The sequence below is a fragment of the Lycium barbarum genome, chromosome 11, assembly GCF_019175385.1.
Source record: "Lycium barbarum isolate Lr01 chromosome 11, ASM1917538v2, whole genome shotgun sequence".
In the NCBI taxonomy this organism is placed as follows: Eukaryota; Viridiplantae; Streptophyta; class Magnoliopsida; order Solanales; family Solanaceae; genus Lycium; species Lycium barbarum.
The window spans coordinates 76,347,758-76,419,846 of record NC_083347.1 but is presented as its reverse complement, the minus strand read 5'-3'; the positions used below and the strand labels follow the sequence as shown (position 1 = coordinate 76,419,846).

The following is a 72,089-nucleotide window of genomic DNA, read 5'->3' as shown; positions in this document are numbered from 1 at the left end:
TACAAGGTGCTAAGTGGTTTTCGAAGATAGACCTAAGATCAGGATATCACCAAGTGAGAGTCAAGGAAGAAGACATTCCAAAAATGGCTTTCAGAACTAGATATGGTCATTATTAATTTCGGGTAATGTCATTTGGGTTGACTAATGCCCCGGCAGTGTTTATGAATTTGACAATAATGTGTTCAGGCCTTTCCTAGACCTATTTGTGATTGTGTTCATTGATGATATTCTGATGTATTCTCAATCAGAAGCAGAGCACGCAAATCATTTACGTGCTGTCCTTGGGATTCTTCGGACTTGAGAATTATATGCGAAATTTTCAAAATGCGAGTTCTGGTTGAATTCTGTAACTTTTCTGGGCCATATTATTTAAGCCGATGGTATTGGGGTAGATACTCAGAAAATTGAGGCCGTGAAGGCTTAGCCAAGGCCTATAACACCTACAGAGTCCGTAGCTTCCTGGGGTTAGCAGGCTATTACAAAATATTTGTGGAAGGATTTTCTTCTATCTCTGCACCATTGATGAAGCTAACTCAGAAATCAGCAAAGTTTCAATGGACCGATGCTTGTGAGCACAGTTTCCAGGAATTGAAAGATAGGTTGACTTCAGCCTCAGTCCTGACTCTTCCAGAAGGATCAGAAGGCTACATTGTTTATTGTGATGCCTCCGGTGTCGGATTGGGATGTGTGTTGATGCAGCACAGTAAGGTTATTGCATATGCATCCAGGCAGTTGCGGAAACATGAGAAGAATTATCCAACCCATGATCTTGAATTAGCTGCAGTCATTCATGCACTAAAGATGTGGAGAAATTATTTGTATGGTGTACATGTTGATATTTATACCGATCACAAGAGTCTCCAGTACATTTTTAAGCAAAAGGAGTTAAATGTACGGCAGAGGCGATGGTTAGAGCTATTGAAAGACTGTGATGTGAGTATTCTATATCATCCCGGAAAGGCGAATGTAGCGGTCGATGCTCTTAGCCGTAAATCTATGGGCAGTCTATGTGACGTTCAGTTGGAGAAGAAAGAATTAGTCCGTGAGCTTTATCAGCTAGCTAGCCTAGGAGTCCGCTTAATAGACTCAGGCAATGCAGGAGTTACTGTTCCTAATCCAGTTATTTCATCCCTAGACATGGGGGTGAAAAGGCGCTAATATGAAGATCCCAAGTTGAGTCATTATAGGGATGCCCTTCCCCAGAAGGAAAAGTCACCATTTGAGGTTTCTGCTGATGGGTTCTTAGGTATCGAGGCAGACTATGTGTCCCGAACGTGGAAGAATTATGTCGTCATATTCTGGAAGAAGCCCATTTCTCCCGTTATTCCGATCATCCAGGAGCGACAAAAATGTACCATGATATCAAGTTAATGTATTGGTGGGATGGAATGAAGAAGAATATAGCATAATTCGTAGCTCAGTGCCCAAGTTGCCAACAAGTGAAAATCGAGCATCAAAAGCCAAGAGGATTGTTGCAAGCTATGGAGATTCCAACCTAGAAATGGGAAGTGGTCAACATGAATTTTGTTGTAGGTTTTCCCCATTCTCGGCATAGGTATGGCTCCATATGGGTGATTGTAGACAGACTCACGAAATCAGTTCGTTTTCGTCCAGTCAGAACTACATACTCAACAGAAGATTATGCAAGGTTATAAAAGAGATAGTGCGACTTCATGGTGTTCCAGTATCTATTATCATAGATAGAGGAGCACAATTTACTGCTAAATTTTTGAAGTCCTTTCAAGAAGGTTTGGGAACTCAAGTAAGGCTCAGCGCAACATTTCATCCACAGACGAATGGACAAGCCGAACGCACTATTCAAACCTTGGAAGATATGTTGCGGGCATGTGTATTAGACTTCGGAGGCAATTAGGATGATCATTTTTCACTCATTGAATTTGCATATAACAACAGTTATCATTCCAGTATCCAGATGGCCCCATATGAGGCTCTATACGGAAGGAAGTGTAGATCGCCAATTAGGTGGTTTGAAATCGGAGAAACACAATTAATAGGTCCAGAATTGATTCAGCAAGCGGTGGAAAAGATCAAGCTTATCAGAGACTGATTGTTGACAACCCAGAGTCTCCAGAAATCTTATGACGACAATCGTCGATGAAACTTGGAATTCCAGGTTAATGATTGGGTATTCCTAAAAGTGTCGCCAATGAAAAGTGTAATGAGATTTGGCAAGAAGAGCAAGCTTATCCCTCGATATATTGGACCTTATAAGATTGTGCGCAAGGTGGTCCAAGTGGCTTATGAACTAGATCTACCTCCAAAACTTGAATCAGTCCATCCAATTTTTCATGTGTCGATGTTCCGCAAATGTGTTGGAGATCCTTCCAGAATAGTGCTTGTAGATGATGTTCAAGTTACCGAGAAGTTGGTCTATGAAGAAGTACCCATTGCCATACTAGATAGGCAAGTGCGGAGACTCATTGTTACACCTTGGAAAATTCTCCGTTAATGTACAGTGAATAGGCTAGTGAGGAACACGAGGTATACGGTGATTTGGATAAGTAGGAAATAGCATTTGATGATCTTAATCGAGATTTAAAGACATTTGACTAAAAGGAAGAAGTTTGGCAAAGAAAGTAAAGGATATGTTATGTGTCGGGTAAGAATTATGGACGACGAGTTAATGATGACATAATGACGTCTTAGAGATGAGTAATGATGTCCCTTAGATTGGTATTGAGGTATTAAACAAGTGTCAAGAAGGTTCCATAAGGATCGGAGATCAACGAGTCGACGAGAACGAAAACGGAACCACTGGGCACTATATAGCCCAACATACGGACCGTATAAATTATACTGGCCGTATGTTAGGCCGTATAATCATCCAAGAGGGACATCATATTCTGGACCAAACATACGGACACACATATGGTCTGTATAAAATGTACGGACCGTATGTTGGTCCGTATAAGTTGGTCGGGACAGATTGTGATTTAATATAAGGGACCTCTCTCATTTCATTTTTCACTCCACAAGTCAAGAAACCTCTAGAAAACTCTCTAACATTCATCCACAAGAAAATCAAAGGAAATCTATGATCAACTACTTCAATCCATGAAAACAAGTGTATGAAACCTAGTGAAAGTCATCCAAGCCAAGAAATCCCAAGAGAAGTGAAATAGGGTTTTGGTGCTAGAAGAGTATTTCCATTCAAGGCTTGTTCATCCATCATCTAAGGTAAGTTTCATGACCATACCATGTTGTTTAAGGTATTGGAAGGCTAAGACACTTGAATTGTAGGAAGACATAGAAAATGGGTCATAATTGAGTGAATAGTGTCATTGTTGAATAGTAGTCGGAATGAATCATGAATATGGATCTGTTGTGATTGTGAATACGTTATAAATGATATTTAGACCATGGAATAGGTATTATATGTGAGAAAACGCGATCGGGAGTCATAACCATAATTGTGGAGAAATTGAAGGGAAATGGTGAATTGTGGTAAATGTAGATAAATGACGATTGTCGTGTGCGACATTGTGAATGGTGATATGAACATTTGGGAGTTGATATAGAACATGGGAAAAGTATTATAAACAAAGGAAATGCTGCCCAATTTGCTCTAACGTTAGTAAGTCCGTTCTTGTAACTGTTAGCTAATGTCGATACAAATTCTCTTGAAGGTAGAACGTGTGCATTAAAAGAGAACAAGCAAGCGATAGATTAGTTAAACGACAAAGGTATGTAAGGCTAATCCCTTCCTTCAAAGTCATGAATCCTTCAATATTTCCATGATCCTCCTATATGACGGAGTTTATGAGTTCGTAAATATACCAAACTACATTCGAGCATGATAATGATGATGATGAGTTAAAGTATAGAGATTCGATAGTTCATGATATGATTATCCTATAACGTTAATGATGTCATTATTGTTAACACTCACCTTATGAACTATTTCCTTCAAGGTGAGGCAGAATACTCATAAATGTTCATAATATATTGGGGGTTCACGACCTTACGTCACCCCGACATATTTATGGTTGCCTTCAAAGCCTAATGTATGCTCCTAATGCTAAATGTGAAATGATGCTAATTCATGATATGTCTACACGATGATCAATAATGCTAGCTTATAATATGCCTATGTTATGTATGAAAATGTCGAACTATGATAAGATTATGATATGTTCATAAGATGTGTAATAATGATGGTTTATGATTTACTATATGACCATATGATTCCACCGTGCCTAAATGGCCGGGCATGTCACCGCTAAGGCAGGCTGCATATGATTCCACCGTGCCTAGATGGCTGGGCATGTCACCCCTAAGGCGGGCTGCTATGTTTACACCGAGCCTAGAGGGTCGGGCATGATCACCACTAGTGGGCGGCATATGATGGTTACCCGGATGCGGGTTAACGACGAGGATTATGATGTGATGATATATGTGATGTGATGACATATGTACCATGATTATGTAAATTATGATATATGTACGAAATGTATTTGCCTATGCCACTCATGCAGGTCATATCTTCCTCTTATGGCTCACGATCCCTCTATGATATTTATTTCATTCTTGTCTTACATACTCAGTACAATGTTCGTACTGACGTCCGTTTTCTTTGGACGTTGTGTTCATGCCCATAGGTAGACAGGGAGGTGAGCTCGATCCAGACTCGTAGGAGTTGTTAGCTGATTGAAAGCACTCCTTTGTTCCGGAGGTGCTTATGATTATTCTTTTGGTATATTCATATATATGTATTTTGGGCATGACGGGGTCTTGTCTCGTCCTTATGTCTAGCACTCCAGTAGAGGCTCGTAGATACGCAGTGTGGGTTATATGGTCTCACGAGGATGCTATTATGTATATATATTATTTTGATGGCCGAGAGGCTTATATATATGAAAGTATTTATATTCTCAAATGGAAAATGATTCTTTTTCATAAATTAAGTATAAATTTAATAAAAGAGAAATAAACGAGCGGTGCTCGGTGGTTAGCCCCGAGTACCCGTCGCGGCCTCTAGTCGGGTCGTGACACTCATAACTAAAGACGTAACTTCAGTTAAGGTTCTGTGGAGAAACAATAATAGAGAAGAGATGACTTGGGAAGCAGAAGAAGATATGAAGTCTAGGTATCCGCACTTATTTCCATCCCCGGAAGAGGTTCAGAACGAAACGCCATTGTCCCCAAGTATGTAATACTTTCTTTAATACTTTCGGGTCGTGTATGGCCATGTTTTCGTGCTGTTGTTATTGTAGCCCTGTGAGACAATGTTATTTTGGGTTGTTGTGATACGATGGTAGTGCCATATTACAGGGGAAACTCTGGCGAAATTTTCGTAGAATTCCCGAGAACTTAACATTCGAGGACGAATGTTCTTAAGGGGGAGGAGAGTGTTACACCTCGGAATTTTGGGTTACTGTGCGGTGAATAGACTAACACAAGTTAAGGTGTACATGATGTTTCTACAAGTAAGAAGGGATACTTAATGATTCTAATTAAGATTCCAAAGACATTTGAGGCAAGAGAATAAAACTCGTCGGAGAAAGTTAAGGTAGAGTTGTGGTTGGGAAGGTTTCATAATCATCGAGCTATTAAATGTTTAGTAAGGAATTAAGGATGAGTTATAGAGCTCTTTAGATGGTTAACGAGGTGTTATGTAAGTGCCAAGAAGGTTTCATAAGGATTTGAGATCAAACGAATCGACGAGATCAAAGTGAGTTATACGAACACTTATGCGGTTCTTATAACTTTATATGGTCTGTATAATGGTCCGTATAATAGTCACAGAATGGGTCAGTCCCTGGTGGACTTATACGGACCATATAAGTGTCCGTATAAATCATTACGTGTCAGATTTTTCACAAGTATAAATATATGACCCAAGTTCATATTTCTTATTCCCCTCATTCTCCACAACTCTTGAAACCTCTAGAATATTCCATACACCTTATTTACATAAATTCAAGAGAGATCAAAGATTAATCACCAAGAATCAAGTGTGTGGATGATCACTAGGGTTGATAGAAGTCAAGGTTTCCTTTGGAATTGAAATTGGAGTTTTCTCAAGTGAAGTATATTCATCCAAAGATCATTCCTACATAATCAAAGGTGAGTTTTACATCTAGTTCATGTTATTAAAAGTATTGAGTGGTTGAAAGACTTGGATTAGAGAAGAAAGTAGAATATGAGCTCAAATATGGGAATACTGATATTTTGAGTAGTAAGTTAATTTGAGTCATGATTCTTAGTATGAGATGAGTATAATATTGTTATGAATGATGCTAATGACGTTGAGGAAGTATTATGGGAAGAATGAATATGTTTTTGTATTGTAGTCATGGTTATGGATGACTTTGAAAGTGAATTTGAGAAGTGAACAATGTTTAACTTGAGAAATCTATTGATTGTTATATTATAGGTGTTGCTATTGCTATTTGGGAGTTGTTTATTATATGGAGAGAGTTGTCGAAACAAAGGAAATGCTGGCCAATTTTCGTTAGCTCTTAGTCGTTTTAGTTGAAGCCTAAGTATGCTTTCAATTATCTAATTTTAGTACGAATTCTCTTGAATGTAGAATCGGGAGCTTGGAAGGAGAGCGTTTAGTCGATAAAGTTAAAGAGACGTAAAGGTATGTAAGGCTAGTCCCTTTCTTTCAAAGGCATGACTTCTATATTATGATATCCTTCTATGCTTCCATGACTTTCTTACATTCCAAAAGTTGAGAGTTAAAGGTTCTTAAGAGCTTCTTGTGAGAAAGAGAAAATATGTGTTCTGTGATGATGATGATGATGATGATGATTTTACTTTAGAGAGTCCAAATCTTATGAAGTGATGCTATTATGAGCTTAATGATCTTATTTCATAATTTCCTTGATGTTATTCATTGTTGGCCATCTCACCTCATGATACTAGTTTCCTTCAAGGTGAGACCTAGCGATGATGTTTGATCCATAACATAATCGAAGGTTACCGACCTTACGTCACTCCGATAAAGTTGTAGCTTTCACTTGGGCTCTCATGTATGCTTTATGTTATTTTTATATATGATTATACCGTGCCTAGTTTGCCGGGCATACACCACTACGCTGGGCATAAGTGGGCGGCTATGATGATAATAACACCATGCCTAGTTGGCCGGGCAGACACCACTAGTGGGCGGCATGAGATGGTTATCCCGGACGCGGGCTAATGATGATCACACCGTACCTCTATGGTCAGGAAGTTTATATATGTATACATGATATGATGTTGTTTATTGTAAAAGTTAGCATGCATGACTCCGCCTTAAGAGGCAATGAGTTACAGGTTTACTCTTCATATTATGCTCTCTTACTTCTTTATTATGTTGCTATACATGCCTTACATACTCAGTACATTATTCGTACTGACGTCCTTTCGTTTATGGACGATGTGTTCGTGCCCACAAGTAGACAGGGAGACGGCACAGACTCTTAGGACCTTTATTAGCAGACATTCAGGAGTACTCCAATACTCCAGAGTTGCCGCTTGCTGGTATATTGTTTTGTGTATATATATTTTGGGCATGCGGGGTCCTGTCCCATCCTTATGATCTCAGTTCTCTAGTTAGAGGCTCGTAGATACATATGTGTGGGTAGTAGATGTCTCATGATCTTCTTGGTGTATATCTTGTATATCATTTTGTAGCCTCGTGGGCTTATGTACATTGATGTTACGAGAGGTGTTCGAAGATCATTTCATGATAAGCTTGTGTTGGGAATGATATATGTGCAAGTTGAGTTTGATGATAAGTCTGACAGATAGATGACAAAACAATCAGAACTACGTGGGGCCCAACTGGAGCAAAAGATGTTTGTTCCACACAAGAGCTATGGGATATAATATTGAAGCGTGTTTGCGTTAAAACTCGAACTCGAGCATTTGATCAGAATCAGGGAGATCTTGGTCATCCTACCCCCATAGTTCTAAAGAAGAAAAAAGACATGAGAGAGTGAGTTTGTAAGAAAAATGACTCACGGAACTATACTTTTAGGTAGATAATATGTGTCCCCTCTTTTGCACAAAGATGTCATCCCCCCCCCATAAATATGTAAGAAACCGCGCCGACCTGATATCCCTAAGAAGAGATACATGGGAAGCCCTTATCGGGCCTGGTCCGGGGAATATTTTAGCCAAAGGATATACATAGGACCAAGATCCACTTAACATAGGCAGTCTACATAAGACTCGACCCCTATAAATATACATTATTAGTCCCCCCTAGTTTATACAAATAAGAAGGGTTGCCAAATTGAGTCAATCACAAAAGCTCATTGGACCAAGATCCACTTAACATAAAAAGCCCACAATACCCAAACCTTTGGAACAAAGGATCAATAAATTATTCCGGCTAAAATACATTAATTTATGTGCTCTGTGCCTTTTAAATACAACATATGTGATATATTTCTTTAGTATTACTTTCAATAACTAACTTTACCTACCTTTGAGTTATTTTTTATCTTATAGAATGAGGACGATTAGTGCAAAACACAAACTGGCATACTTTACAAGATCCAAAGCTGTGTTAGTATCCCACTCAGAATCGGACAAAGGAAAGGAAAAAAATGACTAGTACCTTGGAAAACAAAAGAAATGAGCTCGTTCTTCGCGAAAGAGATACCTTAGACCCCAAAAAGGCATCACCCCAGGAAGATGTAATTGCAATGTTGCTCAGCACTGTCAGTGCCCTGCAGGACAAAATTTTTTAGGCCGGGATAGCCAATTCCACTAAGGACACGTTTGCTGAGGCGAGGAAGCCCCCACCTCCTTTCCCCTCGCTCACCTCTCCAAGGCTTGAACAGTTCCCAACCTACCTACCTGGAACAATTCCACCTCCACAAAATCCATCTAACCCGCATCACATCGGTACTTTGTACCACACCCCACCTCCAGTCAAATATAATCAAATCTCGAGAACTACTCATTCAGTTCCCTCTTACCAAGCTCCTCAGCCGGTTTTCATCAACTCGGAAAGTCTCCCAGACATCGCTACTTTGCCAACTGTGCAAACAACACCAATCCCACAAAAACACCCCGTCTATCAAACCATCTCCTTCTATACTCCCAACATCCCAAATAAATCCTCTCTAGGTCACAAAGAGCTGGACCACTATGAGGAAATGGAGAAGGCTTGGAGAGCCGAGCATGATAAGTGTGAGAAGGACATGGAACGGAAAATAAAGGAGTTGTTGGAAAAGTCCAATAGAGTTGTGAGGAAATCTATAGGTCTAAGCTATGATGACCTGTGTATGCACCCAGACTTGGACTTGCCAGAAGGGTTCAAGATACCAAAATTTGAAATGTTCAACTGGACTGGGAATCCCAAGGAACATCTTCATTCCAACTGGACCAGCTAGTCGGCGTCAAAAGGAACGAACCTTTAATCATGAGACTATTCAGCTGAAGCTTAATCGGAGAAGCCGTCGAGTAGTTTGCAACCCAAGACATACGCTGCTGGCTCATTTGGGAGGATATGGCAGAGTCCTTCATGGAAAGGTCTCAATTTAATGTCAAAATAGTGCCAGACAGATATTACCTTGAAAAGGTCAAACAAAAGTCAATAAAGAACTATCGTGAGTTCGCTAGCTGAAAGAGGGCCAAAGCAGCCCATGTTCAGCCACCGATATGCGAAGAAGAGTTAGTTTCCGTATTCATCCGGTCCCAAGAATCGGCTTTCTACAACCGAATGTTGTCCATGGCCGGGAGGGCATTCTCAGAACTTGTAAAGATGGGAGAGGCCATAGAAGATGGCCTCAAATCTGGAAAAATCATTAGCGTGTTCAACAAAGCGTCAAGCCAAAATGCTGCGGGAGCCTTCTGCAAAATGAAAGAGGACGTGGCAAGCGATCCCACACACCAGGTCCAAATAACAAGAGGTGAGAGGAACCACAATCTTCATACCAAACCCCACCTTCTGCTAGTTATCCAATTTCCCCGTACAACCCTGTGCCTGTATTTTACGCACAAACTAGTTTCACGGCCGCTGTGCCAGCTTATACAGCTCCCCTACCAAACGTCCAAGCACCCGCACCTACTTACCAACCACTACAACAAAACTACTAAGAAATGGCTTCTGCCTACCGCCCACTAATAAACAACCCACCACAAAACTACCAAAATCATCTACCTCCAAATTACCAAAACTAACCACCACCTATGGTATACAGCGCGCCACGTCCGACCTTCAGAGAAAGCTAGCTCGAGAATTCACTACATTGCTTGAGTCCAGGACCCAACTCTTCGAAAGGCTGCATGCTACATGCTTTATTCAAAAGGTCCCTCCAAAGCCAACTCAGCTCGAAAACAGTTTCTTTAAAGCCGATCAACTCTGTGCCTACCACTCAAGAGGTAATGGCCATAGCATAAAAGATTGCTTCAACCTGAAGCACAAGATTCAGGATTTGATTGACAAAAGAGAAATCACCCTACAAATGGCAACACCTAATGTGAACACAAACCCATTACTGAGTCATGAAAATAACAAAATTCACATGATTGAGAGGAATGAAGATTGGGTAGACTGCAGAGCTCTAATCCTCAAGAACGTCAAAACAATTGAGTAGACGGTAGCTTCCCTCACGCTCCAGGAACATCCAAATTTCAAAGTTTTGGTCCTAGCACTGGTGAATCCCCGGGCAATCATAGACTTCAAAGCACTGATTCCTACTCCGGTGGTTGCCCAGATAACTCAGCAGATAGCCCTGGCTCTAAGGAAAGAGTTCGTGGTCCAAGCGGCCATGGCACAAGGAATGACTCGCTCAAAGAGATGTTATACTCCCGAGGAACTGGCTCAGAATGCCCAAAAGAAAAAGACAATCACTGAAGGAGAAGCAGAGGATTTTTGGCGGCGAATGTAGACAAAATATTATTCAATTGTTGAGCACTTGAAGAAAATACTAGCACAGATATCGGTGTTAGCCTTGCTGGTCAGTTCTCCACCTCACAGGAAAGCTCTATTGAAGCACATGTGCGAGCAGGCACAAGTAGTGAAGATCTGGCCGGATTAGTGGCCCATATGATTGGAGAACATAAGATTTGCTTCTCCAAAGAAGTGTTTCCAATGGAAGGAACCACCCACAACAAGGCCCTCTACATTACTCTGGAGTGCCACGACAAGGTAGTAGAGCGAGTACTTGTTGACAACGGGGCAGGACTCAACATCTGTCCCTTGACCACCTTGACGCAACTGGGCTACGACATGGGAAAAATGCGCCAGAGCCGGACCAATGTTAGAGCATTTGATGGGTCTCAGTATGATTCTCTAGGCGAAGTGGACCTTCACATCAAAATGGGGCCCACGTCCTTCATGACTGAGTTTCAAGTCATGGTAATCACGGCCAACTACAATTTTCTTTTTGAAAGACCGTGGATACACTATGCAAGGGCAGTGCCATCAACTCTGCACCAGATAATGAAATTTGAATAGGACGGTCAAGAGATCGTAATTGATGCTGAAAAGGATACACAGAAATATTCTTACACTACAGTGCCGATAATCGAAGGGAGTCCCAAGGGATCGGACTTTCACGTGGTGGGATGCATTGGGGAAACCCATGGTGAAGAAATGAATAATAAAGCCATGCCAACTGCTTACAAACTGATCGCCTCCACGATGCTGAAAAATGAAATTGAACCAGGGAAAGGCCTGGGAAAGGATTTAAATGGCGTAGCAGAGCTTGTGCCAATCCCAATGAAGAACTATTATTTCGGCCTGGCTTACACTCCTAGCGAGGGGGAGCTCACAAGGGCCATCAAGAGAGAACCAAGGGATGAGGAACTGCCTTAACCAATTCCGGGTCTGTACTAGTCTTTTCCAAACCGAATGCCACTGTCAACTGACGGGAAAGCTGACGAGAGCCTGGAGATACTGTTCTGAGAGGAAGAATGCCATGCTATCATCGAAGAGTGCAAGGAAGTTCCCACCATTGGCAGCATGAAGCAGGGAGAGCGCCTAAACAACTGGACTTCCACTCCCCTCCTAGTTCCTCCGTAGAGAGATGGGTGTTAATCTTTTATCAAAATCGGTGCAATCGATCGAGGTCCGATTGATTACCCTTTTTAAATTACTTGATGATGTTTAAAAACAGAAACGGTCCGATGTCGATCCGGACCAGGACCACAGTTTGTAATCAGCTACTTTCGAATAAATGAAAAGCCTCGGTTTACGTAAAACTCTCTTTATAACTAGGCATGATAATAATAATAACCTGACTTCAATTTGCCTCGCCTTTTCAGTAATAATAATAACGATAAAACAACCGAAACGTCATGATATGTCGCGAAATGAATGAGGAAAGTGACGAACAAGAGTACGAGGAGTACGACAAAGAGACAATGATGCTAGAAGGCCTCATAGAGGAGATAGAACAATTAGAAGTCAAAGAGAAGCCCAATATGGATGAAACCGAGGTGATCAACCTCGATAATGAAGAGAATGTCAAAGAAAAAAGAATCAGTGCGCATTTGGAAGCGCCACAGAGAGAAGAGCTCGTAGCTCAGTTAAAGGAATATATGGACATCTTTGCCTGGTCATACGCCAACATGCCAAGACTAAGCACTGAGATAGTGGCCCTCATACTACCCATCAAAGAGGGTTTTGCCCCAGTCAAACAAAAGACCTAACAGTTCAAACCAGATCTGAGTATTCGGATAAAGGACTAGGTGGAGAAATATAACAAATCTGGGATAGTGGAGGTAACATCCTACCCGACGTGGTTGGCCAACATAGTGCCAGTACTCAGGATGGAAAGATCCGAATCTATATGGACTACCGCGATCTTAACCGAGCTAGTCCAAAAGATAATTTTCCCCTTCCGAACATCCACATCCTCATCGATAATTACACCAAGCATGAGCTGCAATCATTCGTAGATTGTTTCACTGGGTACCACCAAATACTCATGAGCGAAGAAGATGCCAAGAAAAAAGCTTTCATCACCCCTTAGGGAGTCTACCACTACAGAGTGATGTTGTTCGGCCTCAAGAATGTCGGTGCCACATTCATGAGAGCAATGAATACCCTGTTCCATGATATGATACATGGAGAGATTGAAGTCTATATGGACGATGTCATCATAAAAACAAAGGAAAGCTCAGAACATACCACAGACTTGCGCAAGTTCTTCGACAAACTTCACAAGTTCAATCTAAAGCTAAACCTGGAAAAGTGTGTGTTTGGAGTGCCTGTGGTAAACTATTGGGATTCACAGTCAACCGGAGAGGCATTGAACTAGATCCTACAAAAATCAAAGCTATTCATGAATTACCACCTCCCAAGACAAAGAAAGAAGTCATGAGTTTCTTGGGAAGGCTGAACTATATCAGGCGATTCATAGCCCAGTCAACTGTGATAGTGGAACCAATCCTTAAGCTGCAAAAGAAAGAAACTCCTTCAAAATGGATAGAAGAGTGCCAGCAGGCATTTGATACAATCAAGAGATACCTTTTGAATCCTCCCGTCTTAGTGCCACCCAATCGGGGGAGTCCATTTTGCTATACTCGTCGGCATCAGAAAACGCCTTTAGGTGTATGTTTCCCCAACATGACGAAGGTGGCAAAAAGAAACATGCCATCTATTACCTGAGCAAGAAATTCATGTTGCGCCCATCAGAAAACGCCTTTAGGTGTATGTTGGCGCAGCATGACGAAGGTGGCAAAAAGAAACATGCCATCTGTTACCTGAGCAAGATATTCATGCTGGGCCAACATACACCTAAAGGCGTTTTCTGATGGGCGCAACATGGATTTTCTATTACGAGTCGAGGTACACACTCGTAGAAAAAACATGTTGCGCCCTAACTTGGGCCGCCCAGAAGTTGAGACACTACCTGTCAGTATACACTACTCACCTCATCTCCAGGATGGATCCCCTGAGATATATCTTCCGGCGGCCAATGCCTATTGGAATGTTAGCCAAATGGCTTATTCTACTGAGTGAATTTGATAAAGTATACGTAGCAAAAAAGGCAGTCAAAGGACAAGCATTAGCCGATATGTTAGCAGAAAGTCATGTCAATAACAAACTGAAACCACTACGAACCTTCTTCCCGGATAAAGAAGTAATGGTCATAGAAGAAGAGATGACTGAGCCGTACTCAGGATGGAGATTGTTCTTCGACGGAGCAGTCAACTACAAAGGGTCAGGAATAGGAGCAGTACCGGTATCAGAAAGAGGATAGCACTACCCAATGGCTGCAAAAATCAATTTTCGATGTACTAACAACATGGCCGAATACAAAGCATGTATTCTCGGCCTCAGGATGGCATTGGACATGAACGTACGAAAGCTGTAGGTAATCGAAGATTTTGATCTACCCATCCGTCAAGTGAAAGGAGATTGGGCTACCAAGAATGACAAGATTATACCATATGTGAATCTAGTACAAAGGTTGTGCGAAAGATTCAAGAATATTGGTTTCAAACACACTCCGAGGGCTCATAACGAGTTCACCGATGCTTTGGCTACGATAGCATCCATGATTCAGCACCCTGAGAGCAGTCACATCGATCCACTCGACATTACTTTGAACGAAGAACAGGCTCACTGCGCTCACATCGAGGCAGAGCCGGATGGTAAACCCTGGTACACCGATATCAAGGCATACCTGGAGAAAGAGAATACCTACCTGAAAGTTCAGGAAATCAGAAGAAGACCATCAGGAGGTTGACCAATGGATTCTTCTTGAACAAAGAAGTACTATAAAAAAGGACACCCGACCTCGGGTTACTCAGATGTATGGACGCCGAAGAGGCCACGAAGCTGCTGAAAGAGGTACACACAGGGACATGCGGGCCTCACATAAATGGATTCATCCTGGCCAAGAAGATCTTGAGAACATGATATTATTGGATGACTATGGAGCACGACTGCTATAAATTCGTGCGAAAGTGTCATCAATGTCATATTCACGGAGACTTGATCAAGGTTCCTCTAACAGAGCTACACACAATGAGCTCACCTTGGCTGTTCATGGCATGGGAGATAGACTTCATCGGACCCATCAAGCCACCGACATCCAACAGACATTGCTTCATTCTAGTTACCATCGATTATTTCACCAAATGGTAGAAGCCACCTCTCATAAGTCAGTAACCAAAAAGGTCGTGGTTGACTTTGTGAAGAACAACCTCATATACCGCTTCGGTATGCCAGAATCTATCATTACGAACAATGGAGCTAATCTGAACAGTCATCTGAAGGAAGACATCTGCAAACAATTCAATATAACTCATCAAAACTCTACTACCTATCAGCCATAGATGAATTGAGTCGTAGAGGCTGCCAACAATAACATCAAGAGAAGACTTCAGAAAATGATTGACAACTACAAGAATTTGCACGAGTTGTTGCTTTAGGCTTTGTTGGGATACAAAACTACAACTTAGACGTCTACCTGAGAAACTCCATACTTGCTTGTTTACGGTACCCAAGCGGTCATACCCAAAGAGGTGGAAATTCCCTCACTAAGAATCATTCAAGAAGCTGAGCTAGATGATACAGAATGGGTTAGAAGCCGATACGAGCAGCTAGCCATGATTGACGAAGAGAGAATGGTCGCAGTATGACACAGACAGTTGTATCGTCAAAGAATGTCTCATGCTTTTAACAAACGGTTCAGAGCCCGACTCTTCCAAATAGGATAGCTTGTGCTCAAACGAGTCTTCCCACATCAAGATGAATACACAGGGAAATTCGCACCAAATTGTGAAGGACCGTACATGGTCCGAAAAGTACTTTTCGAAGGAGTCGTAGTCCTAGCCGAGATGAATGGACAAGAGTGGCCCAAAGTCATCAACGCAAATTCCCTCAAGAGATATTACATTTAGGACTTCCATTTTCTTGTAATCGCATTATTATATGTTCCTTGTAACCGTACTGTTGCTTGTATGTCATGACCCATTTTCACAAAGTCGTCCGGACACCGACCTTTCCCAGCTTGGTAAGCGGACCCTTATCCCAACAATTATAAAACATAAGAAAAGTGGAAGAAAATAGAATAACGTAATTCTCGCAATAATGATATAAAGGAATTCGGAGGTAATGAGAATCCAACCCTAGTATCTGGTCTGGTAATAAAAGAGCATCTAAACAAAAATACTACCAGTCTGAATAACGATAATAATACATAAGTAGTCTCAAATCATGTCTCAGAATGAAAAGTAAGACATAAGTAATAGGAGGAGTCTTCAGGAAACGAACGTCCGCATGCTCACCCTAAATAGACTCGAATCAACAACCTTAAACTATCAGCCATGAGGGGTAGAAGCGAATCCAACCCGGTACTCTGCATTCATAAAAGAATGCAGTAAGTGTAGGTCAGTACAAACAACACGTACTGGTAGGTATCATAGGCCAACTAAGACTAGCTAACGCATATAAAGAAAACAAAGCAAGATAAACATGTAAAACAACAAGGTACAAGTCAACACGAATCAATAACCACGATACAAGTCATCACCTATGTTATAGCATCTAAACCCAACTGTGTTAAGTCTCAGTATAACCAATCCGAACAAGTATATCATAATTATATGATAACTATATCACAGAAAACCAAGAGGTACAATCCAATGCAATACTGTGTGAATGATGAATTAAATGCATATGCACCGTACATATGTTACACCTTGGAAAAACCCCTGTACATGTACAGTGAATAGGCTAACAGAGGACGCGGCATATACGATGTTTTGACGAGCAAGAGAGAGTATTAGATGACCCTCAACGAGGTTTTAAAGGCATACAATGCAAGGAAAGAAATTTGCTAAGGAAAGTGAATCATACGTTATGTATCGGATAAGAATTTCGAGCAACGAGTCTATGATGGCATAATGATGTCTTAGAGAAGTGTAATAATTTCCCTAAGATTGATATTGAAGTGTTAAACAAGTGCCAAGAAGGTTCCATAAGGATCGGAGATCAAACGAGACGACGAGAACGAAAACGGACATACTGGGCATTATACGGCCCAATCTACGGACCGTATAATTTATACCAGCCGTATATTTCACCGTATAATTGGCCAAGAATTCCACCAGCCACTGGACCAAATGTACACCCATACATACGGCCCGTATAAATAGTACGAACCGTATGTTGGTCCGTATAATGATGGTCAGCCAGCTTTTAATTTAAGTATAAGGACCCATTTTTCATTTCATATTTCATTCCACTCCCACTCCATACTTCAAGAGACCTCTAGAACCTTCCCTAATCTTCAACTACAAGAAAAACCCAAGGGGAACTAAGATCAACAACACATAATCCATGAATCAAAGTGTATGAAACTCAAGAAAAGTTCATCTTCCTCAAGAAAACCAAATGAGGTGAGATAGGGTTTTGGTACTAAGAAGAGAAACTTCATTCAAGACTTGTTCAACCATCATCCAAGGTGAGTTTCATGACCATTTCATGTTGTTTAAGGTATTGGAAGGTTAAGACACCCGAATTGTAGAAAAGCATAGCAAATGGGTCATTCAAGAGTGAATAGTGTCATGATTGAATGGTACTTGAATTGAATCATGAATGTTAGTGTGTTGTGAGTATGAATACGTTGTAAATGACATGTATACCATGTGATAAGTGTGATACATGGAAAAATACGATAGCGAACCCAAAACCATAAATGTGGGAAAACATAGAGAAATGGTGGATCATGGTCATTGTATACGAATAATAATTGTTGATTGATATATTGTGATTGTTGTTGTGAGTGTTTGGAGTTGATATGGAATATGGGAAAAGTAGTATAATATGCGTTCTTATAGTTGGTTAACTAACGATCGTACGAATCCTCTTTTTGAAGGTAGAGGCGTGACATTGAAGGAGAATAAGCAAATGCTAAATTGCTTAAACGACAAAGGTATGTGAGGCTTAACTCTTCTTTCAAAAGGCATGAATCCTTCAAGCTTTCCACAAACCCTTCTATAAGATGAAGTTTAAGAGTCCTTCTATATATTAAATCCCCTATGAGCATGATAGTGATGACAATGAGCTAGAGTCAAGAGACTCAAGAAATTGTGGCATAATGTTCCTACAATGCTAATGATGTTATTATTGTTAACACTCGCCTTATGATTTATTCCCTTCAAGGCGAGGCATGACACTCATAAATGTCCATAATACAATCGGGGGTTCACGACCTTACGTCACCCCGACATAGTATGGTTGTCTTAAATCCTAATGAATGCTCTTAATGCTAATGTATGTTATGATAATAAGATGATAAGTAATGCTAACTTGTAACACTATGGGATACATGGAACACTAAGAAATGATAACATTATGCTATGGCTTGAGATGTATAATAATGACGTGTTATGATTGATGTTGATAATGAATCTAAGTCTAGAAGTCATAAAGCTCGCGATATGATATCCCTACGAAATTAATGATCCTTATATAATTCCTATGATAGTATTTTCCTTACCTCTCCATGACTTTCCTACTTTCCGGAGAACTAAGAGCCTATGTTCATGAACAGCCATATGGGATAAGATAAGAGGCATGTTACGAATGCGGTAATGACGATGATGAGTCTAAGTCTAAAGATACTAAGGCCTACAATATCATAGTTCCACAAGGCTAATGATCCATATTACGATCCATTGATATTGTCCATTGACTACACTCACCTTATATGCTAATTCCTTCAAGGTGAGGCATAATGCTTATGAATGCTCCATAATGGATTCGGGGGTTCTCGACCTTATGTCACCCCGACATTGTTATAGATTGCCCAATAAGCCTTAATGCATGTTCTATGACCAATGTTCCGCAAAGTTATGAGTCTATGTTCTTAGAGGATTTCATATGAGATAAAGGTAAGAGATATGCTATATAAACGATAGTGGTAATGTTGAGCTTAAGCCTAAAGATTATGAAGACTATCATACGATAATTATATGAAATTCATGCTACGAATACGATGTAACTTTCATAAATTGTCTTTGAAGTTAAATGTGTGCATTAATGAACGGTTACGATAAGCTTATGAGATGTATATCATGACAATGATGATGATGAGATATAATGATCCTTGTGTGATGCATGTGACATGGTCGAGCCACTATGTGGCCGAATATGGAAGATATGCATGTGATACTGTCGAGCCACTACGTGGCCGAATACGGATACTGTCGAGCCACTACGTGGCCGAATACGGATACTGTCGAGCCACTACGTGGCCGAATACGGATACTGTCGAGCCACCATGTGGCTGAATACGGATACTGTCGAGCCACTACGTGGCCGAAAACGGATATTGTCGAGCCACCATATGGCCGAATACGGATATTGTCGAGCCCTAAGTGGCCGAATACGGATAACGTTTTATGTGTATGAGTAGATACGATATTATGATGATGAATTATATGACGTGATGATGTATACGCTATGATGATCCATGTACGACGATTATGTAAATGTGATATATGTATGAAATGCATTCATCCTTAAAGGTCGCGCAGGTTTGGCCTTCACCTCATGACTTATGATTCTCTATCATGTTTATTTCATTCATGCCTTACATACTCAGTACAATATTCGTACTGACGTCCGTTTTCTTTGGACATTGTGTTCATGCCCACAGGTAGACAGGGAGACGGCGCAAATCTATAGGAGCTATCAGCAGATTTTCAGGAGCACTCCATTATTCCAGAGGTGCTAATCGGGTTTATACTTTTGTGTATATATGTATATGTATTTTGGGCACGACGGGGTCTTGTCCTGTCCATATGTCTAGTACTCTAGTAGAGGCTCGTAGATACGTATGTGTGGGTTATATGGTCTCACAAGGTCACTATTGTGTATACGTAGATATGTGCATATTATCTTTGATAGCAAAAGGGCTTATGTATATAAAAGTGTTTATGTTTTTCAAAGAAAATGATTTTCTTATGATTATGAGTTTATGATCGAAAAAAGAGGCTTAATAAGTATGATGAGTGGTAGAACGAGCGGTGCTCGGTGTTTAGTCCCGGACACCCGTCACGGCCCCTAGCTGGGTCGTGACAGAAGTGGTATCAGAGCAGTTCGTTCCTAGGAAATGTCTACGAGGCGTGTCTAGTAGAGTCTTGTTTATGGTGTGTAGCGCGCCACATCAATAAACAAGAGGCTACAGGGCATTTAGGAAAATGACCATCTTTCTTCTTATGGGATCGTGAGATAGAGCCGTGTATAAGATTTTATTCTCCCTAATAGTGTGTTGTAATTTCAGAATGCCGCCAAAGGAAAAAGCTACGGCCGCCCAGAAGGGCAAGCCTACAACAAAGAGGCGGGTAGAAAGAGAGCCTCCGATGAATATAGAGGAAGGCGAATCACACAACGAGGCCTTGTCAAATACTTCTTCTACCCCGCCCGATGTGGGAGAGCAAGGAGGAGCCCCAGCTCCAATTCCTCTACCGGTTGCTTCGGGTCAACAAGTGACCGAGGATATACACCTATTGACACAGCTAGTTTCCGCCAAGGCACAGTGGCAGGGTTCGAGTGCAAGTGACAGGGTCGTTAGTACAAGAGCCCGTGACTTCATGACTTTGAATCCTCCGGAATTTTTCGGGTCCAAGCCGGATGAAGACCCGCAAGGTTTCACAGAAAAGATGCTGAGGACATTAAAACTTATCCATGCCTCCAAGACCGAATCCGTGGAGTTAGCATCTTATAGACTCCGGAATGTGGCAGTTTTATGGTATAACAACTGGATATTATCAAGATGGGAGAATGCGCCCCCTCCGGTTTGGCAGGAATTTGTAGATGCTTTCGTCCGTCACTATTTGCCACCTGAGGTCCGCCGAGCTAGAGCGGATAGGTTCATAAATCTAAGGCAAGGGAATATGAGTGCCCGAGAGTATAGTCTCCAATTCAATTCATTGGCTAGATATGCACCGGCCATGGTGGCCGACATGGGAGATAGAGTGCATAGGTTTGTAAGTGGCCTAGGGCCACATTTGTTCAAAGATTGCCTAACGGCTTCATTGCAAGGTGGAATGGATATTTCTCGCATTCAAGCTCATGTTCAAAATCTAGAAGAGCAACAACATTCGCAAAGGGGTGAGCGTGATGTGAATCAGGGGCCAAGTAAGAAGGCCAGATCTATAGGTCCTGATAGCGACCATGGGAGGGGATCGAGGCAGACATATTCTAGACACTCAGGTCAGTCGGTGACTAGTGTACCCCTACGAGTTTCAGGCCAGGAGTCCAATTTTTCTAGTCATCCCGGACCAGATCGGAGTTTCACAGAGTCGAGCTCTCGGTATAGGAGTGATTCAGGCCAGAGGAGATTATCTATACCACAATGTACCCAGTGCGGTAAGCTACATTGGGGTCCATGCCGTTTGGGCTCGGATGTTTGTTATGTTTGTGGCCATTCAGGTCACATTATGAGAGATTGCCCATTTTGAGGCGGTAGGCATGCGGTCCAGCCCGCAGGATCAGCGACTGGTTCTTCTTCGGTATGCCCGGGAGGGCGGACTTCCCCGGTTCCGGTAGGGCGAAGTAGAGGCAGAGGGGGAGCAACTACTTCAGGTGCCACCCAGCCCCGTATATATGCTTTAGCTGAGCGACAGGATCCAGAGTCATTTCCCGATGCCGTCACAGGTATATCTGTACCCTTGATAATGTGTGAAAGGAGAAATTAATATTTATCATATTAAACAAGTATGAAATGAGAGGTTTTATGCTATGTAGCGACGGTAATCGGTAAAGTACGATACGTGGTATTAATAGTGTTTATATATATATATATTCCTGATGATAGTATTGATCCGCCACTGGTAATCTACATGAAATACCTTTAGAAATACTACCGATAAGACTTAAAGGGGATTGTGAGGACGATGCTACACAAGCTTTAAGGAAGTAAGGTGTGAAGGGTAGAACCTCTAAGATAACAGTTACTAAAGAATAGAGAAAAGATAGGGTCAGTTAGAAAGAGTAAGAGAGTGACCTGCGTTACCGAGTGAGTTAGTTATTAATGGAAGCTTCCTTAGCGTGCAGATTGTATTGTCAATATGTATATATATATATATGTTCTATAAAGATGTAAGTTAAGAACCAAGCTTGAAAAAGGTATGTACATTTTCTTTTCATGCTTTTGGGTCGTGTGTGGCCGTAGATATGTTGCTATTGTGATGTAGCCCTGTGAGGCGATGATATTATGGGTTGTTGTGACAGGTTAGTAGTGCCAAGTTACAGGGGAAACTCTGGCGAAATTTTTGTAGAATCTCGAGTGTTTAACATTCGAGGACGAATGTTCCAAAAGGGGGGAAGAATGTTACACCTTGGAAAAACCCCTGTACATGTACAGTGAATAGGATAACAGAGGACGCGGCGTATACGATGTTTTGACGAGCAGGAGAGAGTATTAGATGACCCTCAACGAGGTTTTAAAGGCATACAATGCAAGGAAAGAAAGTTGCTAAGGAAAGTGAATCATACGTTATGTATCGGATAAGAATTTCGAGCAACGAGTCCATGATGGCATAATGATGTCTTAGAGAAGTGTAATAATTTCCCTAAGATTGATATTGAAGTGTTAAACAAGTGCCAAGAAGGTTCCATAAGGATCGGAGATCAAACGAGACGACGAGAACGAAAACGGACTTACTGGGCATTATACGGCCCAATCTACGGACCGTATAATTTATACCAGCCGTATATTGGACCATATAATTGGCCAAGAAGGCCACCAGCCACTGGACCAAATGTACGCCCATACATACGGCCCGTATAAATAGTACGAACCGTATGTTGGTCCGTATAATGATGGTCAGCCAGCTTTTAATTTAAGTATAAGGACCCTTTTTTCATTTCATATTTCATTCCACTCCCACTCCATACTTCAAGAGACCTATAGAACCTTCCCTAATCTTCAACTACAAGAAGAACCCAAGGGTAACTAAGATCAACAACACATAATCCATGAATCAAAGTGTATGAAACTCAAGAAAACCAAATGAGGTGAGATAGGGCTTTGGTACTAAGAAGAGAAACTTCATTCAAGACTTGTTCAACCATCATCCAAGGTAAGTTTCATGACCATTTCATGTTGTTTAAGGTATTGGAAAGTTAAGACACCCGAATTGTAGAAAAGCATAGCAAATGGGTCATTCAAGAGTGAATAGTGTCATGATTGAATGGTACTTGAATTGGATCATGAATGTTAGTGTGTTGTGAGTATGAATACGTTGTAAATGACATGTAGACCATGAGATAAGTGTGATACATGGGAAAATACGATAGCGAACCCAAAACCATAAATGTGGGAAAACATAAAGAAATGGTGGATCATGGTCATTGTATACGAATAATAATTGTTGATTGCTATATTGTGATTGTTGTTGTTAGTGTTGGGAGTTGATATGGAATACTGGAAAAGTAGTATAAAGAAAAGAAGTGTTGCCCAATTTTCTCTAGAAATAGTAGTGCGTTCTTATAGTTGGTTAACTAACGATCGTACGAATCCTCTTTTTGAAGGTAGAGGCGTGACATTGAAGGAGAATAAGCAAACTCTAAATTGCTTAAACGACAAAGGTATGTGAGGCTTAACTCTTCTTTCAAAAGGCATGAATCCTTCAAGCTTTCCACAAACCCTTCTATAAGATGAAGTTTAAGAGTCCTTCTATATATTAAATCCCCTATGAGCATGATAGTGATGACAATGAGCTAGAGTCTAGAGACTCAAGAAATTGTGGCATGATGTTCCTACAATGCTAATGATGTTACTATTGTTAACACTCGCCTTATGTTTTATTCCCTTCAAGGCGAGGCATGATACTCATAAATGTCCATAATACAATCGGGGGTTCACGACCTTACGTCACCCCGACATAGTATGGTTGTCTTAAAGCCTAATGAATGCTCTTAATGCTAATGTATGTTATGACAATAAGATGATAAGTAATGCTAACTTGTAACACTATGGGATACATGGAACACTAAGAAATGATAACATGATGCTATGGCTTGAGATGTATAATAATGACGTGTTATGATTGATGTTGATAATGAATCTAAGTCTAGAAGTCATAAAGCTCGCGATATGATATCCCTACGAAATTAATGATCCTTATATAATTCCTATGATAGTATTTTCCTTACCTCTCCATGACTTTCCTACTTTCCAGAGAACTAAGAGCCTATGTTCATGAACAGCCATATGGGATAAGATAAGAGGCATGTTACGAATGCGGTAATGACGATGATGAGTCTAAGTCTAAAGATACTAAGGCCTACAATATCATAGCTCCACAAGGCTAATGATCCATATTACGATCCATTGATATTGTCCATTGACTACACTCACCTTATATGTTAATTCCTTCAAGGTGAGGCATAATGCTTATGAATGCTCCATAATGGACTCGGGGGTTCTCGACCTTATGTCACCCCGACATTGTTATAGATTGCCCAATAAGCCTTAATGCATGTTCTATGACCAATGTTTCGCAAAGTTATGAGTCTATGTTCTTAGAGGATTTCATATGAGATAAAGGTAAGAGATATGCTATATAAACGATAGTGGTAATGTTCAGTACAATATTCGTACTGACGTCATGCTACGAATACGATGTAACTTTCATAAATTGTCTTTGAATTTAAATGTGTGCATTAATGAACGGTTACGATAAGCTTATGAGATGTATATGATGACAATGATGATGATGAGATATAGTGATCCTTGTGTGATGCATGTGACATGGTCGAGCCACTATGTGGCCGAATATGGAAGATATGCATGTGATACTGTCGAGCCACTACGTGGCCAAATACGGATACTGTCGAGCCACTACGTGGCCGAATAAGGATACTGTCGAGCCACTACGTGGCCGAATACGGATACTGTCGAGCCACCATGTGGCCGAATACGAATATTGTCGAGCCCTAAGTGGCCGAATACGGATAATGTTTTATGTGTATGAGTAGATACGATATTATGATGATGAATTATATGACGTGATGATGTATACGCTATGATGATCCATGTACGACGATTATGTAAATGTGATATATGTATGAAATGCATTCATCCTTAAAGGTCGCGCAGGTTTGGCCTTCACCTCATGACTTATGATTCTCTATCATGTTTATTTCATTCATGCCTTACATACTCAGTACAATATTCGTACTGACGTCCGTTTTCTTTGGACGTTGTGTTCATGCCCACAGGTAGACAGGGAGACGGCGCAAATCTATAGGAGCTATCAGCAGATTTTCAGGAGCACTCCATTATTCCGGAGGTGCTAATCGGGTTTATACTTTTGTGTATATATGTATATGTATTTTGGGCACGACGGGGTCTTGTCCCGTCCATATGTCTAGTACTCTAGTAGAGGCTCGTAGATACGTATGTGTGGGTTATATGGTCTCACAAGGTCACTATTGTGTATACGTAGATATGTGTACATTATCTTTGATAGCAAAAGGGCTTATGTATATAAAAGTGTTTATGTTTTTCAAAGAAAATGATTTTCTTATGATTATGAGTTTATGATCGAAAAAGGAGGTTTAATAAGTATGATGAGTGGTAGAACGAGCGGTGCTCGGTGTTTAGCCCCGGACTCCCGTCACGGCCCCTAGCTGGGTCGTGACAACATACTCAGTACTTTTACCCGTACTGACGTCCCATTGCACGGGACGCTGCATTTCGTGCTGCAGGCTCTGACAGATTATTGGAGAGCAACCGTAGTAGGACGTCCAGCTTCAGCGGTGTCAGCAAGTGTCACTACTCCGGAATGTTGCGATGGATGTGTAGGCACACTAGGAGAATGTTGTGGAAATGAGAATGTTGCGATGGATGTGTGGGCACACTAGGAGAACCTTGTGGAAATAAGAATGTTGCGATGGATGTGTGGGCACACTAGGAGAGATAGGATAAGGAATGAAGATATCTGGGACAAGGTTGGAGTGGCCTCGGTGGAGGACAAGATACGGGAAGCGAGACTGAGATATTTTGGGCATGTGAAGAGGAGAGACACCGATGCCCCAATGCGGAGGTGTGAGAGGTTGGCTACGGACGGTTTCAGGAGAGGTAGAGATAGGCCGAAGAAGTATTGGGGAGAAGTGATTAGACAGGACATGGCTCAGTTCCAGCTTACCGAGGACATGACCTTAGATAGGAGGTTATGGAGTAGAGGTAGGCCGAAGAAGTATTGGGGAGAGGTGATTAGACAAGACATGGCACAGTTCCAGCTTACCGAGGACATGACCTTAGATAGGAGGTTATGGAGGATGCGAATTAAGGTAGAAGGCTAGTAGGTAGTCTCGCTTACGCTTTTATACTAGTTGTCGCAGTTTTTCCTAATAGTCTCGTCTTTGTTTTATGCTACTATATGTTGTGTATTATACTTCGATAATTTTATTTATCTATGGTAGCTACTGCTTCTTTTTTCAAACTGTTTTATCACGGTTTTTTTCGCTTTCGTTATTTCATTTTCATACTGCTTTGAATAGCTCGTCCTTATCTGACATTTTTTGCTATGCTTTCGCTTGAGCCGAGGGTCTTTCGGAAACAGTCTTCCTACCTTCCAAGGGAGGGGTAAGGTCTGCGTACACTTTACCATCTCCAGACCCCATATTGTGGGATTTCACTGAGTATGTTGTTGTTGTTGTTGTTGTTGTTTATAATGTATTTTAAGTTATCAAATTAGAAATTTAGAATTAGTATGGATTTGTATTTGTTGTTGCTGTAGGTCATCTTAATATGATGGTATAAGAAACTACATAGTGCGAGTGAACAATAGTTACACTCATTTGTACAATAACTCCATACATCAATAGATAATTTCAATTAACGCCTGTATCATTTGTAGTTTAAAAATTATTTATATTGACAGTGTATATAAATTAGACGGGGTATATAAAAACTTCTGATGTGATTTAACAGAAGCACAAAAAGTAGTTTCACATATTAGTATAGGCATATTAGAAAAATTGATTTATTGATTTATCTAAGTTATTACAAAAAATGGAGGTGGAGATAACGATAGTTCAATTATAACGTTCACGATATTAATCACTAAACAGAAATGCTCAAAGAAGGTAGTTAGCAAATATGAATGATTACATATTTGATGTTGATAGGTGGTTAATTAAAGAAAAGCATGTTTTTGCTTTTAAGAAGGCTAATGAATTATGACTCATTTTGTATGTTATGCCTCTCACCCACCCAACCCATGTTCTCAGTTTCATTGGATTTGGGCCATAAAGAAAAAAGCATCTTAGCTTTTCTTCCTCTTTTTGTTTGACAAGAAACTAAAATTACATTAATAACTAAATCGAACTAATAATAAGACAGGTAGCACGGTTTTAATTATTGAAACAAAGCATGCAAATGTTTGCCTGAATTAGGAAGCTTTTAGCGAGCACCTAACTGTACCAAGCGAACCGACTTTGTTTCCAATGATTCAATAATCGAACACATTCAACCATCACAATTAAATAACGTACTTCGTCTAAAACTTACTAGTCCAACTAATTCTAATTCATGGCGCATATAATCTATTAAAAAGGGAAGCATTCCCTATCAAAAATATTTTTATGTTCGGGGTCCGAATTCAAGACCTCTAGTATTCTGTTGGTGTCTAACTTTTGCCTCTCATATCTGTGATCTTTAATTTTTGTCTCTGCTGCTCATTTGATGAAAATTTTCAGAACTGCTTCGCTTGGCATAAGTTCTGTAACATTTTTGTCTTAAAAAACTGAACTTTTGCCTTGCGCGACATAAGTTCTATAGGAATTAAGTTGTGGCATATATTGATTAGTACTTTTCAAATTATGTTGAGTGTTGAAAGTTTTGGCATGTCCAGCATAATTTGTGGGATGTTATAATACTTATGTCAAGCAAAATGTAAATTTTGCCAACCGAAATCAAAACTTAAGTCATTTTCCAGATTATGTTGAGTGTTGAAAGTTTGTCGTGTCCGGCATAAATTGTGGAATGTTATGATACATATGCCGAACTAAATGTAAACTTTGTCGAGCGAAATCAACACTTATGCCTAGCCAAAAGTGTTGAAGGAAAAAATTAAAGACCACATATTTGAGGGCCAAAAATTAAAGATCACCCCGAAATAGGGACATTTGTGCGAATGACCCTATTGCCTCCCAAGTATCGGTAAAACAGTAATTCATCCAAAATTAGCCGGTTTATCCTTTCAAAGGAAAACGAAAAGAAATAACTTGTGTAAATCATTGGAACAGATATAAAGAGCATTTAGTGACTTTAACCACAGGTAGTGCAAGTAAAACACACACCACGAGGAAGAGAGGGTTTTTAAAGTGCCAACTATCAAATTGCCCTCGCCATTGAATGCCTAAATGGTGTTGATTCACATTGCTAATTTAAGGTGATAATAAGGTTTCTGTACTTCATATATAGAGGAGTTCCATTGATAAATGTACACTAAGAGGAGGTCGTTTGGTAGGATGTACCAGAGAAAATAATGCATGTATTAGCTTTGGGATTACTAATCCCTTGTTTGATACACTTTTTCAACCTATGTATAACTAATACATAGCAAACCATGGTATTAGCAATACCAAGACTATTAATACATGCTTATGGTTAAAGATAAAATTGCCCTTGAAGTCCTCAAAGCTAAAGAATGTGAAGGATATTTTTTTAAAAGAAAGTAGTTTTTTAGAAATTATGCAATGCATGTTATTTTTAATGCGTCACACCAAACAGTCTATAAGAAATAATCTCAGCATAACTAATCCCTGCACTACTAATACACCCTATTCAGTACTATTCTTATAAAGACCCCTACAGTTGAACTTCAAGAGAATACCCTGACATAATAAGAGTTGCAGTAAAATCAACTATAATGATCACATAAAAATCTTATAGGGATCACCATAATTATGCTCTCCCCCCAAAAAGAATCACAACCATTACAACAGTTTTACACATCAATTAGGAATATACAATTGAGTCTCTCACCTTAGAAGAAAGTAAGGATCAAAAGCATCCCAAGCTGACTCATCAGTAGCCTTTTGGCTCAAATCACGCGAACCTTCACAGATCATTTTGTTGTGGAACTTAACTGCTAATATGAATAAATTAGAGATTAAAGGATTTGTAAGGAATGGTTGTATGGCCTCACCAATTTCTTGAACTTCAGGGAGCATCAACTTTCTATCTTCTTGTTGCCCATTAAAAATACAGTTTGATAAGGCATAAAAGGCAAGTAAATTTGCATAAAGAGGTAAGAAGGCATCTTTGTGGTTACCAAACCCACCAATCCATTCAAATCCTCCCTGCGCAGCAACATAATCTTTGGCAAATAATACTAACTTCCGCGCAAACCGCCGCCTCCAGTTTTGCAAAAAGTCATTCACATCATGTATGTCACTGGGTTCACCTAACGAAAACTTTGAGGTTGGAAGCTTCTCCAAGTGAGAACAACATATCTGGCATATCAAAAGTTTTTCTTCATGATGGTTGTCAATCTCTTTGTCAAAGACACGTTTGATAAGATCTCCTTCGGAAATAACACAAGAATGATTAGCAGAATCAAGAACCCTGCGGCAAAGGAAATCAAGGTAGTCAACACAGTGACCAAAAATTGATGAAAGATGCTCGAAGCTCCTCTCAATCACTTGCTCTACTTGGCTTGGAACCATTCCTGTCAGGAAGCTTCTTTCATAAGTTTTAGATGTAAGACAATTTTGGACATCCACGGCAAGTTTCCTCCTAAGACTCTCATCTTCATCCTCAAGAAGCCTAATGCATGTAAACCATAAATCCAGGATTTTATGGGCATACCTATTAACCACCATTTCTAGCTTGAAAGGGGAACACCAATTGCCATCAGGAATTTGGTTACCGTAGACTGAAGGACCAATAACCTCGGCTTGGTCCAACAAACCAGATGCTATCATAGACTCTGCAGCCGCCCTACGCATGTTTACAGGCTCTGACGCATCACTGTGTTGTTCAATTAGGTCAACATAATAGCTGATACACTCGTAAAAGACAGATGATTTAGATAGATCATCATGGTGGCTGAATTCACCAGCTTTGACACTTTGCAAGCTTACAACTGAACTACTCAGTGAGCTGACAAAATGTTTTATACAAATCCCCATGCAACAAAGAAGCATCTCCCGAGTCTTTGAATGCCTAGTGACCTTGTACAAGGAAACCGCCTTGTCCCAGAACTTGAGCACGGACTCGCTATCCATAGCACCAAATAATTTAGGATAACATTCTTCTCCATTATTGTGATACTCCTGCAGACTCCAGCTGTAGATAATCTTCAAAATGTAGTTCAAACATTTATGGTTATTGTCCAAAGTTAAAAGCTTCATCATAGTGGTCTGGAGATCGATGCTGGTCAAGCAACTTCTCTTTATCTCACTATAGTCTGGTGTCTTGAGAAATAAAAGAAACCACTTCAGTGTTGCAATCCGAACTTCATATGAAGTGTCAGAGATTGAACGTATTAGCCTTTCCTGGAACCTGCTGAAAGAAATCTCATTTACGGATATGTTCGATAAGTTTGAACCAGAAGGAGGGCCTTTTGATCGTACTAACAGATAATCTTCGGCAGCTTCTTTAGATGTTTGGTAAACACAATTGAAATATGAACATGCAGCTTGTTTCCGAAGTTCTGAGATAGTTGGATCAAAATATGTCGGTGCACTAGCCACTCCTAAATCTAAACATTCTGAAGATGACCTCCAAAGGAGGTCCCAAATGACATCAATATTTTTGCTCGTTTGACATGTTCTTGCAACACTCAGCATGTTATCTAGCACCTTCAAAAAACAGCCATTGATAATTGGGCAAGGACATTGCTCAGGACTCCCAATCCATGAACGTGAAGCAAGAACATGAATCAATTCAGTAAGAATATTATCTTTTTGGGAAACATCAGCTAGATCTCTGCAGTTCGTATCTAGAAGAGAGCTCAACTGTAATAACATCCCATGAAGTGAATTAAAAGAACTATTTACTCTGTTGGATGACATAGACGACTCAGGATTCACAACGTGCTTCCCCGTGCCAGGTAACTCAGAGGCAATATTTAGGAGAACTAGTGGAAGCTTTTCATTAGACACTAGACCTGTTAGAGCTCTTGATGCGAGAACACGAATACGAAGATTGCTCTGGACTGAGCATTTCCTGATGAATGGCATGAAAAGGAAAGGATCCAGGGAATCACCAGCTTCACTTGCAATTGGAGAAGGCTTGAGTCGAGAAAAGAGAATCAAGACTGGACATAAGCTGGGATGAACAACTTTAGCCAGGTTGGACCTTAAATGTTCAGATGATCCATCCAAGAGTGACTCTGTTGCAATTTTTAGCTCATTAAATAAGAATGGATGCAAGGAAGGGTACCTACAAGACGAACAGTCAGGAAAATGATTAGAGCATCTGTTTTGTTCCACACAAATAAATGTGCTTTCCTTAAAACAAGACATTGCATCAATCCTAACCCCAAATATAACACCTAATGAACATAAGAACAGAATCTCCAGAAGTCAGAAATAATGATTACTGATGACTTCGTCATCTTCTTACAGATTCAATTTTTTCAACTCAAATGTTTGGTCTACACATCAGAACAATGCAAGATAAATGGAAAATGCAATCAAATAATAGTATTGGTTCAGAAATAAACATCAAGCCAACCAAAAAAGAGTAGAAAATTCTATCCCCATATTTAAAACATAAAGGGCAGCCCGGTGCACTAAGCACCCGCTATGCGCGAGGTCCGGGGAAGGGCCGGACCACAAGGGTCTATTGTACGCAACCTTACCTTGCATTTCTGCAAGAGGCTGTTTCCTCGGCTCGAACCTGTGACCTCCTAGTCACATGGCAGCAACTTTACCAGTTACGCCAAGGCTCCCCTTCATATTTAAAACATGACATGAAAATAAAAAAAATAAAAAGTTCTAGAGTAGGGGTGGGGATTGATTTGAGGTTAATTTGGGGGGAAAGAGGAGCATGTCAATGTAATTGGTCTACACGTAATCGTTCTTTTCATACAATATGCTCAACAAAAGATAAGAGGTGTGAAAGATCTGTATGAGCATGTTCACTATATGGACAACTTCCTTCAAGTTAAAGCAAAGCCTAAAACTTTTTGGAATCTAACATTCCAAAAAAAACATCAAGAAGCGAACAACTTGTCAACACTACACTCATAATATGGTACTTCCTCCGTCCCAATTTAAGTGATGGCGTTTGACTGGGCACGGAGTTTAAGAAAGAAAAAAAAATTGAAACTTATAGTCTAGGACATTCCATAGATATTTTTGTGGCTATATAAATCATCTCATTAAGGGTAAAACGGGACGTTTAAAGTTGGATTGTTTCTCAATAAATAAAGGTGTCAATTGTTTTGGGGACAGACTATAAAGGAAAGAACAACAACATACCCAGTGTAATCCCCCAAGTGGGATCTGGGAGGGTAGAGTGTACACAGACATTACCCCTACCTTGGGAGGTAGACTATAAAGGAAAGTATATCACATTAATTGGGACAGTCGCAGTAATATATATATATATATATATGCATAAATATAAAAACTAAAACAAATTTACATTTATACATTACTATTTTCAAAGAAAAAAAAAAACAAGATTACAGATATAGGACATTCACTAGTTTTAACTGGTAGAACAAGATATTTAGTTTTACATGAAAAATATGAGGATTAGAGAAGCTTGTGGTCCATATAATATCCCGATAAAGATTTGGAAGTGTCTTGAAGAGGTTGGTGTAGAAAGACTCGACAAGTTATTCAATGCATACTAAGAAGTGATAAGTGGTAGGATGCTCGATGAGTGGAGGAGTACCCTACTCCCAATATAAGAACAAATGCGATATCCAAAGTTGTGCTAACTATCGTGGCATTGAACTCATGATTCATACGATGAAATTCTACAAAAGAGTGATAGAATGTAGACTTGGGAATACAACAAGAGTGACGGAGAACCGGTTCAGATTTATGCCCAGTAGACCTACAAAGGACGCAATATCCGTGCTAAGAAAACTGTCGAAATTCATCGCGAAAGGAAGGAAGATCTACACATAGTTTTTATTGACCTAGAGAAAGTATATGATAGAGTACCACAAAAGGTTCTTTGGTGGATGATGGAGAAGAAACGAATTCATATTAAATATATAAATGTCATAAATGACATGTGAAGGAGTCGTTACTACCGTGAGAACAGTAGTAGGAGATACAAAGTCTACACCAAGGATCGGCATTGAGCCCCTACTTGTTTACCATAGTAATGGAAGAGCTAACTAACACAATACAAGATGAGGTCTGTTATGTTATTCTGACGATATTATGTTAATTGATAAAACCAACGAGGGTGTCAACCAAAAACTTGAACTATGGAGAAGCACTTTAGAGAGAAGGATTTTAGGATAAGTAAAAGTAAGACTAATTACATGCACTGCAAGTTTAGACAGCATGAGCAAAGCGAAGTCGAGGTGAGATTAGACGGGATCACAGTGCCAAAATCCAAATACTTTAGATATTTAGGCTTGTTGTCTCAAGAGAATAGAATGATAGATGAAGATGTCACTCATAGAATTAAAACCGGATGGTTGAAACAGAGAAGTGCTAATGAGGCGTTAAGTGATAGAAGGATGCCTACCAAAGTTGAAGGTAATTTCTACAGAACAGTTATAAGACCGGCAATGTTATATGGTAGTGAATGTTGCACCGAAAATAAACATATTCGCCTGAAGGTGCAAGTAGCACGCATTGAGGGTGAAATGAGAGAAGGTTGTTTGAGTCTTTGAGATGATTTGGTCATATCCTGCGTCGATTTACACATACGCCAGTCCATAGGTGCGAAACTATGGTGGGTGAAGCTGTTAAAAGGGGACGAGGTAGACTTAAAATCACGTGGAAGAAAGTTGTCTCGAAAGACCTACAATCCCTTGAAATCAATGCAAGCTTAGCTAAAGATAGGACACAATGGAAGAAAAGGATTCATATATATCTATTGATTGGGAATAGGTTTTAGTCTTGTTAGCACGTTGATTGAACATATTGCTTTTCTAAGAGTACTTACCTTATCACATATTTATATGTCAATAAAAACATCGCGAAGTTCTCAAAAAAAAAAAAAGGATAGCGAACTTTTAAAATTGTTATTAATTTATCGGCAAAGGCTCAAATATACCCTTGAACTATACGAAATTGCACATATTTGCCCGTCGTTAAAAGGTTGGTGCAAAGATGCCCCTAACGTTTTTTTTTTGGCTATATATGCCCTTGAGTTAACGGAAAATATTAGAGGGCATATTTGTTCAGTTCGCATAGTATAGGGGCATATTTGATCCATTGAAATTCGTGAATATTATGGCACAAATAGTTCTCAGATTTTTTTGTAGTGCACTTTATGCTAGCCAATGATTTATTACAACTGCATTTTGAAACTCCACACTTATCGTACAACCCCTCACTTTTCTCTCTTATTCTTTCACTTGTTTATGAAATGTCAGAAGCTTCGAGTTCTTTAAATAGTTGTGGAGGGGTTTGTGGATGTGGAGTTGTGGAAGGGTTTGTGGACGTGGAGTTACTGCACTCCATCTCACTTATGGACTTCAAATAATTCTACTAAATTTCGATTATGCGTGAAATTCGCGAAAGGGCCAAACCACATTGAATGTTATGTAAGAAACTGTATAAATGCTTAAAATGTGATACTCTTTCTATTATTATTATCAAAAATTTTAGCACTGCGGGAGACATTTTTTCATGTGTCATAAGTCTAATGTAAGTTATCTCCTATTTTATGTTTATGTTTTATTGCGGCAATTGTTGCATCCATTATCGTGTAGTTATTGGGACTGAGAAGACGAAAAATATCCAGAAAGAACTATCCAAATCATCAACAAATTGAAAAATAAAAATGGTATTATCATTAGTAAAAAAATCTTTTGAAAAGGGGAAATGGTGCTCTTGTTTGTGAAAACAGTCTTTAAAAGATGGTTGTAATTGCATCTGCTCTTTTAGTTGTATAATTTTGATATAATGCAATGGTGAATGGATTGTAATTACAAATGTTTTTTTTATGTTTTGGAATGCAATGATATTTTGTACCATAATATTCACGAATTTCAATGGATCAAATATGCCCCTATGCTATGCGAACTGAACAAATATGCCCTCCAATATTTTCCATTAACTCAAGGGCATATATAGCCAAACAAAAAACATTAGGGGCATCTTTGCACCAACCTTTTAACGACGGGCAAATATGTGCAATTTCGTATAGTTCAGGGGCATATTTGAGCCTTTGCCGTTAATTTATTATTATTGTTGTTGTTGTTGTTATTATTATTACTACTATTATTATATTATATTTAACTTATTTTTTACTTTTATTTTTATTTGCTAAGATGATGACATTGAGTTGATGTCAATAGAAAAACATGAGCAATGAGGATTCAATGATTCATATAACCAATCCCACCTTGTTTGGAACTGAAGCGCAGTTGTTGTTGATATCATTTATATACAAGGGACAAAAGAGAACTAGTTAAATAATATGAGTTATATCCACTTCATTCTACTCGTGCAGTCACGCAACAAGATAATCAATGTGGACATGGGCAAGCAATCAGGTGATGAACCATAATTTGAGACATAGTCCCAACGAGCATGATTGCACCAAGTGGTAAGTCTTTGATGAGAGAAGAGTTTTATCTGATTTTTAAATTTGAGAAGCAACCTTTTCCTCCAATTGCAAGGAACAATAAAACCATGCAACGAATATAAACAATAACTTAGCAGAAGCATATGATCAAAGGTCCAACAAAATTAAGACAACATATAGATAATTATAGATGATCAAATAGAGGCACATACACAAAGCATAGAAAATTATGATATATAAAGATCATAAGAGACCCATCACGTTATACCTATGAAAGAATTCAAGCCCCGTTATAGCGCGCCTGACTGATGCTCGCTTGTGCACGTTCAGAAATCCAATCATGCGACGTACCAAAGCAGTATAAGCAAGACAGGCACTGTTCCGTACCTCCCAGTGTGGAGACGAGAAACAGCGTATCGAGATAATCAAAGCCTCAGCAGAGAAACCTGATGTATCAGTTGCTAGGTTGGTATCATTAAAAGCAGCTTTGAGGACATTGAAAGCATGCACAGTAGGAACAACACCCTCATCTCGAATCTTTGAGATCCTTTCAGCTTCATATATATCAGATACAATTTTAGAAAAAATAGCTGGGCCAGCCTCCCCAAAACCATTGCAAGCATCAGCACTGAAACTGTTTGATTCACTATGATCTGTTAAAGACTTATTAGCCACATCTACTAACCACCGTAATGCCCTTGGCAAAAGCCTTTTTGGTGTGCCCTGTGGCTCTGAAAGGAAAAAGGCAATAAATGCTGCAGGAATACCAGCACTTCTCCTTAGGAGATCATCCACTGTTTGTCCCTTGGCTATTGTTCGTTCCATAAGTTGCTCCATCCAAGACTCAGTCAACCTACAAAGTCTGGAAAAAAGGAAAAGCAACCTTAGCAAATGAATTCAGAATGTATGTCTTTTATCTTTGGTGTGAACTTCCCTGCTGTGATCCTAACAATGATATTCCAGCATTGTCAAATGCAATATCTGCACTAATTCAAATCAATCAATTTCCTAGTCCTCAAAAGTATCAGAAGTTATCTGTCAGAAGCTACTTTGAACAGACACCAAAAAGAAAATCAGCAGCTAGCTTTCAAATAAAAATGTTATCAAGCTGGAGAAATGGTGCCAAAAAGGAAAGTATTACTTTTTCCATCAATCTTAAAAAGAGAACAGCAGTGTTATAGTTTATACTGTTTGTCCATCTATATAACCTAGTACCATTTTGGTTTTCAGTTTTGTGCATATGCAATATTCCTTTTTTTTTTTTTTTTTTGTCGTTTTTTCCATTTATATTTTTCCTTGAAGGGGCAATGCAAAGGGAGGGATGAAATTGGAAGAAAACAGCAGTAAATTGGTATCTCCAAAGAAACGGGAATCGAAAGAAAAGAATAAAGGATAGACCTGAATAACAATAACAAAGTAGCAAATGAATTAACAGGAATGCCTTATGACCTTATCTACTGTGTGCAAGTCAACACCTCTGTCACAGAGCAAACAAAGATAAAACTATTCCACAGCACAAATTCAGATATCTCCTTTTTCCTGTGAATTGACAAGACATGAGTGAGCAGCTCACGACTGCGCGAAAGCGAGTTTTAAAAGATTCAAATTTAAATATATCTTTCATTATGACCTCACCAAACACTTATTGCTATATGAATCTTCTAACAACTGAAGATTAAAAGTTGACTTCTCTAAGAGGCGGCATGATAAGAGGCGCTGAAAATCTTTAAGATGTCACCTACTGCATCGACCTGAAGCAAGTTTGGAAGTGACACTTTTTTTACTCTCCTTTTCCTTTCAGATTTTGTTTGCTTTTTTTATCTTTACAGCTTACAAGCTGCTCAGGCTTACAATTTTTCGATGTTACTTGTACAAGAAGTGTACAAGAAGGGAAGCGAGCTGAGCTCAATCTCATTTATTTTAAGCTACTACGACTCAAGCATCTCCTATACCAGGTTCTCTAGTTCACGAACCCAATGGGCTGGAGAAATTCCCTTTTTACTTTTTATAACTCTTTTTCCCCCCTTCCCACATTGGAAAAAACCCATGGTACAAAGAAGTATAACCCTTAGAAGGGGTTGCAGCACTGACGGCTTTGCTGATCACGACGACTGGATTCTCCCCCTTTCTTGGCATCTGCTTCCCCACATCTCTGTACCAGCCATCTGTCCAAGGTTCCTCCCATTGAAATCGGTCATTCTTAGATGAACAATGAGAATTTCTTCATTTTCAGATAAATTTTTTTTTTTTTTTATGACAAGGGAACCCGCAGCCGCTACCCTTCGGGTGCGCACAGGGTAAACCCCGCCCCTGTGCAATAGCTCGCAAACCACAATATAATTAACAAGCAGCTAGATGTAAAAGATATGTCAGCTGTGCAACCACAATTCAATTTTCTGACACCAAAGATAATTCTAAAATTATTTTAAGCGAAACCATGGATAAGAATGCCGCTTACAGCTTTGGCACTGGAATTCCTGCAAAAACAAATAAGCATATAGAAAATATGACTGCAGATATAAATAGAATCCAGTGCAGATACCTTGCATCATTTGAACAAAGCAATCGATTGCAAAGCGCAGTAAATCCAGCCCTTGTCTTATCAATAGCACCATTATGCTTCATTTTCAAAAGGACTTCCAAGAAATGGTTGCCAATTACCTCGAGTTGTTTCACATCAAGCATTGCGCCAGATGTCCTATTGGATAAATCAGTTTCATGAACAACTTGGCAACCTGATTCTGAAACATTTGAAGTAGGCAAAGGAACTTTCCTTATTATTGTTCCCAAAAGAAGGCTCACCTGAAACAATGTAGATGGAAAGAAATTAATCCTTCTGGAAATTTTAAGCATATAAACTTCATATAGCTTATTACAATTCAGAATCCTTCTTTTTTTTTTTCCTTTTTATAAAAATGGTGTTCAGGCCAGCTTGTGTACACTTCTCTACTATACCACCAAGTACCTACTACCTCTCAGCAGCACAGGTACCGAATAACTCTACCCGTCACGGCTTAAGGAAATGGGGGAAAATCACCTAGTATTTATTATTCCTTCTTTAGCCACACAAAGGTTGTACTAGAGGGGGAAGGGTAGAATATGCGTTTTATCGCCATCAATTGAAATACGAACTGTAAAGTTACTAGACCTGAGTACAAAGCAGCAAGGAAAAGAATGATGATGGCACAAGGATGAGTGATGACATAATTTAACCATTAACATCATGTAAGTTTCATTAAATAGTTAGCTACTTGGACAAATGGGATAAATAGTCAGTCTTAATACCTCTTTCATAGCAAGCCAACAACCAACCATAACTATCTGCTCAGTTCCCCTGCCCTCCTGCTTCACTTCTGTATTTTGTACCTTGTCTGAGGTAGATAGGGATTCATCCACTTCATGAGGAACCTCTAGCAAAAGAGCATCATCACCCATTTCCTCCATATCATCAGGTAAGTACCAAGCATCAGCTGATACCACCCCAAGGGCCAACGAAGTTATCCGCATGACCAACTCCAAAATCTTCTCCAATACCACTTTCATTTCGGATGTACTGCAGACTATTGCATCAGAATCCCAGTCAAGTTCCTCAAATGTGTATCGAAGAGCAAGCAAAGCACCATGAACGAAGCTGTTCTTGCATGCTTCTGAAAGATCCTTCTCTCCATCCTGAACAAGTGCCTCCAGCCAATCAATCAGTGATCTTAAATATTCTATTGCTGGAGGTGCAAGCTTACGAGCCTTATTCTCCCCGTTTGGCAGCTTGGACAGCGATTGAGGGGATCCAGTGTTAGATGAGACGTTAACAACCCAACCAAGTTCCAAAACATACTTTCTGAATATAAGTCGTAAAGTCAGAGCTCCAGCATCACTTTCTCTGACACGTGGACTACAGACTAGCTTCTTAGCCCAAACAATTGCTTCACTAACCATGTCCTGGCTATTAATTCCAGGAAGAGGAGTAGGAAAATGCAGCAGAATACGAAAAGAACTCTCTCTAAGTCGGTCCCAACTATCAACAATTGATCCAACCAGCAATAGAGTTGATTCAGGTAAAAGAAGCCCCTTACTGTAGGGATAAAGAGAGAATTCAGGAGAAACAGCACCAACATTTCCTTCTGATGGGCCCACAATAGACCAAACATTTAGCATTATCAATAAAAGATCCATTGCCATTATCTTTCTCTCATATGGAGCAGAGGGGTAGCATGAAAAGAACAAAAAGCAACTCAACCACTTCATAAAGTTAAAAAGTTCATCTGCCCTGTCTTGAAACATATCTCCTGTTCCTTTAGCAACGGAATCTCTACTTGTGTCTTTCCCTGCAAGAGGTTGCCAGCTTCCCTGCTTAACCTGCCTCTCTAATGCTGTTCGAACCCGAGAAAAGAATTTCCGAAATAAGCTTGTCCACTTCATCTGGAAAGCAGTTGAGCAACATCTCATGTTCAAAGGAATTGCTACCTTCATCAGACTGAGTTCCAATGATGATGGCAAACTAGCAGTCTTTGGATTTATGAACAGAGATTCTGCTGCATCAATCCGAAGTGACTCATCAATATGCGTAAGCGCCAGAACCAGATATTTCTCTGGGACTTTTATTTCAATCCCCTTAATGCAGACAATAGCATCTCTGTTTTCCAAATTCTGCTCCACATCTTCCAGGGATAACAAAGAATTCTTACACCAATCGATATCCCCTTCTAGCAAAGCAAGTAAACGGGAAACCTTAAACAATGAAACTAAAACAGCCACTCGCTCTTCAAGCGTGGGGGAGACACCCCCAAAATCCAACTCAGTAAGAAATACTTCACCATTGTCCAAACCACATCCGACGCTAATAAAAGCGAGCATCGGAAATATAGCATCAACATCCAGTTCAAGTAATACTGGCAGTGCATAGGTGTTAAGATTTGAGCGGAGTTTTGAATGTCCAGAAGCTAGGCCCGACAAAAGTGGAGGCAGGCAACAACCCCTATATTTGCTGTACCCATTTTCAATACCATCACTACTCCAATACTCATCACGTAAACACTCAAGGAAACACTTAAGAAATGTTGTTGAAGCACCACACACATCATCATCGATATACGCCTTTATAGTTTCAAACAACAGATCGGGGCTCATACTTAAAAGTGTCTTTGCACCCAACCTCTTTGTAAGGGATGCTAAAGGAACATATCTTCCTTTGCAACGTGGTCCCAGGCGAAGAAGATCAAAAGCAACCTTCCTCATGAACAATTTCAACGTATCACTACCCTCTACCCAGTGTAGACTGGCCTGAATGTCTAATAAGAGATCAAAAATAAGATGCACTTGTTTGACTGTTTGGCTCAAAGGATCTTCCAAATTATTCCACACTATTTGCAATAATCGTGTCCCAATTTCCTCAGAAATGGGATCATAATTTACTTCAAGACTTCCGTTTTTATCTAGCATTGACGTTTTCACTTGTTGCAGACAAATCTGCATCACGGTCAGAGCATGAAAATTGAAGTGACTGTCTATCGGATTCTCACAAAAGTTACAAAGCTGCAAAATCGCATCATAAAGAATCATTTTGATTGATTTCCCGTTGTCTCCACAATCCCTAACACTATCATTTGATACAACAAACCCAACATTCAATACCGCCCTCGGGACCGCAGTTAAAATACCTCGAATCAAGCAAATTCTACTCAACGACGAAAACTTACTTAATTCATCAACCAAATCGCCCTTAAACGGGATTTTCTCAACTACGCCCTTAAACACAAACTCACTACACATAATCAACCCCTCATTATTAAAATTTCCTTCCATAATAAACAATCCAAGCTCTTCCAGGCTAAGACAAACCTGCAAAGCCACACAAAAACTCACCCCAGCCGCCACTAAACAATCCCTAGAAAACGATTCCGATTTCAAAATACTCAAAACAGTAACCAAAAACCTCTCTAAAACATCGCAACCACCTGCATTATTAACCATAAACTTCAAAGGAAATCGTTGTAGCAAGTAATACATACACGATAACGCTTCTTGACATTGTTCCATAACAATCGGTGACGGTCTAGACCACTCATTAATATCAAGCAACACCTCATTCAACCCCAACACAACATCCAAACCAACCAACACCGCACATTCATCAACAACCTCCACCAAAAAACCTAATTTCGGTATGCTCATCATCGACAACGCAGCTCGCGAAACACAAAACCTCTTCCCATTCCCATTTTTCTCGCAATACTCCTCACAGAGTTTGCGGAAACAACTTTGGATCACGCCATGGAAACTCTTGCACTTGATAAGCGCGGAAAGCAAAGTCCTATGCAAAGGCTGTGAGTTTTCAAGTAAAAGTATTTCGAGGTAAAATCTACAAGCTGTGTCAATTGATGACTCATCACATGCGTTGTTGTTTGAGAGTAATAATAATTGGGAGAATGATGAAGCGAGGTTTTTGGCATGATTGAGTTGAGAATAAGTAGAGTTTAAGGAGATGAGTGTTTTTAGTGAGGTGTAGAATTGGTGTGTGGAAGGTGTTTGATGAAATGCATCAATGAAATATTGAGGGAATATAATGGCACTGTATGTGTAACGATGACGATGTTGCAACGCTCTCCATTTAGCTGACATTATTATTAGTAGTAATAATCAGTTTGTTGCCGGAGCTGGGTGGCGGCTTTGGTGGTCGTCGTTTGGGGTTTGAACAAGGGTTTTTAGAACAAGGTGGGAAATCAATTCATCCCGGCATTTTATTTTTATTTTTATTTTTTTAATCTTTTTTTGGTCTGGGTCGAGGAAAATAAGTGCTCCCTCCCTCTCATCCCAATTTATGGAACCGTTTGGTCATAAGTTTCATTCACTTTTTTCCAGAGTATTTTTTTATTTTATTTTTAAAATCAGTATTTGATCATAAAAATTTTAAATAAAATCAAAACTTATTTTTCACTTTTTTCATAACCAAACCTTGTTGAAAAAGTACATTTCAACGATAAAATATTATTTTCAAATATTATGGTCAAACACAATTTCAACTCCAAAAATTCCAAAAAAAAAATGAATTTACTTTTTGTTTCTATGGCCAAACGCCTACTAAGAGTCTTATTTTCCTTTTTAGCCAAAAAAGAGTGTCTCTTTTAAAATATTTAGGACTCATTTGGCCATGAGAATTCTTCACTTTTTTCGTAAAATATTTTAATTTATTTGAAAATCAGCGGCTGGCTATGAAAATTTCAAATACAACTTGAAGTTGAAATTTAAAAAGCCTCTTAAATCCTGTTTTAGACCATTGCATTTATTTTTTTCTTTCTCAAATTTTACCCTAAATATTTTATTTTTATAAAAATGACCCCATTTATATCAGCCACCAAACTGTTGCATGATCTACTACCCATTATCCAATATTCTAAACTTCATTTTTACAAAAAGGATGAACTTGACAGTCTTTGGGGGTTGATCAGTTTGAAAAAATAATAAGCATTTTTTTAACAAAGCACAAGTCATCAGACTTGTGTAGTTTTATTTCAAAATCAAATTATTTACACAAAGAAAGTGGAAGTAAAGAAAATAAAGAAAAACAAAGCAAAAATCTAACCTATCCTACTATATGTAGTGTTACAGAATCAAATGAATCCTAGGCTAGAACTAAACGCTGGAACTTCTACTGCTTTGGTTTGTTGTCATCATCAGACACCTCAAGCTCTCACCAGGTGTTATGACATCAAATCCAGTTGATTAATCAAGCAGAAACAAGTTGTATTTATCCAAGCTACAACAGCAAATCGGTGTATCCTCTACAACTATGTAACTATGTAGCCTTGTTTTCCTTATGTGCAGATCATGTATAGCCTCTGTGTGTATCATCTATTACTTTCATTCTCAGGACAACTTTAGTTGAAATTACAGCAAGCATTTCTGTCAGGACAGCTTTAGTTGAAATTACAGCAAGCATTTCTGTATTACAAACTCCTGCATATTAGTACTGTCATCACACAATTTGTTGTGTTGTCTGACTACTGTGTCTGAAGTCACACTCTGATCAATCTGGTTCTCTAGGTCTATATGCTGAGTATCTGAATTGTGGCATATTGTTTTTATCACTATTAAGTATCCGCCTTGCATGAATTGGTAGTTCTTGATAGTTGTTTATTTGAATTGTACCTGCAAAATCAAAAACCATGTTAGCTAAATAATATGCCAGTGCATTGCCTTCCCTAAGGATGTGAGCAATTTGCACATGACCTCCTTCTGTCCATCTCTTTGTCCTCATCACTATCAGTCTCATATTCTATGGAGTATCCCATCTCCCCTCCAATATGTTCACCATAGTTAATGGGCCTGTCTCGAAAATCACAGGTTGCAGATTGTGTGTCATGCAGTACTCAACAGCATCCTGTATAGCAGCAACTTCTGCACAAATATTAGTTGTGTCCGCCAACTTCCTAGCACTAGCAAACACCACATCTCCTTCATTGTTTCTCACACAAAAGGTTGCTGAACTTGCACCTGGATTTCCCCTTGAAGCACCATCTGTATTGCATCTATACCATCCTACTGTTGGACATCTCCATTGTATCCTCCTAATCTTCATAACTGGCTTATATCCTTCCAGAATTTGCACCAACTGAGGCCAGTCTTGTGGTATATTCTTCAGCCAAGGATACCTTGTCACAGCCAAATGATATCAATTCTGGTTAATGTAATATATGACTTTGTTCTTGCTTATTGTCTTACCATGGGCTCTTGCATTTCTCCTCTTCCATAATTGCCAACAAATAAAAACAGGAGCAACTTGTACAATAGGCTTCAGCTTTGGTGAGCAGTTGAAATCCCACCATTTTCATACTGTCTAATGTAGCTGCACCATAGGACCTATCCCACCTACAACACTGGTGTAATAAAGCCAAACTGATGTAGCAAAGTTCCCAGTAAGAAACAGGTGTTGTACTGTTTCTTCCTGTTGAGGATTATCTCAGCAATAACATCTAGACACAATGGTAATCTTCATCCTTTTCAAAATATCATCTAGTAGTAGTCTGAGCTTCCATATTCTCCATATAAAGAATGACACTTTGAATGGCACACCTTTAATCCATAATTTAGAAAATTGCAAAGAAGTTTGTTCTTTCTTCCTCAAAAATTTCTATGCACTCCTAATAGTAAATATGCCATTACCGGTTAGCATCCACTGTGGTTTGTCCTTTTCTTCTGTTTTCTCTACCATACCAAGCTCATTCCTCACATGATTCAGTATATTCACTGGAAATACTTCCTCTAGCTTCTGATAATCCCATCCCTCATTTGTGATAAAGAAATTCAGCTCCTCTACTTGAGTTTGGATAGGACACACCTACTTCAAAGGACCAAGTTTAGACCAGTTATCATGTCACACATTATATTCTCCATTCATTGGTTCCCACCAAATATGCTGCTCAATTTGATCCCTAGCCTCCAACATTTTCTTCCACACTTGTGATCCTCCTTTCCATTGCACTTCAGTAGGTTTCAATCTCTTATAGTATTTGTTCCACATGAACGTAGACCAAAGTGAATTTGTAGTTCTGAATCTCCACCATAGCTTTGCAAACAATGCATTAGAGACATCATATAATGATCTAAAACCTAATCCCCCTTCCTCCTTTGGTAAACAAACGTTATCCCATGCTACCCAATGTCTACTTTTGCCTTCTTCCTTATTACTCCAAAAGAATCTAGTAAAGGTCTTATGTAGTTCATTAATGATATACTTTGTGGGAACTACTACTGACGGTAGATAAATTGGGACACTTTATAGAACATTATTGATCAACACTGCTTTCCCTCCATAGGACAGAAGCCTTCCTTTCCAGTTCTGCAGCTTGTTTTTCACCTTCTTAATAAGCTCATTATAATATACCTTCTTTCTTCTAGCATGGAAGATTGGATAGCCTAAATACTTCAAAGGAAACTGATCTCTTGAAAAACCAGTGATTTGACCCACTTGTTGCACAAGATTATCTGCAACCTTCGAATACATATAGAATGCACTCTTATCCTTATTAATAAGTTGTCTTGAAGCAGCTTCATATCCTTGTAAAATCTTCATAATCTTGCCTAGAGACTCCTTGTGTGCTGATGCAAAAATGATAGTGTCATCAGCATATGATAAATGGTTTTGATTATGACTCCACTTTGGTATTGCATATCCCACATAACTAGGATCATCATATAATGCATTTAAAGCTCTTGATAACACCTAAGCTGTAAAAATGAACAGAGCAGGTGACAAAGGGTCACCTTGTTTCACCCCTCTAGTTGAGTGGAATAAACTTGATGATTGACCATTAAACAACATTGAATACTAGTTGTTAGCCACCAGTCTCTACACTATGTGAACAAAATTCACACCAAATCCCATTTTTTGCAAAACTTTGGCTAGAAACTCCCATGAGACTTATCATATGCTTTGGACATATCTAGCTTTATAACAACATTGGCTGGCTTCCCTCTTTTTCTGATGTCTGTCACCATTACCTGAGTTAATAACACATTATCTATTATACTCCTTCCTTTCACAAAACCAGATAGGTTGATGGATATTAACTGTGGCAATACATCTTCAAGTCCATTATGAATGATCCTTGACATAACTTTGTTAATGAAATTACTTAGACTTATAGGCCTTAAGTCTGAATAAGTATTCACCATCTCCTTCTTGGGAAGTAAACCAGATTAGTGTATGTGATAGACTTAGGAAGAGCTTTCCCCTCAAAGAAAGCTATTACCATTTTGAATACATCTGTGCTAACAATATCCCAGCATGCCTGATAAAAGATCCCAGAAAATCCATCAGGTCCACTAACACTGTTAAACTTTGGAAATTTCATTTCGTTTTCATTATGAGTAAACTAACACAATCCTAAAGTGGAATGAATCCCTTACAAGGTTAAGGAGGGTATTTGATAATTTTAAGTATGTACCTCAAGGTTTTGGAGTCAAATGTGTTATAGCCGTATTTTGCACGTTTGGATATTTCAAAGTCGTCGTGGAAAGTTAAGGGCGAGACCATTTTCAAAAAAATATTTTAATGTACAAGTTGTTATGAATATTATTTATGACTATTATTAGTATGGAAATGTTGGAAAGGCCATGGGTAGAAAGAGAAATTCGCAAAATGGCTTATGGTAATATTGTGGAAGGCTAGGGGTAAAATGGGAATTTCACAAAGAGTCTTGAAAGTTCATGAAAAATTCCAAGTTGGCCGTGTGGCATAAGTGGTATATGTCCACATTTTATTATTTAATGGGGGCTAATTATAAATTACAAAGATGCATGGGCCAAAGCTTGCACAAGAAGACATTTAGTCTTCTTTGTTATTTTCAAAAAGAAATTCTAGAAAAATGGAGGAAGGGGATCATGTGTCTATATTCTTATTTTAAGGGACTTAAAAATAAATAGAAGAAGTGGTGGAAAGAATATATAATAAGAAGACCATTAGTCTTCTTTGACCAATTTGGAAAAATTCAAGAAAAAGAAAGAAATTTCTAGAAAAATATGGAGAGAAAGGCATGTGCCCCTCACATGTTCATAATAACTATATATATATATATATACATAGAGAGAGATGGCCAAGCAAGACAAAATATTCATCTTCCAATTCAAGAAAAACTTGAAGAGAAAATATAGTAGTATTCGGCCAAGGTTGGCTAAAATGGAGTCCATGTAATTGATCAAGAAAAAATATTTTCTCCTAGTACTCTAAGTAATTGGAAGGTCCTCTACAACATGGAAGAGTTGTTGGAGCAAGAAAATCCTTCACTTGGACAAATCCATAACCTTGACTAAGAGGAAACATGAAAGGAAAAGGTAAGAATTTAACCTTCTTTTATATGTTATGGGTGATTATGAGTGTTGTAGAATGAAGGAATCCATGAAATTCATGAAATATGCATATGTATGGTGTTTGGCCGAAAATGTGTTGCATGGTATAGAAATGATGAATTAATTTTATGTAGTATGTTGGTTGTTGTTATAATGTGTATAAATGGATGAAAAATTATAAGGATATGTGTGTAGTTGTTGTGGCCGAAAATAGGGGTGATGTTGTGAGATATGATTAATCGAATTTATGTAGCATTTTGATTGTTGTTGTGTGGTGGATTTTATGATAAATGAAGGCTTAATGGTTTGAAATGAATATGAAATTGTTGGTGTGTTATGGAAGGAGTTAGTGCGACTTTGTTATGGCTTCTTATATTTGTAAGAATGATATTGTTAATGTGTAGGCTATAAATATAATTCATGAACTTGAAAGTGAGCCATTGTTTGGAAAATTGTAAGTTGGGTGGTGGTAATTGAATGTGAAAGAAGGGTTAAGTAGTTATTGTTCTTGTTGGAATTGGAAAGTGTTGGATGAAGTAGCATGTTGATTGAATTGTTTTGAAAGTCATGTGAATTAAATTGAATTAAATAGAATTGAATGTTGGAGTGTTGCTAGAATAATTGCTAGTGTTGTTGTTGGTTTGGCCGGGTTGAATTCCCGGATTGTTGTTGATTGAAATTGGCCAAGATAGATTCTTGGGGACGATGTATTTACAGGGGAAATGCTGCCGAAATTTCGGCAGACAAATGTTACTTTAAAATCCCACTTCTAAATGCTCTAATTAAGGTTTGGTAAATGTGACCAATTTGTAGATTTTGGTGAATTTGGAGCTTGAGTTTGGAGAAGAAAAAGGAGCGGAAAAGGTATGTAAGGCTTCACCCTTTCTTCTTTGGCATGTCTTAGACATAATAGGTCGAATACGAGCCTCGGGGACAACTCTATTCTCCGGAATCCGCGCCTAAAGTTTCCCTTTTTTCATTCAGTAGAATTGAATTAAAAAGTGTGCAAAATGTTGGAAGAATTTCCTAAACCTCTAGAACTCGCATAAATAGGACCCGACTACCCTAAAACCCTCACAAGTAACGCCATGACATGTAATATATGTAAATTTGGTACGCCGCCTCATTTGATCCGAGGTGGGCCCACTGGTTCCCGGATTTACCTTATTGTTCCGCTTGACTTACTTTGAAGCTGAATCCAAAAGAAACCTTCGATCCTTATTCCATTACCAAATGACAAGTACTGTACCTATCCCAACGAGAATACTTCCATGATGATAATGATAACGATGATGTCAGAAAAGAGAATATGCCTATGATAAGTACGACAAGAATGATTCCACGACTAAGAGTCTTGAGCTAAAAATCCAATGTGAATATGAAAGTGTTATACTAGTTCTTGAACCTTAATTTTATTCCGTAGCTATGACACTAGTTTCTAAAAGACTTCAAAGAATATGAATTGACGGATATAATGCCCATGATTTCATTCTATGCTCTCTCTTAAGGCTATTTTCCGTTGGTAGTCTCGCCTTAAAATACTCGTTCCTTCAAGGTGAGACAAAGTGACCATGAGTATTCCATAACGTAATCGGAGGTCACCGACCTTACGTCACTCCGATGGACACATGACTTCTTTGGGCTCTCATGCATGCCAGTTGTATGACATATGTATATGAACGTGAATATGTATATGTATATGTATATGGGGAAAAAGGGGAAGGGCCACTGTTATATCACCACCTGATTCAGCTGGATTTCGTCCCGGACGCGGGATATGGGAGAGCCGGATACGGCGTCTGTATTTGTGATATATATATATTGGGACACTGTTGGGGAGGGGGGTGGGAGAGCCGATGTACTCGGCGTCTGTGAATGTAAATGAAGGACACCGTTTTCTGAAATGTTCTGTTTTTCTGTATATGTAAATAAGAAACACCGTTTTCCTAAAAAAGAAACTAAGCATGCATGACATCTGCAGAAAGGCATTCCTATGTACAGGTTACATCTGTTCCAAGATAAGCTCCATATGTCTATTCCGTTATTATTCATACTGTATATTACTTTATTATGTCACTATTCATGCCTTACATACTCAGTACATTACTCGTACTGACCCCTCTTCTTCGGGGGTTGCGCTCATGCCGCGCATGTACACCAGCTGAGCCACAGTTATCATAGAAGATGTTCCAGCGGAGTTGGCGGGCTCCACTTGTTCTGGAGTGCTGCCGAGTCAGAGTATATGAGCTATGGTGTTTGTTCAATGTTAGAGACTTTGCAGACAGAGTCATGAGTATAGAGTGTCAGCTTGGTAGACGGCTTCACCCGTCACAATGTTATTACGTTTCATGTCGCGGGTCCCATATGATGATAGACATTACTTATGAAAAAAAAAATATTGGAGGGCTTACCATGTATTTATTTCTTAATTGATACAAGAGTTTATCTATGTAATAAGAGTCAGCGGTTTCGCTCGGCACCAGATATGGGGTCGGGTGCCCATCACACCCTAGTAAAGTCGGGGTGTGACAAAATGAATCGGCGGAAGTAAGTTCGTTGAAGAAATTGGAATTAGAGTCATGTTTTGGGAAGATTTCATACAATTTGAGTTATACATTATTTAGCATCACCCTGAGAGGGACATATAGAGCCCCTTAGACGGTTAATAAAGTTTTATACAAGTGCCAAGAAGGTTCCATAAGGATTGGAGGTCAAACGAATCGAAAAGAACGTATTTTCGTGAAATCGGGGAAAATGGGGCAATATGCGGCCTCATACTCAGCGTGCTGAGCCGCATATTGGCCGAAAACTTGCCATTTTGGCTGAGCTTACTGCCAAAAACCACCCCCATGTTGTGGAGGGAGTATGCAGCCGCATACTGAGTATGTGGTGCCGCATACTCACCGCAACACGAAGTAGTGGGGCGATTTTCAGCCCTTTTTAAACCCCAAAAGACCCCATTTTTCACATTAACTTTCCACACTTCTTTCCCCACATTTATAGAGAGTTCTTGAGAGTTATTGAAAATTCCAAAACCTTCTACACCATTAAAAGAGAATATCAAACATCAAAAAACCTTAAGATAAATCCATGGAAGATGATGGTTCTTGTTTCTCTTCAAAGTTGTGAAGAACTTGATCTTGGAGAAGTTGAGTATGGTGAAGTTCTTCTATTATAAGGTAAGTTATCTATCATATTATTATGATTGAGTTGGTTTAAAGGTGTCACGACCCAACCCCGTAGGCCGTGACTAGTGCCCGATCTGGGCACCCGAACGCATCTACCAAAGGCTATCTCAAATTGTATCAAACGCATTCTAGTATAAAGCAGAAACCGACAAGGCTTTATTTCCAATTTAGATAATTTTCAGAAAAATTTCGGCAGAGTTTCCTTTGTTTTACGGACTATCCCATATACCCTGCACGCAGAAAATACCAACAAAGGCCACACAGGGCCAACAGAGTAACATCTAAATATATGCGGACCGGCCGCCGCGGCGAATGGGATCGCCCAAACACAACACAAACACATATCTGTACAGAAAGACCCCAACCCCCAAACATGTCCACAGACCTCTAAACAGACCGACAGAATCATATGACGGGACAGGGCCCCGCCGTACCCGTGAACGAGAATATACATATATAGAAGTGACAGACTATACCAAAAGATGGCTCTGAATAAAAGAGCGCTCCAAAAATAGCAGAATGAGATCCTAAGCGGACGGATCAGCAAACCTGTCGTTGGTACCTGCGCGGCATGAAAACGCAGCCCCCGAGGAAAGGGGGTCAGTACGAAATATGTACTGAATATGTAAAGCCTGAGTTGCAGAAACAAAATCATAACTGGTGTAGAACGTACAGAAAGTAAACAAAAAATACAAAGTATCAGATATACATTTTCAAAACATGCGGAGTGTGTACAGAAACATATGTCATATCAAATCCGGCCCCTGCCAAGGGGCTAGGCAGACAGAACGTGGCCACCCTCCCGACGCTGGTGCCACAACACAGAAGAATCAGAATAGGGGCATAACCCCGTAACATAATATGTCATATCAGATGGCCATAGTAAATCATATCAGAACAAACGTACATGGCACAGCATACTCCACAAACCCATGTACGCGTATACCTACCCCCTCACATCGAGGCACGGCGAACAATGCAGGGGATTACGCTTGACAACATATCCTGGCCCGAGCTCAGTGTGGGAAACATTGGGGCGTCCACGAATGGAGTAGTGAGAGACTAATGCAATTAAAATATCATAAATGTTTCCATAGACTCGATGAGGCATATCAAAGACAAACCGATCCAATGAAGTCGGAAGGAATCATAGTAAATGAGTTTCGAGTATCAAAACAATTTATCAGACTTAATGGAATATTTAAAACAACGTTTGTTAGGTAATTAGAATGGTAGTCAAAACGTTTCTGTTAAGAACTATTCGAAAAGAAGACTTAAGTACATTAAGGGCAAAACCGGGAATAGTGGGCCCACCTCGGGACAAGCAAGGCGATGGGTCCAAATTACGCCCTTTAAGCTTATGGGATCACCTATAAAGGTTCTACGGACATTCTGTAGCTTTCCAAGGAGTTTAGAGAAGGTTTGCATAATTTCCAAGAAAACATACCAAAAGAGTTCAATCTTACTGAAAGAAAAAGTGATATTTTCGCTTGCGGATTCCGAGGGGCAGAAAGTCTTTCGAGGCCCGAATTCGATCCTAATACACTTAGGCATGCCAAAAGAAGGATCGGGGTAGCTTTACATACCTTTTGAGCTTTTTAAGCCTATCCAAGCTCACTCTCCGTTTCGTCGAAAATCTGCAAATGGTCACATTTACCAATTGTAAGTTATAGATGCTACAAATTCAATTCAACTCTTATTTGTCTACCGAAATTTCGGAAGCACTTCCCCTATACATATAGCACCCCCGAGAATTCAACTCGGCCAAATCAATCAACAACAACACCCACAACAACCACAATCAATACAAAACACAATATGACATAACTAGTTCTACTTGCCGACATAATGCCATAACCTTCACTTTAACCTTAACTTTCAAACTAAGCTCAACGATTTCACATTCATTATCAATCTAGATTACCACAACATAGTTTAAAAGCATTTCATAGCGTTTCCACAAAATATTCATACGATATACATAATATACAAACTTTCCGCTAAAGTCATAACTCGTCCGAAACTTCTAATCTTTAACAAACATATTCATAATATGTTTCTAGCTTCCAACTTCATCAATGATCATCACTATTAGCAACCAAACAACTTCATTTCTTTAATGTCGGAAAATCATACTAAAACGACATAAGTGTTTGCATTCCAATTCGATTCAAACTTATATCATTCTAACTTCATTTACATTACAAGAATCTCAATAACACAACTAACATACTAAACAAACTTAATCCATTCCATTCCATACAAACCTATACCACACGACCAAGTATCAACTCACCCACTTCAACTCAATTCATTTCACTTTCACTTCCGATATACATTTCACCACAATCACAACTAGGATATAACATAAATTCAACACATTATTGATATATAAGGCACATATGCACACGGCTAAACACCATATTCCAAACCCACATCACAAACTTCCATTTCTTCATACAATCAACACATTTCTACATACTACAACACAAACAAAGCTTCATAACACAATAAAAAGGTAGAAATTCTTACCTTTTCCTCAAGTCTTCTTCACTTGGAAATATGATCACTTTGGTGATTCTAATGCTCCCCACTCCAATACAACTATACCAAGTTACAAAGAAACCTTGACTTAGTAGGAATTTAACAAGAAATGAATTTTTAGAACAAGATTTTTGATACCCAATTTTTCTCCACAAACCCGAGACCTCTTCTTTCTCTCCTCTTCTATTTTTTTTGTTCTTGTTTGTTCTAGTTGATCCTTATCATTAGTCTTCAATTATATAAGTATTGAAGTGCTTGGTCACATGACCAAGCACATGACCACTAATTGGGTTTGGGCCAAGGCCATCATGGCCGGCCACCATTAACTCTTTGGGCCTCATTTTCAATTCAATTTTTGAGCCCAATAACTTATGGATCGTATTTTGTAATTCCCGAAACTAATTTCCAAAATTCCAAAATTACCCTTAGCCTTGTTCGACACTTCCACATTAATATCCTTTCATACACAACTCCTATGTCAAATAAAATTAATTATAACCTTATTTCTTACAAATCAACATTATTTCCAATTTTTCCAAAGGTGCGAAAACACGGGATATAACAAAAGGTTTAGTAACTCTTGGAAAGGAAAAGAATTAAAGTGGAGAGGTAATAAAGTATTGAATTGACGTTGATAACTATGAAGTGAATTTGAAAGGGGAGTTTGGATTAATTTAAGATTGAATTGAATATAATTCCTTGATTATGATATTGTTGATGCTATTATTGATGTTTGGGAATTGTTTTAGAGTTGGTGGAAGTTGATAAAATAGTGGAAGTGGTGCCCAAATTCTGTTAGCTCGCTAATTACTCTAGTTTGAACTTTATGAGCAATTTCAAGACTTAACCTTACTATGAATTCTCTTGAATGTAGACTTGCGAGCTCAGGAGGAGAACGTTAAGTAATTAAGAAGACGTAAAGGTATGTAAGGATAACCCTTTCTTTCTAAAGGCATGATTCCCTTATTGTGAACCTATACATGATATCCATAATGTCCTACTTCCTAGAAACGCTAGAAGCTCATAATTCTCAAGGTTCTCATGATATTGTTGACAAATGTTCTCTATATGATGATGATGATGATGATTCTATTTCTAAAGACACCAAATCTTATAGCTCCTAATGTTTTCATGATATTATTGAGTTCCAATTTCCTGGAGAACCGGTTCTAGAATGGAAAGGTAATACAGCTTCTCCGAGAGGTAAGTTTATTTCCTATCACAAGGCAAGAAAGATGATCGCTATGGGTTGCATTTATCATCTAGTTTGGGTTTAAGATATAGAAGCAAAACCGCCGACTCTTCAGTCTATCCCAGTAGTGAATGAGTTTCCTGATGTATTCCCGAACGAGCTTCCAGGTCTTCCACCAGAATGAGAGATTGATTTTGCCATTGATGTGCTACTGGATATTAAACCAATATCTATTCCTCCTTATAGAATGGCTCCTGCAAAATTGAAAGAATTGAAGGAGCAACTGAAGGATTTGCTCAAGAAAGGCTTTTGTCACGACCCAACCCCGTAGGCCGTGACTAGTGCCCGATCTGGACACTCAAACACATTCTAGTATATAGCAGAAGCCGACAAGGCTTTATTTCCAATTTAGATAATTTCCAGAAAAATTTCGGCAGAATTTCCTTTGTTTTACGGACTATCCCATATACCCTGCACGCAGAAAATACCAACAAAGGCCACACAGGGCCAACAGAGTAACATTTAAATATATGCGGACCGGCCGCCGCGGCGAATGGGATCGCCCAAACACAACATATACACACAGCTGTACAGAAAGATCCCAACCCACAAACATGTCTACAGACCTCTAAATGGACCAACAAAATCATATGGCGGGACAGGGCCCCGCCGTACCCATGAACGAGAATATACACATATAGAAGTGACAGACTGTACCAAAAGATGGCTCTGAATAAAAGAGCGCTCCAAATGGCGGAAAAGATATCCTAGACAGACGGATCGGCAAACCTATCGTCAGTACCTGCGCGGCATGAAAACGCAGCCCCCGAGGAAAGGGGGTCAGTACGAAATATGTACTGAATATGTAAAGCCTGAGTTGTAGAAACAAAATCATAACTGGTATAGAACGTACAGAAAGTAAACAGAAAATACAAAGTATCAGATATATATTTTCAAAACATGCGGAGTGTGTATAGAAACATATGTCATATCAAATCCGGCCCCTGCCAAGGGACTCGGCAGACAGAACGTGGCCACCCTCCCGACGCTGGTGCCACATCACAGAAGAATCAGAATAGGGGCATAACCCCGTAACATAATATGTCATATCAGATGGCCATAGTAAATCATATCAGAACAAGCGTACATGGCACAGCATACTCCACAAACCCATGTACGCGTATACCTGCCCCCTCACATCGAGGCACGGCGAACAATGGAAAGGATCACGCTTGACAACATATCCTGGCCCGGGCTCAGTGTGGGAAACATTGGGGCATCCACGAATGGAGTAGTGAGAGACTAATGCAATTTAAAATTACCATAGATATTTTCAAAGACTCGATGAAGCGTATCAAAGTCAAACAAATCCAATGGAGTTGGACGGGATCATAATAGATGCATTTCGGATATCATAATAAATTACAGAAATATAACCTTCCCGAAGTCATTCCGGTTGTCAGAATAATTTGTAAGACTTAATAGAGTATTTAAAACAATATTCGTTAAGTAATTAAAAGGATAGTCACAACGTTTCTTTCAAAAATTGCTTAAAAAGAAAACTTTAGTACATTAAGGGCAAAACCGAGAATAGTGGGCCCGCCTCGGGACAAACAAGGCGGCGGGCTCAAATTATGCCCTCCAAGCTTATGGAGTCACCTAAAAAGGTTCTACAAACATTCTGTGACCTTCCTAGTAATTTAGAACAAAATTGCATAATTTCAAGAAAAGCATACCAAAATGGTTCAATTCTACTGAAGGAAAAATGGAGAATTTCTCTTGCGCATTCCGAGGGCCAAGAAGTCTTTCGAGGCCCGGATCCGACCCTAACACACTAAGGGCATGCCAAGGGAAGAATTGGGGTTGCTTTACATACCTTTCAAGCTCTTTACGCCTTTCCAAACTCACTTCCCGTTTCGTCAAAAATCTGTAATTGGTCAAGTTTACCAATTGTGAGTTATGAATACCAAAGTTTCAACTTAATGCATATTTGTCTACCGAAATTTCGGCAGCACTTCCCCTATACATATAGCACCCCGAGAATTCAACTCGGCTAGAAATCATCAACAACAACCCAAAAGATAACATCAATATCAACAACGAACATTAAAAACACAACTGAAGAAGGACCCTTGGGCCAAATCAAAGTGGAAGCCCTCCAAAAGGACAATTTAAGGAAGCATTTTCGGATGATCTGACTTCTAGGGGCAAAAACGGTATTATAAGTTTGGAATTTGGGAAAACGCCCAAAAATAAAAGTTGTAGATAATTGAATTATCTTTCCATCCATAGGTCGTGGGCCCTCATACGATATCGGGATCAACAGTTATGACCGTTTTACTGAACGAACATCCAGTCAGAAATTTTAACCCTGCGCGAACGCGCCCAGAGGGGGCGCGAACGCGCAGAAGGAAATCATTTACTCTACGCGATCGCGCCAGAAGGCAGAGCGATCGCGATGAGCACTTTTCTAGCTGCTTCTGGCAGCTTCCAAAACAATTATAAAGAGGGGGAGACCCCCTCATTTTCAGTCCAAAACCACGAACACCACCCCAAAAATCCCAGAAAATTTCCCAACTTTCCACCACCAAATTTTAGCCCAAACCAGGTATAATTTCCCAATTTCAGTCCGGATAGCGTATAATTTTCACTGCAGAATCGTATGGCGGTGTGTTGTGGCATAAAAATAAGGTGAAAAAGGGAAGATACAACAATATTAAAAGGAGAAAGGTATGAATCTCTTCCTATTTGTGTTAATACTAGTTTATTTACGAAGAAGACGCGATTAAATAATTGTATACTGAGTTAATTAGTTAGGAAAGTTGGAAAACAGCGTGTGGGCTGTTTTATGGAATATGTTGATATGAAAAAAGGATATTATTGATGTTGGTATTGTTGTTGTGTTGTTGACTGCTGAATTAAAAATTCGGGCTAGGCATATAAGCAGGGGAGATGCTGCCCAAATTTCTGTAGACAAATAGTGAATTAAAGAATGCTAAAAGTCTTACTATTGACAATTGGTAAATGTGACCATTTGTAGATTTTGAGCGAAACGGGAATTGAATTTGGACAAGCGTAAGACGCAACTACGGTATGTAAAGCCTTTCCCTTCATTCTTAGGCATGTTCTGAACATAATAGGCTCGGCCGCGAGCCTTAAATACGACTCCGTTCCTCGGAATTCGATATGGAAATCTGCTCCAATTCCTTCAGTAAGATTGAAACCATGTCCTTATAAAATATCTTTAAAGTATGCTTTTGTACGAAACCTTCCTAAACGGAGTCGGAATACTTCCGAATGATTATGGGTGACCTCATAAAGTCTTTTATCAGTAATTTATGTATCTTGCCTCGAGTTGGTCCGAGGTGGGCTCACGGAGCCCCGATACCCCGTGAATGATCTAAATTGCCTCATTTCCGTCCGTTTTTCACAGGCAACATCTGAACTATCATTTTGAACATAATATGACTGTTTTTATATAAATCTCACAATATGATTTTGATATCTGAAAATCTAGTTCGGGTTATGATCGGTCGTGCCTCCCCAAGTGACGTGTAGGCGCGTAGTTTGAAAACTATCTGAATACTTTGATTCGATCTGCCAGTTGGCCTATTTCTGTTCCGTTGAATCTGTACGAAGATCTGTACGTATGTGGTTTTTCATTAATCAGTTCGTGCATGTGCTATGATTCCTTTCACCGGATCCCGGACCGGTACGTATATCGTGCGGTGGGCCGCCGAGCCCCATATGTGAATTCCGAAGTATGATGTGTCCGGTTCCGGGGTACTGTGTTATATGTCCGTCCCCGGTTACCGAGGATAAATTACGAAGTATGATGTGTCCGGGCTCGGGGTGCTGTGTTATCTGTCCGCCCCCGGGTACCGTGGTTATGTTATGATGTGTGACGGAGATCGGAGAAGAATTTCTGATATCTGACGTATTGTGGTGCCAATGGCAGGAGTGGCGACCACGTTCCTGTACCCTATGTGTGATTCTGTCTGTCTGTATGATTTACGCTTCTGTCTGTCCGTCTGGATTATCTGACCAACGGGTTACGATTCTGTCTGTCCGTCCGGATCATCTGTCCGACTGGTTATGATTCTGTCTGTCCGTCCGGATCATCTGTCCGACTGGTTATGATTCTGTCTGTCCGTCCGGACCATCTGTCCGACTGGTTATGATTCTGTCTGTCCGTCCGGATTATCTGTCCGACTGGTTATGATTCCGTATGTCCGTATGGATTCCGATTCTGTTTGTCCGTAGGGATTCTGATTTTGTCTGTCTGGACCATGATTCTGTCCGTCTGTCGGGACTATGACTCTGTCTGTCCGGCTTATGAGCCTGTCTATTATATTTTTGTGCTTCCGGTCCAGATCATGATTTTGTTTGATATATTTCTGCTTTACATACTCGGTACATTTTTGTACTGACCCTCGGTTCTTCGGGGGCTGCGCTACATGCCCGCAGGTACAGACGCACCAGGTGATACGCCGCCAGCGTAGGTTTCTGACTCTGCTGTTTGAAGAGCTCCTTCGATCCGGAGCATATACTTTTGGTATATATCTTCTGTTCTTCCGTATGTTCTGTATGTATGGAAATTCTGGGTACGGCGGGGCCCTGTCCCGTCATATGATTCTGTATGTCTGTAGAGGCCTGTAGATAGATGTGTGGGTTACGGGTTTTGTCTGTATGTTAGCCTTATCGGCTTATCTGTAAATATCTGCATGTTCAGGTATATACATATATATATGTTGCGCGCCTGTCGTATCTGTATCGGCCTACTTCTGTAACATCTGTTTAAAAAAAAAAAAACTGTATGATATGAGATTCGGCCAGGTAGGTATGTACGGGTACCCAGTTAGGGTACCAGTCGCGGCCCACGGGGTTGGGTCGTGACAGCTTTATTAGGCCTAGCTCGTCACCGTGGGGAGCACCAGTGATATTTGTGAGGAAGAAAGATGGCTCCTTGCGAATTTGTATTGATTACAAACGGCTGAATAAGGTGACCATCAAGAACAAGTATTCGCTTCCAAGAATTGATGATTTATTTGATCAGCTACTGGGTGCCAAGTGGTTCTGAAAAATAGATTTAAGATCCGGGTATCACCAGGTGAGAGTTGGAGAGAAGGACATTCCCAAGACAGCTTCAGAACTAGATATGGTCATTTCGAATTTCAAGTTGACTAATGCACTGGCGATATTCATCGATTTGATGAATAGTGTATTCAGGCCTTTCCTAGATTCATTTGTGTTGTATTCATTGATGATATCTTGGTATATTCTCGATCTGAGACAGAGCATGCAGATTATTTACGTGTTGTCCTTAGAATTCTTCAATCCTGGAGGTTATATGCAAAGTTATAAAAATATGAGTTCTGGTTAAATTCTGTGACTTTTCTAGGATACATTATTTTAGCAGATGGTATTTGGGTAAATATCCAAAAGATTGAAGCGGCGAAGACTTGGCCAAGGCTTACAACACCTACAGAAGTTCGTAGTTTTTTGGGTTTGGCAGGTTATTACAGAAGATTTGTAGAAGGATTTTCTTCTATCTCTTCACCACTGACGAAGCTGACGAAGAAATTAGCCAAATTTCAATGGGCGGATGCTTGTGAGTGCAGTTTCCAGGAGCTGAAGAATAGATTGACTTCGGCCCCTCTCCTGATACTCCCAGAAGGATCAGAGGGATATGTTATTTATTGTGATGCTTCAGGTGTTGGATTAGGGTATGTATTGATGCAGCATGATAAAGTTATTGCCTATGCTTCAAGGCAGTTGTGGAAACATGAGCAGAATTATCCAACCCATGATCTAGAGTTAACTGCGGTAATTCATGCATTGAAGATGTGGAGACATTATTTGTATGGCGTTCATGTTGATATTTATACAGACCATAAAAGCCTCCAGTATATTTTCAAGCAGAAGGAGTTAAATTTACGGCAAAGGCGATGGTTGGAACTATTGAAAGATTATGATGTTAGCATCTTATATCAACCGAGGAAAGCGAATGCCGTCGCCGATGCTCTTAGTCGTAGATCCATGGGTAGCTTATGCGATATTCAGCCAAACAAGAGGGAGTTAGCTCGTGAGCTTCGACAGCTAGCCAGTTTAGGAGTTCGATTAATGGACTCAGGCAATATGAGAGTTACTATCCAGAATTCAGCCGTCTCGTCATTAGTAGTTGAGGTGAAAGAGCGCCAATATGAGGATCCCATATTAACTTATTACAAAAATACATCTTTTTAGAAGAAAAAGTCACTATTTGAAATTTCTGCCAGTGGAGTTCTCAGATATCGAGGCAGATTATGTGTTCCTGATGTTGCAGGGTTACGTCGCCAGATTTTAGAGGAGGCCCACTGTTCCCGTTGTTTAGTTCATTGGGGAGTGACAAAGATGTATCACGATATCAAGTCAATTTATTGGTGGGATGGAATGAAGAAAGACATAGCAGAGTTCGTAGCTCAATGTCCTAACTGGCAGCAAGTAAAGATCGAGCATCAGAAGCCTGGGGGATTGTTGCAAACTATAGAGATTCTGACTTGGAAATGGGAAGTGATTAATATGTATTTTGATTATAGGCTTGCCTCGTTCTCAACGTAAGTATGATTCCATACGGGTAATCGTGGATAGACTTACAAAATCAGCTTATTTTCTTCCTGTTAGGACTACGTACTCAGTCGAAGATTATGTAAAGCTTTATATCAAAAAGATAGTACGACTCCATGGTGTTCCAATATCCATTATCTCCGATAGAGGTGCACAGTTACAACTGATTTCTGGAAGTCTTTCCAAGAAGGTTTGGGGACTCAGGTGAGTCTTAGCACAGCGTTTCACCCTCAGACTGATGGACAAGCTGAGCGTACCATTCAGACTCTCTAAGATATGCTACGGGCATGCGTGTTAGATTTTGGAGGTAGTTGGGATGATCACTTACCACTCATTGAGTTTGCATACAACAAAAGTTACCATTCCAACATCCAAATGGCCCCGTATAAGGCTTTATATGGGCGAAAATATAGATCACCGACTGGATGGTTCGAAGTAGGGGAGACAAAGTTAGTGGGGTTAGACTTGATCCAGCAAGCGATGGGAAGATCAAGCTTATTCAGGACCGATTATTGACAACCCAGAGTCGACAGAAGTCTTATGCGAACAATCGCCGACGAGACCTGGAATTCCATGTTAATGACTGGGTATTCTTGAAGGTGTCACCTATGAAGGGTGTTATGAGATTCGGTAAAAAGGGTAAGCTTAGCCCTCGGTATAGTGGGCCCTACAGAATTGTACATAAAGTGGGCCAAGTAGCCTATGAGTTAGATTTACCTTCAGACTTGGAGTCCGTCCATCCAGTTTTCCATGTATCAATGCTTGGTAAGTGCATTGGAGACCCTTCCAGAATTGTACCTGTGGATGATGTCCAGGTCACCGAACAATTATCCTACAAAAAAGTCCCTATTTCAATCCTAGATAGACAAGTTCGGAGGCTAAGAACTAAAGATGTAGCTTCAGTTAAAGTCCTATGGAGAAATAATAATAAGGAAGAAATGACCTAGGAAGCCGAGGAAGATATGAAGTCCAGGTATCCACATTTGTTTCCACTCCCGGAGGAGGTTCAGGCTGAGCCACCATTGTCTTCAAGTGCGTAATACTTTCTTTTGATGATTTCTTAGTCATGTGTGGCAATTCTTGTTGATGCTGTTGTAGCCCTGTGAGGTGTTGTATATTTTGGTCTGTTGTGATAGGATGGTAGTGGTATACTTATAGGGGAAACTCTGGTGAATTTTTTTTAGAATCCTTAAGAGTCTAACATTCGAGAGACAAATGTTCTTAAGGGGAGAGGAATGTTACACTTTGGAAATTCGTGTCGTTTGCATTATGAGTAAACTAACGCAAGCCTAAAGTGGACATGAAGCCCTTACAAGGTTAAGGAGATTATTTGATCATTTTAAGTATGTACCTTAAGGTTTTGGAGTCAAATGATTCGGCGGAAGTAAATTCGTTGAATAAATTGGAATTGGAGTCATGTTTTGGGAAGATTTCATACCATTTGAGTTATACATTACTTAGCATCACATTGAGAGGGTTATATAGATCCCCTTTGACGGTTAATGAAGTTTTATACAAGTGCCAAGAAGGTTCCATAAGGATTGGAGGTCAAACGAATCGAAAAGAACGCATTTTCGCGAAATCGGGGAAAATGGGGCAATATGCGGCTGCATACTCAGCATGCTGAGCCGCATATTGGCTACAAACTAGTAATTTTGGTTTAGCTTACTGCCCAACACCACCCCCATGTTTTGGAGGGAGTTGAGGCCGCATACTGAGTATGTGGTGCCGTATACTGAGTATGTGGTGCCACATACTCATCGCAACACGGAGCGGTGGGGGCGATTTTCAGCCTTTTTTAAACCCCAAAAGACCCCATTTTTCACATTAACTTTCCACACTTCTTTCCCCACATTTATAGAGAGTTCTTGAGAGTTCTTCAACATTCCAAAACCTTCTACACCATTAAAAGAGAAGATCAAACATCAAAAACCTCAAGATAAATCCATGGAAGATGATGGTTCTTGTTTCTCTTCAAAGTTATGAAGAACTTGATCTTGGAGAAGTTTAGTAAGGTGAAGTTCTTCTATTACAAGGTATGTTATCTATCCTATTATTATGATTGAGTTGGTGTAAAGGTTTAGTAACTCTTAGAAAAGAAAAGAATTAAAGTGGAGAGGTAATAAAGTATTGAATTGACGTTGATGACTATGAAGTGACTTTGAAAGGGGAGTTTGGATTAATTTGAGATTGAATTGAATATAATTCCTTGATTATGATATTGTTGATGCTATTATTGATGTTTAAGAGTTGTTTTGGAGTTGGTGGAAGTCGATAAAATAGTGGAAGTGTTGCCCAACTTCCGTTAGCTCGCTAATTACTCTAGTTTGAATTTTATGAGCGATTTCACGATTTAACCTTAGTATGAATTCTCTTGAATGTATATTTGCGAGCTCGAGAGGAGAACGTTAAGTAATTAAGGAGACGTAAAGGTATGTATGGATAACCCTTTCTTTCTAAAGGCATGATTCCCTTATTGTGAACCCATACATGATATCCATAATGTCCTACTTCCTAGAAACGCTAGAAGCCCATAATTCTCAAGGTTCTCATGATATTGTTGACAAATGTTCTCTATATGATGATGATGATGATAATGATTCTATTTCTAAAGACACCAAAGCTTATAGCTCCTAATATTTTCATGATATTATTGAGTTGTTCCATGATTATTGATTTTACTCATTGTTGTTGATCTCATCTTAGGGTATTTGTTCTTTCAAGTTGAGATATAGCGATGGTGATGGTTCCATAATAGAAATCGGAGGTTTATCGACGTTACGTCACTCTGATAGAGTTGTAACGTTTTATTTGGGCTCTCATGCATGCTTTATATATATGTATGTATTTTCTTACACCGCGCTGCGCTATAGTCGGCCGGGCAGGCACATAGATGTGCACACCACTGCAGTTGGTACGTCATGATGATACCCCGGACGCGGGATGATATGATATATGGACCGGGCTGCACGTTCCACAACAACATATATATATATATATATGTGTGTGTGTGTGTGTGTGTGTGTGTGTGTGAATTGTTTTTAAAAAAAAACTAAGCATGAATGACATTCGCCTTAAGAGGCATCCAGATGTACAGGTTATCTCTCTTATCTCATGTTACTTTCCATATCTTTGTTATGTCGTCATTCATGCCTTACATACTCAGTATATTATTCATACTGACGTCCTTTTACTTGTGGACGATGTGTTCATACCCGCATGTAGGCAGGGAGACGGATTGGATCCTTAGGTGCTTCATTAGTGATTTCTCAGGATTGCTCCATTTGTTTCGGAGCTGCAGTCTTGTGGTATTATTCTTTTGTGTACATATTTGGGCACGGCGGGATCGTGTCCTGTCTTTATGATTTCTTGCACTCTAAGTAGAGGCTCATAGAAAGATGCATATAGTTAGATGTCCTAAAACCTTATCGGTTCATTTTCTGTATATCATTTTTGGCAGCCTTGTCAGCTTGTATATATATATATATATATATATATATATATATATATAGTTGATTATGATCATATAGACGAGCTATTATTTTTGCGGATTCATGCCCTTATAGATTATGATATTCATAAGTTATCTTCTATGGTCCACCTAGAACGAGAATGAGAAGCATGTTAAGAGGTGCTCGGTAGGCTAGCTTTGGGTGCCCGTCATGGCCCTCCGGTTGGGTCGTGATAAGCACTATCACCATTTAGATTGAATACAACCTTTTTTTACCTCATTTAAAGTTAGCATTATGCATAACACACTGTTTTGTTCTTGATCAATCAACTATGGAATATAGGATAACACATCATCACCAGAGGAAACCTCTTCTTGAGTGAAATGTTTCTGATGGAATTCCACTGCTTCATTAGCCATTATTGATTCCTCTTCTAACTATACCCTATCTGCATTTTGTATTCTTTTGATTTGTAGCTTCTTTCTTCTTCATTTAACAAGATTGTGGAAGAGCCATGTATTTCTATCACCCTCACTGAATCGATCTAGACCAGCCTTTTGCCTCCAAGATTCCACTTCATAGTCCAAATATTTCTTATGTTCAGCCTGCGCTTTCTGCAAAATACCTCTACTGACTGCAGTAGGATGTTCTTCAAATAATTCTTCCTTCAATCTTAAATTTCCTCTCTGATAATAAGCTATTTAAAGATGTCCCCATACACTTCTCTACTCCATTTAGATAACACATCTTTAAGCTTTTTCAGTTTTGCCTTGAAGCTGATGAAAGGATCAACTTTATCCAAGATAGGCTAATTATTTCTCTCTATATCCATAAAGCTGTCATGTTCTACCCAAAACTTAAGAAATTTGAATGGCTTAAAAGAATTTACCTCAGCCTCTCCAAAAGAACATAGCATTGGAGCATGATCAGAACCTGTTCTTGTTAGATGGTCCACCTCCATGTTACTTAGCCTTCTTGCATATGGTTGTTCACTAGCACTCTATCCAGCCTTTCAAAAATGCATTCCTCATCAGCTCTATCATTCTACCATGTGAAAGGACTACCTTTAAAGTTCACCTTCCCCAACTCACAGGAATTAACACAAAATACAAAGTTTTCTGTATCCTATAAGTTAACTGGAAGTCCACCTATTTTCTCCTCTTCATTTATCACTATATTGAAATCTCCACCTATAAACCATGGAACTTTATATTTATTGATAACTGATATATACTATCCCAGAGCTCCAATCTCTTAGTAGCATTACATTTAGCATACACACCAGTTTTGAGATGAGTTGCTGATTAAACTCATGAAGATACAACTGCAGTGTTATCTGTTGGTTGCTATCCTGTAACACTTCCACATCAATATTATCAGCAACAAAGAACCAGATTTTCCCTGAACAATTTGCACCAGCAGTGTGCATACCTAGCCTCCTTTTATAACTCTTCACTAGTCTAGCCTGTTGAAAAGGTTCCAACAAGGCTATCAGGAAAATATTGTGATTTTTATGTAACATTTGGAGCCTATGAAAGGCTTTCTGTGTTCTGACTGATTTGATATTGCATATAAATGACTTAATCATCATTTATTAGCTTTCATTTTCACAACTTTCTTTGGTACCACCCTAGTAGGTTTTTGTTTCTCTAGCCCTTTCTTTCCATTCTTCTTTTGATCCTTGAGACTAGACTTTGGTGATACATCAGCCTTCACATATGCATTTTCAATATTAAGCAAAATATTATCTTCTTTGTCCTCCAGCAACTATTGTTCATCAAGATCATCTTCTGGTAAATCTTCTTCTTCTTCTTTATCCATAATCTCAATATTATGAGAGATTAGATCATGCAACACCTTGTTAGGAAAATTATGTTGGGATACACTACTACTAGAGGCCTGACCTCATCTCTGACCACCAAAGAAGCTCCTATATCAGGAGACTTGGATTCCTCATCATTTATATTCTTCAACACTATTTCATTCCTAACCTCTCTTTCAAGAGGAAAAAAACCAATGCCCTTCTTATCAACTGATACCTTGAGCCTTTCTCTTTTAACCATACTATCAAAACTAGCCTCCATCTGTTGCAACTGAACTACACCATTTTCCTCATGTGGCCTATTATCTGCTATGAGTTTTGCCCTTGATCAACCACTTCCTCAATATGAGGTAGTACTGACTCTTTGCCCTGGATGAACTTTTCATCTACTAGTGAATCTGTGATGCTCCCATTGTGCAGATCCTCCTTTTCTGCATTACCAGAGTTGTTATCTACTCATTTTCTATTAGAAATCACCTCAACACCCTTTAGGTTATTTCCACTTTTCTCATTCTCCACCTCAACCCCTTTAACACTCTTTACCTGCTCTTCTTTGTTTAGAGAAACATCAGAAGTGCCTACATCGTGTCCCTCATTATATTCTTTGTTCTCCTCTGTCACCTTCTTGCATTCTTCACTATTCTTTGGTATATCATCTATTTCTTTGCTAATATCTACTACCCTTTTGGATGCCTCAATGTCTGTAACAGAATTATTGTCATCTTCCTCATTACAAGCATTTAACACTTCAAAGTTATTTTTTGTGGTAATTCCACATTACTTCTCCTTGTTATTCCTATCCACCTTATTACTCTTAAGTTATCCCTTTCCCTTTCCTTTGTTATTGTTACCAGGATATGTCACAACTGTCCCACTAGATAGAACTTTGGGCATGTACCTTTGACTTGGATATCTCTATCCTCTATATCTGTTTTGCCTTCCATGCTACTGATAAGTACTAACTATAGGTGTATCTGTAGCCACAGTTGTAGTTGCAGCCACAGGTGAACTATCTGCATTCTCCTGATTCTTTTCTTCTTCCTTCTTGCCTGCACATAACTCAAGATGCAACACTCGATATTCCTTCTTTGCATGACCATGTAATTTGCATTGTATACAATATTTAGGAAGGTGATCATACTGAATTTTGACCTTCACTGCATTTACCTCCTTTGTTTTCTCATCTTCAATCTCCATTATTACAAACTAAGGAAGTTTTACTAACAAATCTAGTTGTACCTTCACCCTTGCACAATTTGGTCGAGTTCTATTGATTGTTGCCATGTCAAGTTGTATTGGCTTTGCTACTGCTGATGCTTATGTAAACAAGGATTCTTTCACAACGTATGTAGGTAACAGATTTGGGAAAGAAATCCACGCCATGGCTATAGAAGTTTCAGCATCCACCTTGAAATTGAAATTCATAAATTAATGGTCTCATTTGATGCGTAAATCTATCCCTCGACTTCAACCAGTAAGCACTCTTAGACGATATATTAATGAAGTCTTCCATTAATGTACACTTTATTAACACATGCTTATCTCTTAGAAAACCAACAATACATTTACCCTTCGCACCATATTGTTTAGGGATGATATCCTTCAATTATTCCATTTCAGGCCAACCATATGAGAACTTACCAACGATTGCATGTTTTAAGTTTTCCAACTTCTCCAATCTAGACACTTTTGATGATATCCATCTCACCACGGGTGTTCCATCAATGTACATAAACTCCTTCATAGGGATAGGATCACATTTGGGATTGGAACCAGAGGCAAAACTTTGTGTAAGTGTTTGTAAATAGTTTGGAGTAAGGTTTGTACTGGATGAAGGATTCGGGTCAGTTTGCTGGGGTTCGGGATATTTCGGGTTTTGTTATGGGAGGATAGAGGTCTTGGTAGTTGGTAGGAGGAGGTAGTTCAGCCGCCGGTGACGGCTAACCAGTGGCCTAAGCGGCCATAATTGTAGAAACTAGGGTTTTAGGCTAGGGTTTGCATGGGAAGTTTAGGAGAGACAAATGAGCTTTTTTCGTCAAGTTTTTGGACATGTTTTGTCTCCTTCCACCGAAAAAATAATAAACATTAGAGTTAACGCATGTTATTTTTATATATTGTATAAAATAATAAGGATTAAAGTTAACGAATGTGGTTTAGATATAAGAAGAAAATAATAAAGAAGGTAAATTCGGGTAAATTAGTCAAATTGAGTGGATTTGCTAGTTTTTAAAAATTGGGCATATAAATTATATTTCATGACTTTTAGAAAATACACACTCAAACAACCAATTTGCAAAAACTATAACCAAACACAACTCCATCTTCAACTCTAGCTTCAAATATATCAAATAAAGTGAAAAAAATGTTTGATTTTTATGGTCAACGCCTACTTAATAAGTTGACATTTTAAACATCCTACAAGGAAAATTTATAACCACAAAATTCAAAGGACATTTTAGTACACTAATCAATTTCAATCATAGTAAAAAGTATTATAGCTAATATTCTTTGTAATTATATAAATTTATTTCATGAATTACAAAATTATTATTATAGTATAGGGTTGTATATACTTAATACTTCTTTGAAATTGATGTTCTCGATATTTACTGTTTCCTTCTTTTTCCCAAATAAAAAATTATGTTACGACTAAGATAATCTAATATTTGAGAGTGATGAGTTGATAAAAATCAATTAGTTGTCAACGAACTATATAGAGACTGGATTTGAAACTGAGCCTGACAACTTCAGCCTAATCCAAGTTTGAGGGATTCTTTTGTTTGGCTTTTTGATTCCATAAGCATCTGGTGAGAGCTTTGAGGTGCTTTGAAATGGCATCAATCCAAAACTGGATTAGCAGCAACAGTTTTGTCTGTTTTAAATTTTCAGATTTGAGTTTCTAGACATTTGAGAGGCACTTTTGGCCATTGTTGCATAACTTTCTTTTTGTCCTTGTTTCTGTTTCTGTACAGAACTATTTGTTTTAATAAAACACAACCAGTTCCATGCTAGTTGTTTTAATTAAAAAAAAATCCAATATTAGAGATTAGGTGACCATATATTTATTCATTGTCATTTATAGATGCAAAAGTGTTGAAAATCGTTACTAAACAAAATTACATTATAAGAATATCAATCAATTTTAGAATATTTAGTTATTTATTTAAAAATTTTAAGTTGATCACAATTATAAGATAGAATAATATTTTTTATTAAGAAATCAAGTACATACATAAAATTTACACTAAAAGTGACAAATTTTATCATCAACAATGTTTGATAAATAATTGTCTCTAGAATGTCAGTACTCACATAGATTTAATCTGTAATTACATGCATTCAATTGAAAAAAATAAAAAGAATATGAAGAAAACCACATGAACAGAGTTAGGCTAATCCCTCCTTTTCCTTGTTCTTGTTTCGGTATTAGTTATTGTGATTATCTATCTATAGCTATCTATACTATATTTAAAGCAAGAAATACATTAGAAATATTGATTGGCCTTTTTGTCATTCATTAAAAGACTGTATAATAGACAAAATAGTCATTTACTATGTTTCTCAAATTATTAGTTAGTTATAAATTTAATTATATTCCTAAAATTTAGTATTTCTTTCCATATCTTTTAGGTTTAGGAGTCCTTTTTTCTGCCCAACTAAAATATTCATGAATTCTTATGAACTCCTAAAAGTAATCCACTTTGTCTTTCTATTCGTAAAACAATGATATAACTATGTGATTCTTTCTCAAGGGAACTAACTTCATCAATATTATTCCGGAGGGTTAGGAATGTTGAGCTTTGGCACTAAATTCCTGCAAAGTTTATGTACTCTACTGTTGGTCCCCTAAAACATGGTAAGGGAAGGAAGTAACAAAACGTTATTTTATTGTCATGACCCAACCGGAGGGCCATGACAGGCACCTGAAGCTAACGCACCGGGCACCTCTCATCATACTTCCACAATCATATCTAGGTGAGACACATGGCCTACTCCTAATCTCTATGCATCAATAATACACTTTCCATCGGGCTATGGCACTTTTATAACAACATCAACAACTATGCCCATATATATACGCATGCCGACAAGGCTATCAAAATGATATACAAAATATGAGCCGACAAGGCTAGGAGACATCTAGCTATACACAACTGTCTATAAGCCTCTAAGAAGAGCATGTAACATCATATAGACGGGACACGGCCCCGCCATGCTCATATGTATATACACAAAAGAATAGTACCAACAGCTGCGGCTCTGAATCAAATGGAGCTCCCCTAAGTAGTCTCTGGATAAGTAGCCTAAGGATCAAGTCTATCTCCCTATCCACCTGCGGGCATGACGCAGCATCCACAAACAAAAGGACGTCAATACGAACAATGTGCTGAGTATGTAAGGCATAAGCTGTAACATAGTAATAGCATGAAGGATAACATGAGATAGAAGAGTTATGAGATAGGAGAACCATATATATATACCCTTGAGACGTTCATCATATTTACTTACTCTTTTTCTAATGGAAGCCTTCCATACATACGCATACATATATCGTAGTACTATACCCGACCATGTAGGTTCGGTGTCATACATACCCGTCCATAACAAGGCTCAGTTTTATACATACCCGGCCATAACAAGGCTCAGCCTAATATGCACCTAACCGTAGTGGTGTGCGCGCAGTAGATATCATACCCGGCCACCTAAGCTCAGTATTACCAAATTGCCCTACATATATATACACATATGAGTACGTAAGTATCATCAACATCATCATCACTATATCTTTCCTTAGAAGGCCAACTATCATAGGATGAGATCATCAATCATGAGAGTATCCAGACTTAGGAGCTTCAACACTTCTAGAAATGGAGGCGTCATGGAAAACACGGTGAATTTCATGAATAGGTGTACAACAATAGAATCATGCCTTAAGAAAGAAGGGTTAGCCTTACATACCTTTATTTATTCTTAACTACTTAACGTTTACCTCCAAAGCTTGAGAAAGCTACATTTAAAATGATTCATATCTAAGTCTTAAAGACACTCTTAAGTTCAAACTATAATAATTCAGGAGCTAGCGAAAATTGGGCAGCATTTCCCCTATTTCATCTACTTCTACCAAATTCCAAAACAACTCCCAAACAACAATGACATTATTAACAATACCATAATCAAGAGGCTTAATTCAAGTTAAGCATCATCTAATCCTCAAAACTCCCTTTCAAGGTCATTCATAACAATAGCTACAACACAACACTATTTTCACTTACATACAATTCTTCCTCAACATCATTAGCACCACCCACAACAAGATTATACTCATAGAATGCTAAGAATCATAATTCAAATTAACTTATGGTTCACAATATCCTCAAGTTCATGCTTGAACTCTATTCTCACTTTTCTTCCTCCAACTACATGGCATAACAATCAACAACCTTAGCCATATGTAAAAGATGTAAAATCTTACCTTAATCACTCAAGACGTCTTAGATCAACTTACTCCACTAAAGTGAAGTCTCCAATATCAACACCATAGGAAATCTTGAGTTCCACAAACCCTAGCAAGCTTCTTAGCACTTGAATCTCTTGATCCTTGATTTCACTTTAGATTTGTGTTGATATGCTTGGAGGAATGTTCTTGGGATTCTAAGAGTTTAGGGGAAGTGGGAAATGCAAAAAAAGAACAAGGGTCGTTCATATATAACAAAAAGAAATCTGGCCCGACCCGGAAACTACGACCAATTATACGGGCCGTATAAATTATACGGTCCGTATAATTGGACCGTATAATCCCACCAGAGGTTCACC

At 39.1% G+C, this 72,089-nt stretch overlaps 1 protein-coding gene across 2 annotated transcripts; it reads right to left on the bottom strand.

Moving 5' to 3' along the window:
* Positions 1-28,801: 28,801 nt before the first annotated feature.
* On the bottom strand, positions 28,802-42,474 carry LOC132617203 (uncharacterized). 2 transcript variants are annotated; one of them, XM_060332155.1, is made up of 5 exons: positions 38,916-42,474; positions 38,173-38,432; positions 35,899-36,492; positions 29,763-31,340; positions 28,802-29,519 (listed from the first exon to the last, which is right to left on the bottom strand). In XM_060332155.1, exons 1-5 carry the CDS (start codon positions 42,243-42,245, stop codon positions 28,934-28,936), a joined length of 6,348 nt encoding a protein of 2,115 aa, XP_060188138.1. In that variant the 5' UTR covers positions 42,246-42,474; the 3' UTR covers positions 28,802-28,933. The 2 variants fall into 2 exon arrangements, with proteins under 2 accessions (XP_060188138.1, XP_060188137.1); XM_060332154.1 differs by having other exon boundaries at positions 28,802-31,340; positions 38,916-42,468.
* Between the last annotated feature and the right edge of the window lie 29,615 nt (positions 42,475-72,089).

Bases quoted from the DNA above. Each gene is read 5' to 3' on its own strand.
- LOC132617203 (XM_060332154.1), bottom strand. From the start codon at position 42,245: ATGTCAGCTAAATGGAGAGCGTTGCAACATCGTCATCGTTACACATAC. The intron at 36,493-38,172 runs GTATCTGCACTG...CCTTTTTTCCAG, and splicing joins CTTTGTTCAAATGATGCAAG to ACTTTGTAGGTTGACTGAGT. The intron at 31,341-35,898 runs GTATAACGTGAT...TTCGTCTTGTAG, and splicing joins GGGCTTGAATTCTTTCATAG to GTACCCTTCCTTGCATCCAT.